The sequence below is a fragment of the Triticum aestivum genome, chromosome 6B (genome assembly GCF_018294505.1).
Source record: "Triticum aestivum cultivar Chinese Spring chromosome 6B, IWGSC CS RefSeq v2.1, whole genome shotgun sequence".
Lineage (NCBI taxonomy): Eukaryota > Viridiplantae > Streptophyta > Magnoliopsida > Poales > Poaceae > Triticum > Triticum aestivum.
In genome coordinates this window covers 302510656-302582744 of record NC_057810.1, presented here as the reverse complement: position 1 = coordinate 302582744, position 72089 = coordinate 302510656, and the positions used below count along the sequence as shown (strand labels likewise).

The window sequence follows — 72089 nt, the reverse complement described above, 5'->3', positions numbered from 1 at the left end:
CGAAGACTATGCAACCATGACGCCAAAATAAACACTTCAATAAAAATTTGGTGGTGGCGTTACCCACCATATAGGAAATATTAGACCCAGACACAACGCACAATTATTGTGGTGCTCCGAAGTCAAATTCCATGTTAATGTATTCACACTTAGAGTGTATGTCTTCACTGATTGAAGATATACGTTACTTCGTGTGTTGCACATCTAAGTCATCAACATGCATAAGCGTTAGGATGTGTGTCCAATTACATGACATTTGAGGAATCTAAGATATTTAGCTCACACCGCAACTTGCAAAACCTTTTCTCATCCAAGGGCTTTGTGAAGATATCTGCCAATTGCTCTTCAGTTAACGTGAATGATATCAATATCTTCCTTCATGACATGATCTCTGAGAAAGTGATGACGGATCTGAATGTGCTTTGTCTTTGAGTGCTGAACTGGGTAGTTGGCAATCTTGATGGCGCTTTCATTGTTGCAGTAGAGTGGCACATGCTTCAGATGGATACCAGAGTCCTTGAGAGTTTGCTTCATCCATAGAAGTTGAGCGCAGCAAGATCCAGCAGCAATGTATTCAGATTCAGCAGTGGAGAGAGATACACAGTTCTGCTTCTTTGAAGACCAACAGACAAGAGATCGTCCAAGAAAGTGATATGTGCCTGATGTGGACTTGCGATCAACCTTGTCACCAGCATAATCAGCATCTGAGAATCCAACTAGATCAAACTCTGAGCCCTTTGGATACCATAATCCTAGGATTGGGGTGTAAGCCAAGTATCGAAGAATTCACTTCACAGCTAAGTGATGTGATTCCTTTGGTGCCGCTTGGAATCGGGCACATATGCAAATGCTAAGCATTATATCTGGCCTAGATGCACATAGATATAGTAAAGAACCAATCATGGAGCGGTATACCTTTTGATCGAACTTTTTACCATTGTCATCGGGGCCTAGATGACTTTTGGTTGGCATTGGCGTCGTGTATCCTTTGCAGTCTTGCATTCCAAACTTCTTCAGGCAATCTTTGAGGTATTTTTCTTGTGATATGAAGATGACGTTGCTCTGCTCATGGATTTGAAGACCGAGGAAAAATTTCAGCTCACCCATCATGGACATCTGATATTGCTCTTGCATCATGTGCCCAAACTCATCACTGTATCTCTTGTCAGTGCAGCCGAAGATAATGTCATCCACATAGATTTGGCACACAAATAGTTCACCATCATATGTCTTTGTGAAGAGTGTAGGATCTAAAGAACCAGGTTTGAAGCCTTTGCTCTTCAGGAAGTCTTTGAGTGTGTCATACCAAGAGCGAGGAGATTGTTTGAGGCCATACAGTGCCTTGTTGAGCTTGTATACCATATCAGGATGTTTTGGATCTTCAAAGCCAGGTGGCTGTGCAACATACACTTCTTCTTCAATCTTGCCATTGAGAAAGGCACTCTTCACATCCATTTGGTACAGAAGAATGTTGTGATGGTTAGCATAGGCTAGCAGTATGCGAATGGCTTCAAGCCTAGCCACGAGAGCGAATGTTTCATCGAAGTCAATCCCTTCTACTTGAGTGTAACCTTGAGCAACTAGACGAGCCTTGTTTCTGACAACTTGACCATGCTCATCTTGTTTGTTGCAATAGATCCATTTGGTGCCTACGATATTGTGCTTGCGAGGATCAGGACGCTTGACCAATTCACATACATTGTTCAGCTCGAACTGTTGAAGCTCTTCTTGCATAGATTGAATCCATTCAGGTTCCATGAAGGCTTCAGAAACTTTCTTGGGTTCAGATATAGAGACAAATGCAAAGTGCCCACAAAAATTTGCTAGCTGCATTGCTCTAGAACGAGTGAGTGGACCAGGTGCATTGATGCTATCAATTATCTTCTCAATATGTACTTCATTTGCAACACGAGGGTGAATTGGACAAAGATTTTGCCCTTGCAAATCATTGTCTTCGGCTTCAGCATTGACTTCAGGCTGAGCATTGTCTTCGGGTTGATTTGTTGCAATGATGATTTCTTCTTCAGCGTGAGCTTCTGAAGGTATGATTTCTCCAGTACCCATCAGCTTGATAGATTCACTAGGTGGGACTTCATCTAGCACATTTGGCAGGTGCTCTCTTTGCGAGCCATTAGTCTCATCGAACCGCACATCCACAGTTTCAACCACTTTATAGTGAAAGAGGTTGAAGACTTTGTAGGAGTGCGAATCCTTTCCATATCCAAGCATAAAACCTTCATGTGCTTTCGATGCAAATTTTGAAGTGTGATGTGGATCCTTGATCCAACACCTAGCACCAAATACTCTGAAGTAACTGACGTTTGGCTTCTTGCCAGTTAGTAGCTCATATGATGTTTTCTTTAGAAGCTTGTGTAGATATACACGGTTAATGACATGGCATGCAGTATCAATGGCTTCAGGCCAGAACTTCCTTGGAGTCTTGTACTCATCAAGCATCGTCTGAGCCATCTCAATGAGGGTTCTGTTCTTGCGCTCCACGATGCCATTCTACCGAGGTGTGTATGGAGCTTAGAACTCATGAGTGATGCCCAATGTATCAAGATAAGTGTCGAGGCCGCTGTTCTTGAATTCTGTGCCATTGTCACTTCTGATGTGCTTGATCTTGATACCATAGTTCGTCATGGCACGATTGGCGAATCGTCTGAAGACATCCTGCACTTCATTCTTGTAGAGGATTATATGCACCCATGTATATCTTGAGTAATCATCAACAATGACAACGCCATAGAGACAGGCAGTGGTAGTAAGAGTAAAGTAGTGGGTAGGGCCGAATAAGTCCATATGAAGCAGCTCAAAGGGACGTGATGTCGTCATGATTGTCTTCGAGGGATGCTTGGCCCTGATACGTCTCCAACGTATCTATAATTTTTTATTGTTCCATGCTATTATATTACCTGTTTTGGATGTTTAATTGGCTTTACTATACACTTTTATATTGTTTTTGGGACTAACCTACTTCACTCGAGGCCCAGCCCAAATTGCTGTTTTTTTGCCTACTTCAGTGTTTCGCAGAAAAGGAATATCAAACGGAGTCCAAATGGAATGAAACCTTCGGGAGAGTTATTTTTGGAACAAACGCAATCCAGGAGACTTGGAGTAGACGTCAGGGAAGCAAAAAGGTGGCCACGAGGGTCCAGGGTGCGCCCTACCCCCTGGGCGCGCCCCCACCCTCGTGGGCCCCTCGTGGCTCCCCTGACCGACTTCTTTCGCCTATATATATCCATATACCCCAAAAACATCTGGGAGCACAATAGATCGGGAGTTCCGCCGCTGCAAGCCTCAGTAGCCACCAAAAACCAATCGGGACCCTATTCCGGCACCCTCCCGGAGGGGGGGATCCATCACTGGTGGCCATCTTCATCATCCCGGCGCTCTCCATGACGAGGAGGGAGTAGTTCACCCTCGGGGCTGAGGGTATGTACCAGTAGCTATGTGTTTGATCTATCTCTCTCTATCTCGTGTTCTTGATTCAGTACGATTTTGATGTATCGCGAGCTTTGCTATTATAGTTGGATCTTATGATGTTTCTCCCCCTCTACCCTCTTGTAATGGATTGAGTTTTCCCTTTGAAGTTATCTTATCGGGTTGAGTCTTTAAGGATTTGAGAACACTTGATGTATGTCTTGCATGTGCTTATCTGTGGTGACAATGGGATATTCACGTGATCTCCTTGATGTATGTTTTGGTGATCAACTTGCGGGTTCAGTGACCTTGTGAACTTGTGCATAGGGGTTCGCACATGCTTTCGTCTTGACTCTCCGGTAGAAACTTGGGGTCAGTCTTTGAAATTCTTTGTGTTGGTTGAATAAATGAATATGAGATTGTGTGATGCATATCGTATAATCATGCCAACAGATAGTTGAGGTGACATTGGAGTATCTAGGTGACATTAGGATTTTGGTTGATTTGTGTCTTAAGGTGTTATTCTAGTATGAACACTATGATAGATCGAACGAAAAGAATAGCTTCGTGTTATTTTACTACGGACTCTTGAATAGATCGATCAGAAAGGATAACTTTGAGGTGGTTTCGTACCCTACAATAATCTCTTCGTTTGTTCTCCGCCATTAGTGACTGTGGAGTGACTCTTTGTTGCATGTTGAGGGATAGTTATATGATCCAGTTATGTTATTATTGTTGAGAGAATTTGCACTAGTGAAAGTATGAACCTTAGGCCTTGTTTCCTAGCATTGCAATACAATTTACGCTCACTTTTACCACTTGTTACCTTGCTGTTTTTATATTTTTATATTACAAATACTCATATCTACCATCCATATTGCACATGTATCACCATCTCTTCGCCGAACTAGTGCACCTATACAATTTACCATTGTATTGGGTGTGTTGGGGACACAAGAGACTCTTTGTTATTTGGTTGCAGGGTTGCTTGAGAGAGACCATCTTCATCCTATGCCTCCCACGGATTGATAAACCTTAGGTCATCCACTTGAGGGAAATTTGCTACTGTCCTACAAACCTCTGCACTTGGAGGCCCAACAACGTCTACAAGAAGAAGGTTGCGTAATTGACATCAAGCTCTTTTCTGGCACCATTGCCGGGGAGGTGAGTGCTTGAAGGTATATCTTTAGATCTTGCAATCGAATGTTTTAGTTTCTTGTTTTATCACTAGTTTAGTCTATAAAAGAAAAACTACAAAAAATGGAATTAAGGTTGCCTCATATGCTTCATCTTTTTAATGTATTTTGTGAAAATGATGGGAAGGAAAATTGTGCTCAAGTACTAGAAGAAGAATTACATAGAATGCTTGGCATAAAATATGTGAATGATGAGCATGATTGCAATGTTGTTCGTATGAATTCTTTGAGTACCCCATGATGCTAATGATATGCAAAGCCACAAGCTTGGGGATGCTATGTTTGATGAAGATTATATGTTTAGTCCCCCAAGTTTTGATGAGAATATTTATTATGATGAAAGCACGCTTCCTATTTATGATGATTATATTGATGAAAGTGGATTTGGAGAGGTCATGACTTTATTTAGTGATGAATCCACTATTTCAGAAGAGGTTCCAATTGATTATGAGAACAAAGTTGCTATCTATGATGATTATTGTGATGACTTGTATGCTATTAAGAATAATGATAACCATGAAACTTTTCATCATGATTTTAGTTTTCAATTGGATTATGCCTCACATGATAGTTATTTTGTTGAGTTTGCTCCCACTACTATTCATGAGAAGAAGATTGCTTATGTGGAGAGTATTAAAATTTACATGCAAGTAGATCATGAAAAGAATGCTTTATGTGCTGGTTATATTGTTGAATTCATTCATGATGCTACTGAAAATTATTATGAGGGAGGAATATATGCTTGTAGGAGTTGCAATGATATCAAGGTTCCTCTCTATGTGCTTAAAGTTTTAAAGTTATGCTTGTTTTGCCTTCCTATGCTACTTGATTATTGTTCCCATAAGTTGTTTTCTCACAAAATCCCTATGCATAAGAAGTGGTTTAGACTTAAATGTGTTAGTAATATTCTTCATGATGCTCTCTTTATGTTTCAATTCTTATCTTTTATGCGAGCATCATTGAAATCATCATGCCTAGCTAAAAGGCATTAAAGAAAAGCGCTTGTTGGGAGACAACCCAATATTTATCTTTACTATTTTTGTGTGTTCACATGATTATGCTACTGTAGTAATCATGTTTTATAGCTTTTGTTTCAATAAGGTGCCAAGTAAGACCTTTGGGATAGCTTACGGTGATAGTTGTGTTGATCCTGCTGAAAATCAGAAACTTTTGCATCCAGTAAATTAGTTTTGATAATTCATAGAAATGTGTGTTTGATATGATTCTTTTTGCTATGGATTGGTACACAAATTTCTCAGGTTTTCCTAAGTTGGTAGAATTGTTTGAGTTACAGAAGTATTCGAGAGTTACAGATTACTACAGACTGTTCTGTTTTTTTTTGACAGATTCTGTTTTCTGTTTTCTATGTGTTGTTTGCTTATTTTGATGAATCTATGAGTAGTATCGGAGGGTATGAACCATAGAGAAGTTGGAATACAGTATATATTACACCAATATGAATTTAGAATGAGTTCACAACAGTACCTAAGTGGTGATTTATTTTCTTATACTAACGGAGCTTACGAGTTTTCTGTTAAGTTTTGTGTTGTGAAGTTTTCAAGTTTTGGGTAAAGATTCGATGGACTATGAAATAAGGAGTGGCAAGAGCCTAAGCTTGGGGATTCCCAAGGCACTCCAATGTAATATTCAAGGACAACCAAGAGCCTAAGCTTGGGGATGCCCCGGATGGCATCCCCTCTTTCGTCTTCATTCATCGGTACTTTACTTGGAGCTATATTTTTATTCACCACATGATATGTGTTTTGCTTGGAGCATCATTTTCTTTTGTTAGTATTTGCTTGCTGTTATTAAGAATAATGTTTTGCATCTATATTTTCAATAAAAATGTCAAGGATAGCCTTTACCATGCTTATTTTGCAACTATACTTGTTGCTGTTTGAAAACAGAAAGTTTGTCGATGTTGCAAAAATTCCCTAGAAAAGTCAGAATATGATAAATTGTTGAAACTTTTTGAAAAATAAGCTCTGATAAATTTTCTACAGTTTAGTATTTTTCTCATAATTGTTGGAGTTAGGTAAGTATGATGAATCTTGCATTCTTTAAGGCTATACTATTTTGGCAGATTGTTGTTATGTTTGCATTGTTTGCATATGTTTGCTTGTTTAATGATTCTATTTGAGGATAGGAGTATTAAATATGTAGATGCATTTAGTATGCAATGTTGAATAATAATTTTTGTGATTTGTTATAGTAGAGAATGATAAGGTTATTGCATTGATTTATACTAACTTATCTCACGAGTTCTTGTTGAGTTTTGTGTGGATGAAGTTTTTAAGATGTAGGGAAGTCGTGATATAAAAGGAATTAAGGAGACACAAAAGCTCAAGCTAGGAGATGCCCAAGGCATCCCTAATTAATATTTCAAGAGGTATCAAGCCTCTAAAGCTTGGGGATGCCCCGGTAGGCATCCCACCTTTCTTCTTCAACAATTATCGGTTAGTATCAGTTGAACCTAAGTTTTTGCTTCTTCACATGATGTGTGCTATCCTTGAAATGTCATTTTGTTTTATTTTGCTTGCTGTTTGAATAAAATACCAAGATCTGAAATTCTTAAATGTTAGAGGGTCTTCACATAGTTGCACAATTATTTGACTACTCATTGATCTTCACTTATATCTTTTGGAGTAGTTTGTCATTTGCTCTAGTGCTTCACTTATATCTTTTTAGAGCACGGCGGTGGTTTTATTTTGAAGAAATTAATGAACTCTCATGCTTCACTTATATTATTTCGAGAGTCTTTTAGAACAGCATGGTAATTTGCTTGGGTTATGAATTTAGTCCTAATATGATGTGCATCCAAGAGGGACATAATAAAAACTTTCATATAAAGTGCATTGAATACTATGAGAAGTTTGATTCTTTATGATTGTTTTGAGATATAAAGGTGGTAATGTTAGAGTCATGCTAGTTGGGTAATTATGAAATTGAGAAATACTTGTGTTAAAGTTGGCAAGTCCCATAGCATGCACGTATGGTGAACGTTGTGTGAAAATTTGAAGCATGGGGTGTTCTTTGATTGCTTTCCTTATGAGTGGAGGTCGGGATCGCGCGATGGTTAACTCCTACCAACCCTTCCCCTAGGAGCATGTGTAGTAGTACTTTGCTTCGAGGGCTAATAAACTTTTGCAATAAGTATATGAGTTCTTTATGACTAATGTGAGTCCATGGATTATACACACTCTTACCCTTCCATCATTGCTAGCCTCTACGGTACCGTGCATTGCCCTTTCTCACCTAGAGAGTTGGTGCAAACTTCACCGGTGCATCCAAACCCCGTGATACAATACGCTCTATCACACATAAACCTCTTTATATCTTCCTCAAAACAGCCACCATACCTACCTATTATGGCATTTCCATAGCCATTCCGAGATATATTGCCATGCAACTTTCCACCGTTCCGTTTATTATGACACGCTTCATCATTGTCATATTGCTTTTGCATGATCATGTAGTTGACATCGTATTTGTGGCAAAGCCACCTTTATAATTCTTTCATATATGTCGCTCTTGATTCATTGCATATCCCGGTACACCGCCGGAGGCATTCACATAGAGTCATATTTTGTCCTAAGTATTGAGTTGTAATTCTTGAGTTGTAAGTAAATAAAAGTGTGATGATCTGCATTATTAGAGCATTGTCCCAAGTGAGGAAAGGATGATGGAGACTATGATTCCCCAACAAGTCGGGATGAGACTCCAGACTTCTTGAAAAATAAAAGAGGCCAAGGAAGCCCAAATAAAAAAAAGGAGGCCAAATAAGCCCACCAAAATAAAAAAAGAAAGAAAAAAATGAGAGAAAAAGAGAGAAGGGACAATGCTACTATCCTTTTACCACACTTGTGCTTCAAAGCAGCGCCAAGATCTTCATGATAGAGAGTCTCCTATGTTGTCACTTTCATATACTAGTGGGAATTTTTCATTATAGAACTTGGCTTGTATATTCCAATGATGGGCTTCCTCAAAATGCCGTAGGTCTTCGTGAGCAAGCAAGTTGGATGCACACCCACTTAGTTTCTTTTGTTGAGCTTTCATACATTTATAGCTCTAGTGCATCTGTTGCATGGAAATCCCTACTCCTTGTATTGACATCAAAAGATGGGCATCTCCATAGCCCATTGATTAGCCGCGTCAATATGAGACTTTCTCCTTTTTTTGTCTTCTCCACACAACCTCCATAATCATATTCTATTCCACCCATAGTGCTATATCCATGGCTTACGCTCATGTATTGCATGAGAGTTGAAAAAGGTGACACGCGTTAAAAAGTATGAACCAATTGCTTGGCTGAAACCGGGGTTGTGCATGATGGGAGTATTTTGTGTGACGAAAATGAAGCATAGCCTAACTATATGATTTTGTAGGGATGAGCTTTCGTTGGCTATGTTATTTTGATAAGTCATGATTAATTTGTTAGTATGCTTGAAGTATTACTATTTTTATGTCAGTATGAACTTTTATCTTGAATCATTTTGATCTGAACATTCATGCCACAATAAAGAAAATTACATTGAGAAATATGCCAGGTAGCATTCCACATCAAAAATTCTGTTTTTATCATTTACCTACTCGAGGACGAGCAAGAATTAAGCTTGGGGATGCTTGATACGTCTCCAATGTATCTATAATTTTTTACTGTTCCATGCTATTATATTACCTGTTTTGGATGTTTAATGGGCTTTACTATACACTTTTATATTATTTTTGGGACTAATCTGTTAACCGGAGGCCCAACCCAAATTGCTATTTTTTGCCTACTTCAGTGTTTCGCAGAAAAGGAATATTAAACGGAGTCCAAACGGAATGAAACCTTCGGGAGAGTTATTTTTTGAACAAACGCAATCCAGGAGACTTGGAGTAGACGTCAGGGAAGCAACAATGTGGCCACGAGAGTCCAGGGTGCGACCTACCCCCTGGGCGCACCCCCACCCTCGTGGGCCCCTCATGGCTCCCCTGACCGACTTCTTTCGCCTATATATATATCCGTATACCCCGAAAACATCCAGGAGCACAATAGATCGGGAGTTCCGCCGCTGCAAGCCTCTATAGCCACCAAAAACAAATCGGGACCCTGTTCCGGAACCCTGCCGGAGGGAGGGTCCATTACCGGTGGCCATCTTCATCATCCTGACGCTCTCCATGACGAGGAGGGAGTAGTTCACCCTCGGGGTTGAGGGTATGTACCAGTAGCTATGTGTTTGATCTCTCTCTCTCTCTCTCTCGTGTTCTTGATTCGGCACGATCTTGATGTATCGCGAGCTTTGCTATTATAGTTGGATATTATGATGTTTCTCCCCCTCTAATCTCTTGTAATGGATGAGTTTTCCCTTTGAAGTTATCTTATCGGGTTGAGTCTTTAAGGATTTGAGAATACTTGATGTATGTCTTGCATGTGCTTATCTGTGGTGACAATGGGATATTCACGTGATCTACTTGATGTATGTTTTGGTGATCAACTTGCGGGTTCAGTGACCTTGTGAACTTATGCATAGGGGTTGGCACACGTTTTCGTCTTGACTCTTCGGTAGAAACTTTGGGGCACTCTTTGAAGTTCTTTGTGTTGGTTGAATAGATGAATCTGAGATTGTGTGATGCATATCGTATAATCATGCTCACGGATACTTGAGGTGACATTGGAGTATCTAGGTGACATTAGGGTTTTGGTTGATTTGTATCTTAAGGTGTTATTCTAGTACGAACTTGTCGGATATCGGGTTCCGGCAAAACCCTTGAGGTTCGAACACTGGGGTGCGCACGAAGATTTCTCCCTACCAAAACACGCCCTCAGCCTCGCCGCGATCTCTAAGCTAGCTCGATGAACTCACAACACAAGAGACACAAGATTTATATAGGTTCGGGCCACCGTTGTGGTGTAATACCCTACTCATGTGTGTGGTGTGGTGGATTGCCTCTTGGGCTAATGATGAACAGTACAAGGGAAGAACAACCTCCTGAGGAGAGATGTTCTTGTGCTTGGTGATCTTGTGTGGGTGAGGGTGATCTGAATCAGTTGCCCTTCTACTGTGGTGGCTAGCCCTATTTATAGATGCCCTGGTCCTCTGCCCAAATATTGAGCAGTAAGGGATCCAACAACGGCCATTTTGAAAGGGGGCAGCTAGTACAAGCTATCCTGACTAAAGGTGGTCTTCACCTGTCAAAGGCACTGGTGATGACGCCGTCTTGGGCTCCATGATGATCTTTGTCCTGCAGTCCTGCTGGTCTTAGTCTTGTTGCACCGATATGGAAACCTTTACCTGATGCCTCGGTACTCCGCGCATGCGCTTGCCCCCTTAGCACCAAATGGGAAACAAGTACACTGCGCGGGCTGGCGCCCGCCTGGACTTGGTCGTCATGGCTTGCGTCACGGGAACCTCGCAAGGTACCCCTTGCCTTGATCTCTCCGCCTTCTCGCGAGCCTACCTAGTGAGGCCACTCCTGAGGAGGTCTTGTGTCGTCTGCCCTGTGAGGCTTGACCCCTCGCGAGGGTCTTGAGCATTGGTTGATGAAGATGGGCCGTACTAGGCCACTGGTGGAGCCACGTCACGGGTCGCAGGCAGGCAAGTCTGGGGACCCCCATTCCCAGAACGTTGACAGTAGCACCCGGGCCCAAGGCGCGCTCGGATTTCGTTTAGCGGCAAAGCCAAAGGGCAAGTGCAGAGCGCCACGGGCCCCAACAGCATGCGGCCTTGGTTGACGCGTGGCGACTGATTGGACGTGGGCGTCTCCGCTTCCCCACGCTGCCTCGGCAACTGCCCTACTTGACGAGTCCTTGCTGCATGCAAAAAGGATCATCATTACCTGCGATCGTGCAGGTCGACGGTTGGCCTCCCTTGGGCTATAAATGAGGAGGGGTGGGAGCCCTCATCGCCCATCTCTTCTTGCTTCGCCTGCTTCTTCTCCCCTACTCCACCTCCAGTCTTGACGCCAATGGCACCGATCTGTAGATTCTCGGCCGAAGAGAAGGGGAAGGCTCCCCGGGATGGACCTGATCCGCTCCCGCCGAAGAAAAGGCCCGTCCACCATCATGGTGACATCACGAGGCCGGAGATGACAAGGCCCTGGTGCGAGCGGCCACCTCCTGGGTACCCGCTACCCCAGTACGCCCAAGCCGAGGGCTCTGAAGAAAGGGGCGGCGAGCGACGCCACCTGCGCCGCAGCCTAGGTCGGCGTGCCGTGGTGGCGCGCACTGTCGCCCCTGGAGTCCACGCCGCGGACTCCTCTCGCGAGCTCATGCTGCATGCGGCGATGCCTCCAAACACCTGGATCTGCTTCCCTTCGTTCTTCTCCACTGAGATGCCGCCGAGGGGCCGCCTCGAGCTTTGGCTGCCGCATGCCGACTGTGGCGCCCCGGCGACCGGATCGGAAGTTGAGGTCGTTTCCCCGGGCAAGATCTTCATGACCCGAGGCTGGGGCGAGGTCGCCCGGGTCTGCCGAACTGGAGGCGCCCTCATGATCCATTTTGAGTATGATGGCGCCTCCATGTTGTTCTTCAAGGTCTTTGATGCAGAAGGCTGTCGCCTGGAGTGTTGCCCTGGAGGGGGCAGTAAGGAGATCGACGCAACAGGGGCTAGGCCCGCCGTCCGCTCCCCCAACGGCTCATTCGGTAGCAGCAGCGACGCTTGGGAGTCCAGCGATTCTCCCGAACTCTTTGAGACTCCGGAGACGAGCGACGACATCTATGTGCCCCCGAGCTCGTGCCGCGCTCGGGGTAGGGCGGCAGCATCGGGCCGTCGCCATCGCTGATCTGGAAGGGGTTGGCGCCGACCTCCCGTGGCCCACTTTTGATGATGGCGTCAGCCGCGGAGGCGCGTGTAGTTAGGGCTCCTCGAAGTTCTTTCCTTTTGTTCCCTGCAAGGAATCAAGAAACACCCCGAGGGGGCGTGTAAAGGGTCTATGATGTCTTTTGTTGATGTTATCCTGATCATGAAACCGCGTGAGTGCTTGTCCTGTCCCGGCTTGGTTCCCCCTTTCTATCCTCGCAAAGACTTGGTGCTCTACGCTGATAGGTCCCGGTCCCTAGGCAGGCTGCAGCCGTCGCTGGTATGACAGGTCGTGATGTCGTGGTCAAGGCCAAGAGGTGAGCGGCCCATGGTCCAGTAAGAGCCCCTGAGGCGCGATGCTCAGGAGGTCCCCTTTAGCGCACAAGCAGCCGTCGAGAGGTGAGAAAGTAAGGCAATGTTGTCGTCCAGAGCCACAGCAAGTGAGAATTTTGCATTGCAATGATTGGTTATTCCAGGCGCAAGACTTATCTCGGTAATCTGGAGTCGTTCCCTTGCGTTGCGCCAGACTTGTGTGTCGGTAGCTGTGCTGTAGCTAGGTTAGGCCCTCGCGAGCTCCCCCCTTCTCCCCCGCACTCTCCTTAGTGCTCTACGTCCACAGGTCCCGGCCCTCGAGCGATCTCAGCCGCCGCTGGTATGCCAGGTCATGATGACGTGGTCAAGGCTAGGGGTGAGGGCTGGAGAGCCAGTAAGAGCTCCTGAGTCACGATGCTCAAGAGCCCCCCTTTTACGTGCAAGCGGATCGTATGGAGAAGAGAGGGAGCTCGTGGTGCCGCCCACCGAAATCCTCAGCAGGTCCCTGTAAATCAGCACGAGAAAAGCACGGGTTGCCATTACGATTGCCCGCCGGCCATTGGTTGCTCCGAGAGAGAGGTAAGGGCACTGAGGGCCTGGTGAGGTGACGCGCGCGGGGCTGCCACGGGCCAGAGCTCAACCGCTCAGATTTGTCAGCGTTGCAGGGACGGATCCATGCGCAAGCATCGTGCCAGTGCGAGCGGCTCCCGTGGTAGGCGTCAATCGAGCAGATTAGGTATGAAAGGCAAATCAGCTTAGGCAAATGCAGAATGGATGCATGCCACTTGGTTGGACCCAAGCGGCTTGGGGATGATGCAGCCCGAGGGGCGCCCCCAGCAAGGTAAGCTAAAGACATAAGAAAAAGATACATGCCGCAGGGACGGACCCACGCGACCTGGGAATGATGCAGCCCTGAGGGTGCTCCCAGCTGAAATGAACTTGGGAGAGGTCACCTGGTACCGTTGTAGATGGGGTGTGTTGGAGCAGCTTGGAGAGGCGCGGTGAAGAGGCCAACCCTCACGAGCCGCTGGGGCCCTGAGCCTTGGGAGGCTCTGGGGGTCCAGGTGGTTCCTTGAGGACCGTATCCATCTCCGCTAGTACCGCGTGATGCCTGGCCTCCTAAGCCGCCAGAAGGCTCCGCAGGTGACGCTGGTCGGTGGCAGCCGCGTTCGGCAGGCCGAAAGGCATGCGAACATAGCTGTGCGGCGGACCCTCGCAGCGTCCCACACGCGAAGGCCAGAAGCGCTCCTGAGACGCGGCTCGGTTGAGCCCTGGGACGTCGATGCAGACGAGCAGCCCACCATCCTCGCCTGGATGGGGAGCCACGCCAGGCAAGCGGCAGTCGCCGCACATGGCCCTCGCTTCCTGAAGCTCCTGGGTGGTCTTGGCGATGAACTCCTAAACGTTGGGCTTCCCACGCCCTGTGCCTTTCCGAGGGAAACGTGCCGTGAAGCATGCCTCCAAGTGGTGCTCGAGTGCCTCCCTCGTGATTTTGGCGAGGTTTGAGGCCCTCTAGAAGAGAGCCCTCGAGCCCTGCCCGAGGAGGGCGTTGGGTGCGCCTTCCTATGCGATGGAAGAAGGCGCCCCAGGCACGGGCGCTGATCCTGACACGGCACCACCCAAGATGCCAACCTCCTGAGGCCTTGTGTGGAACAGTTGCTTCTTCTTCTTCTTGGGGATGGCCTCGGGAGGGTTCTCGCCCTTGCTATCCGGGTCCTCGATTGCTGCAGCTTGGAAGGCACACTCGAGGGAGCACACCGCATCTCTCTCTTCGCAGGGGACCATGATGATTCCGCCGCTTCCTGGCATCTTGAGGACGTTGTAGTCGTGGTGGGTCATTGCCATGAACTTGGCTAGGGCCGGATACCGGAGGATTGCATTGTACGGCAGGTGGATGTGGGCGACGTCAAAGTCGATGAGCTCGGTGCGGTAGTTGTCGTGCTTTCCGAAGGTGACAGGGAGGTGGACCTGCCCTATCGGGTGGTGGAACCGTCAGTAACTCCTGAGAAAGGCTTGGTAGGCTGAAGTTGATCATATGGCACTTGAAGGTTGTCAAACATCTCTACAGACAGGACGTTCAGCCCTGCGCCGCCATCGATGAGGGTCCTGGTGACTTGCACGTTGCTAATGACTGGTGAGCAGAGCATCGGGAGAACGCCAACAGTAGCCGCACAATTGAGTTGATCTGCCGAGCTGAAGGTGATGGCGCACTTGGACCACCTGAGCGGGCGTGTGGCCTCGAGCTTGGGGAGGACTGCGATCACCTCGCGAGCGAACTGCTTGAAGATGCGCTAAGAGGCTGGGGCCTGAGCTCCACCCAAGATGCAAGCGATAGCACGTGGCACCTGGAAGCCCCCAGCCCCCTCGTCCTGGTGGTGGTCGTCATTCCTTCTTGGCGGTGGCGGTGGCGGAGGAAGACCTGCATTACCCTGCAGGCGGTCCTCGCGAGCCTGATCCCTCCAGGCGCCCTCGCGAGGCTGGTCTTGCCAGCGATCCTCACAAGGTCATTCTTGCCACTCTTGGCGAGGGCCACGGTCGTCCCATCGTCCTCTGCCACGCCCTCCTCCTCGATCGTATCCCCGGTCGTTGTGCTCGGGGCGTCGACCAAAGCGTCCCTCGCAAACGGCCCTGAGCTCCTGGCACTCGTTGGTGTTGTGGGTGTGGAGGTTGTGGTAGGCGCAGAATGGTCGGCTGCCCCTGGACGACTCCGGCTGGTCCCTGCTGCGCTTCGTGTCTTGTTCTGCCGCAAGCACGGCTACTCCCTTGCGCTTCACGTCCCTGACTTTGGCCTTCTTTTCTTCTGGGTCAGCAGTTGGAAGCTCGAGGAGGGAGAGGCGTCCTTCCTCAGCTCTTGCGCACTTGGTCGTCGGGTTGAACAGCTCCAGGGATGTGCACAACTCCTTGTGGATGGCGAGCTCCTCCTTCATCTTGACGTCGCAGACGCCATCAGAGAACACCGAGATGATGGTCTTGTTCGTCACCTTGGGGATCTTGAGGCGGACGCTGTTGAAGCGCTGGATGTACTTCTACAGGGTCTCCCCGGGCTGTTACTTGATGCGGCACAGGTCACCCGCAGCCGGGGGGCGGTCGCGAGTGCCCTAGAAGTTGGTGATGAAGCGACTACGCATCTCGTCCTAGGATGAGATCGAGCCGGGAGGTAGGTTCAGGAGCCACGAGCGGGCACCATCCTTGAGTGCCATGGGAAACCAATTCGCCATGACTTTCTCGTCACTATTGGTCGCCTTGATGCTCAGCTCGTAGAGCTGTAAGAACTCCGCAGGGTCAGGGGTGTCGTCGAAGCGAGGAGGCAGGTCCGGCTTGAACTTGCCCAACCAGGCGACGCTACGCAGCTCGGGAGTGAAGGTGCGGCAGCCTGCTATGGTCACCGGGGCCCTTTGTTGACGCGGAGCTTCCTCTTGATGGTGCCCGCGCGCCACCGCCAGGGGCAGTACACGGTCTTGTCGCGTCGGTGCAGGGAGCACGGGGGTGCCTTCTTAAGGCCGAGGGATTTCTTGGCAGCTTCTTTCTTGTCACGCGGGCGCTGGATGCGGTGGATCACATCTAGGGGCCGCGCGCCTTGGAGCCAGGGCATCGTCTTGGGGGAGAGACGGTGGAGGTGCTCCTTGAGCCACGTCGCCCATACCTGGCGGAGGGCGAGGCAGCGAGAGAGACGACGCAGGAGAGCCCCCTACGGCCCTGACGAGCTCGGTGATGCGAGCAAGCCATTCTTTGTAGAGGTCGTCGACGGGGCGGTAATGCAGGAGCTCACGTGCCAGAAGCAGCACGGCCTGCGTGTCCATGGGGGCGCGACGAGCATGGGGCGACGAATCGGCCGGGGTCAGCGATGGAGTGGCGGTGCAGCCTTCCCACTGCACCAAGGGGTGCAGTGAGCATGCTTGCTGCTCGTTCCTTGCCGGCCCGGTGGCGGCGTTGGCGGCAGGCGACGGATAATGACGGGGAGGCCCATCGACAGGAGTCGTCTGGGTGACGCGAGCGGCGAGAGCAGCCCGGCGCTCGGCGTAGGCTCGGCGGGCGTTAGACATGGACGCGACAAAGCGATGGGACGCGGATCAGCAGAAAGAAGACCCCGGCGCACCCCTACCTGGCGCGCCAAATGTCGGATATCGGGTTCCGGCAAAACCCTTAGGGTTCAAACTGAAGGAAATATGCCCTAGAGGCAATAATAAAGTTATTATTTATTTCCTTATATCATGATAAATGTTTATTATTCATGCTAGAATTGTATTAACCGGAAACATAATACATGTGTGAATACATAGACAAACATAGTGTCACTAGTATGCCTCTACTTGACTAGCTCGTTGAATCAAAGATGGTTAAGTTTCCTAGCCATAGACATGAGTTGTCATTTGATTAACGGGATCACATCATTAGGAGAATGATGTGATTGACTTGGCCCATTCCGTTAGCTTAGCACTTGACCGTTTAGTATGTTGCTATTGCTTTCTTCATGACTTATACATGTTCCTACAACTATGAGATTATGCAACTTCCATTTACCGGAGGAACACTTTGTGTGCTACCAAACGTCACAACATAACTGGGTGATTATAAAGGAGCTCTACAGGTGTCTCCGAAGGTACATGTTGAGTTGGCGTATTTCGAGATTAGGATTTGTCACTCCGATTGTCGAAGAGGTATCTCTGGGCCCTCTCGGTAATGCACATCACTATAAGCCTTGCAAGCAATGTGACTAATGAGTTAGTTGCAGAATGATGCATTACATAACGAGTAAAGAGACTTGCCGGTAACGAGATTGAACTAGGTATTGAGATACCGACAATCGAATCTCGGGCAAGTAACATACCGATGACAAAGGGAACAACATATGTTGTTATGCGGTTTGACCGATAAAGATCTTCGTAGAATATGTGGGAGCCAATATGAGCATCCAGGTTCCGCTATTGGTTATTGGCCGGAAACGTGTCTCGGTCATGTCTACATAGTTCTCAAACCCGTAGGGTCCGCACGCTTAAGGTTTCGATGACAGTTATATTATGAGTTTATGAGTTTTGATGTACCGAAGGAGTTCGAAGTCCTGGATGAGATCGGGGACATGATGAGGAGTCTCGAACTGGTCAAGAAGTAAAGATCGATATATTGGACGACTATATTCGGACTTCAGAAAGGTTCCGAGTGATTCGGGTATTTTCGGGGGTACCGGGGAGTTACGGGAATACGAGGAAGAAGCAATGGGCCTCATGGGCCAAGTGGTAGAAGAGAGGAGGCAGGGCGCGCGGCCCCCCTAGCCCAAACCGAATTGGACTAGGGGGTCGGCACCCCTTTCCTCTTTTTCCTTCCCCTCTTTCCTTCTCCTTCTCTCCCTTTCCTTCCCCCTTCTCCTAGTCCAACAGGGAAGGAGGGAGTCCTACTCCCGGTGGGAGTAGGACTCCCCATGGCGCGCCCCTCCTAGGGCCAGCCTCCTCCTCCCTTGCTCCTTTATATACGGGGGCAGGGGGCACCTCTAGACAAAACAATTGATCCCTTGGAACTCTTAGCCGTGTGCGGTGCTCCCCTCCACCATAGTCCTCCTCGATAATATTGTAGTGGTGCTTAGGCGAAGCCCTGCGATGGTAGAACATCAAGATCGTCACCACGCCGTAGTGCTGACGGAACTCTCCCTCGACACTCGGCTGGATCGGAGTTCGAGGGACGTCATCGAGCTGAACGTGTGCTAGAACTCGGAGGTGCCGTAGTTTCGGTGCTTGATCGGTCGGGCCGTGAAGACGTACGACTACATCAACCGCGTTGTTCTAACGCTTACGCTTTCGGTCTATGAGGGTACGTGGACAATACTCTCCCCTCTCGTTGCTATGCATCACCATGATCTTGTGTGTGCGTAGGAAATTTTTGAAATTACTACATTCCCCAACAGAGGTATCAGAGCCAGGTTTTATGCATAGATGTTATATGCACGAGTAGAACACAAGTGAGTTATGGGCGATACAAGTCATACTTTGGTTCGGCAGTACTGTTGGATGAAGCGGCCCGGACCGTCATTACGCGTACGCTTACGCGAGACTGGTTTTACCGTCGTGCTTTGCACACAAGTGACTAGCGGGTGTCAGTTTCTCCAACTTTAGTTGAACTGGGTGTGGCTACGCCCGGTCCTTGCGAAGGTTAAAACAGCACTAACTTGATGAAATATCGTTGTGGTTTTGATGCGTAGGTAAGAACGGTTCTTGCTCAGCCCGTAGCAGCCACATAAAACTTGCAACAACAAAGTAGAGGACGTCTAACTTGTTTTTGCAGGGCTTGTTGTGATGTGATATGGTCAAGACGTGATGAGATATAAATTGTTGTATGAGATGATCATGTTTTTGTTGAAGTTATCGGCAACTGATAGAAGCCTTGTGGTTGTCTTTTTATTGCATAAGATGCAAGCGCCAACTAATTGCTTTACTTTATTGCTATGCGATAGCAATAGTTGCAAGAGCAATAGTTGGCGAGACGACCATGTGACGACACATTGATATAGATCAAGATGATGAAGATCATGGTGTCGTGCCGGTGACGATAGAGATCATGACAGTACTTTGGAGATGGATATCAAAGGCGCAAGATGATCATGGCCATATCATGTCACATATTTTGAATACATATGATGTTTATCTTTTATACATCTTATTTTGCTTAGTTTGTCGATAGCATTTTAAGATGATCTCTCACTAATTATCAAGAAGTGTTCTCCCTGAGTATTCATCGTTGCGAAAGTTCTTCGTGCTGAGACACCACGTGATGATCGGGTGTGATAGGCTCTACGTTCAAATACAACGGGTGCAAAATAGTTGCACACGCGGAATACTCAGGTTAAACTTGACGAGCCTAGCATATACAGATATGGCCTCGGAACACGGAGACCGAAAGGTCGAGCGTGAATCATATAGTAGATATGATCAACATAGTGATGTTCACCATTGAAAACAATCCATCTCACATGATGATCGGACATGGTTTAGTTGATTTGGATCACGTGATCACTTAGATGACTAGAGAGATGTATGTCTAAGTGGGAGTTTTTAAGTAATATGATTAATTGAACTTACATTTATCATGAACTTAGTCCTGGTAGTTTTTTGCAAATTATGTTATAGATCAATAGCTCGTGTTGTTGCTTTCATATGTTTATTTTGATATGTTCCTAGAGAAAATTGTGTTGAAAGATGTTAGTAGCAATGATGTGGATTGGATCCGTGATCTGAGGTTTATCCTCATTGCTGCACAGAAGAATTATGTCCTTAATGCACCACTAGGTGACAGACCTATTGCAGGAGCAGATACAGACGTTATGAACGTTTGCCTAGCTCAATATGATGACTACTTGATAGTTTAGTGCACCATGCTTAACAACTTAGAATCGGGACTTCAAAGATGTTTTGAACGTCATGGACCATATGAGATGTTCCAGGAATTGAAGTTATTATTTCAAGCAAATACCCGAGTTGAGAGATATGAAGTCTCCAACAAGTTCTATAGCTAAAAGATGGAGGAGAATCGCTCAACTAGTGAGCATGTGCTCAGATTGTCTGGGTACTTCAATCGCTTGAATCAAGTGGGAGTTAATCTTCCAGATAAGATAGTGATTGATAGAATTCTCTAGTCATCATCACTAAGTTACTAGAACTTCGTGATGAACTATAGTATGCAAGGGATGACGAAAACGATTCCCGAGCTCTTCGTGATGTTGAAATCGATGAAGGTAGAAATCAAGAAAGAGCATCAAGTGTTGATGATTGACAAGACCACTAGTTTCAAGAAAAGGGCAAAGGGAAAGAAAGGGAAACTTCAAGTAGAATGGCAAACAAGTTGTCACTCCCGTGAAGAAGACCAAAGCTGGACCAAAGCCTGAAACTGAGTGCTTACACTGCAAAGGAAATGGTCACTGGAAGCGGAAATGCCCTGAATATTTGGTGGATAAGAAGGATGGAAAAGTGAACAAGGGTATATTTGATATACAGGTTATTGATGTGTGCTTTACTGGTGTTTATAGTAGCCCCTGAATATTTGATACTTGTTCGGTTGCTAAGATTAATAACTCGAAACAGGAATTACAGAATAAACAAAGACTAGTTGAAGGGGAAGTGACGATGAGTGTTGGAAGTAGTTCCAAGATTGATATGATCATCATCGCACACTCCCTATACTTTCGGGATTAGTGTTAAACCTAAATAAATGTTATTTGGCATTTGCGTTGAGCATGAATATGATTTGATCATGTTTATTGCAACACGATTATTCATCTAAAGTCAGAGAATAATTGTTGTTCTGTTTAAATGAATAAAACCTTCAAATGGTCATACACCCAATGAAAATAGTTTGTTGGATCTCGATCTTAGTGATACACATATTCATAATATTGATGCCAAAAGATGCAAAGTTAATAATGATAGTGCAACTTATTTGTGGCACTGCCATTTGGGTCATATTGGTGTAAAGCGCATGAAGAAACTCCATAAAGATGGATCTTCGGAATCACTTGGTTATGAATCATTTGATGCTTGCGAACCGTGCCTTTTGGGCAAGATGACTAAAACTCCGTTCCCCGGAACAATGGAACGAGCTACTGACTTATTGGAAATAATACATACTGATGTACGCGATCCGATGAGTGTTAAGGCTCGCGGCGTGTATCGTTATTTTCTGACCTTCACAGATGCTTTGAGCAAATATGGGTATATCTACTTGATGAAACATAAGTCTGAAACATTTGAGAAGTTCAAAGAATTTCAGAGTGAAGTGGAAAATCATCGTACCAAGAAAAATAAAGTTTCTACGATCTGATTGTGGAGATGAATATTTGAGTTACGAGTTTGGTCTTCATTTGAAACAATGTGAAATAGTTTCGCAACTCACGCCACAAGGAACACCACAATGTAATGGTGTGTCTGAACGTCGTAATCGTACTTTACTAGATATGGTGCGATCTATGATGTCTCTTATCGGTTTACCACTATCGTTTTGGGGTTATGCATTAGATACAGCTGCATTCATGTTTAATAGGGCACCATTAAAATCCATTGATACGACGCCTTATGAACTGTGGTTTGGCAAGAAACCAAAGTTGTCGTTTCTTAAAGTTTGGGGCTGCGATGCTCATGTGAAAATGTTTCACCTGATAAGCCCGAACCCAAATCGAAGAAGTGCGTCTTCATAGAATACCCAAAGGAAACTATTGGGTACACCTTCTATCACAGATCTGAAGGCAAGATATTCGTTGCTAAAATGGATCCTTTCTAGAGAAGGAGTTTCTCTCGAAAGAAGTGAGTGAGAGGAAAGTAGAGCTTGATAATGTAATTGTACCTTCTCCCAAATTGGAAAGTAGTTTATCACAGAAATCAGTTCTAGTGATTCCTACACCAATTAGTGAGGAAGCTAATGATAATGATCATGAAGCTTCAGATCAATTTACTACCGAACTTTGTAGATCTTCTAGATTAAGATCCGCACTAGAGTGGTACGGTATCCTATTCTGGAAGTCATGTTACTAGACCATGATGAACCTATGAACTATGAGGAAGCGATGATGAGCCCAGATTCCGCAAAATGGTTTGAGGCCATGAAATCAGAGATGGGATCCATGTATGAGAACAAAGTGTGAACTTTGGTGGACTTGCCCGATGATCGGCAAGCCATAGAAAATAAATGGATCTTCAAGAGGAAGACGGACGCTGATAGTAGTGTTACTATCTACAAACCTGACTTGTCGAAAAAGGTTTTTGACAAAGTTCAAGGTGTTGAATACAATGAGATTTTCTCACTCGTATTGATGCTTAAAAGTCTGTCCGAATCATGTTAGCAATTGCCACATTTTATGAAATTTGGCAAATGGATGTCAAAACTACATTCCTTAATGGATTTATTAAAGAAGAGTTGTATATGATACAACCAGAAGGTTTTGTCAATCCTAAAGGTGCTAACAAAATGTGCAAGCTCCAGCGATCCATCTATGGACTGGTGCAAGCATCTCAGAGTTGGAATATATGCTATGATAAGTTGATCAAAGCATATAGTTTTATACAGACTTGCGGTGAAGCCTGTATTTACAATAAAGTGAGTGAGAGCACTACCACCTTTCTGATAAATATATGTGAGTAACATATTGTTGATCAGAAATGATGTAGAATTTTTCTGGAAAGCATAAAGGAGTATTTGAAAGGAGTTCTTTAAAAGAAAGACCTCAGTAAAGCTACATACATATTGAGCATCAAAATCTATTGAGATAGATCAAGACGCTTGATTAGTTTTTCAATAAGTACATACCTTGTCAAGATTTTGAAGTAGTTCAAAATGGAACTGTCAAAGAAAGAGTTCTTGCCTGTGTTGCAAAGGTGTGAAATTGAGTAAGACTCAAATCCCGACCACGACAGAAAATAGAAAAGAGAATGAAAGTCATTCCCCATGCCTCAGTCATAGGTTCTATAAAGTATGCTATCCAATGTACCAGACCTATTGTATACCTTGCTCTGAATTTGGCAAGGGAGTACAATAGTGATCTAGGAGTAGATCACTGGACATTAATTGGTCAAGAATATCCTTAGTGAGGACTAAGGAAATATTTCTCGATTATGGAGGTGATAAAAGAGCCCGTCGTAAAGAGTTACATCGGTGCAAGCTTTTACACTGATCCAGATGACTCTAAGTCTCAATCTGGATACATATTGAAAGTGGGAGCAATTAGCTAGAGTAGCTCCATGCAGAACATTGTAGACATAGAATATTTGCAAAATACATACGGCTCTGAATATGACAGACCCGTTGACTAAGCTTCTCTCACGAGCAAAACATGATCACACCTTAGTACTCTTTGGGTGTTAATCACATAGCGATGTGAACTAGATTATTGACTCTAGTAAACCCTTTGGGTGTTGGTCACATGACGATGTGAACTATGGGTGTTAATCATATACAGATATGAATATTGGTGTTAAATCACATGGCGATGTGAACTAGATTATTGACTCTAGTGCAAGTGGGAGACTGAAGGAAATATGCCCTAGAGGCAATAATAAAGTTATTATTTATTTCTTATATCATGATAAATGTTTATTATTCATGCTAGAATTGTATTAACCGGAAACATAATACATGTGTGAATACATAGACAAACATAGTGTCACTAGTATGCCTCTACTTGACTAGCTTGTTGAATCAAAGATGGTTAAGTTTCCTAGCCATAGACATGAGTTGTCATTTGATTAACGGGATCACATCATTAGGAGAATGATGTGATTGACTTGACCCATTCCGTTAGCTTAGCACTTGATCGTTTAGTATGTTGCTATTGCTTTCTTCATGACTTATACATGTTCCAACAACTATGAGATTATGCAACTCCCGTTTACCGGAGGAACACTTTGTGTGCTACCAAATGTCACAACGTAACTGGGTGATTATAAAGGAGCTCTACAGGTGTCTCCAAAGGTACATGTTGAGTTTGCGTATTTCGAGATTAGGATTTGTCACTCCGATAGTCGGAGAGGTATCTCTGGGCCCTCTTGGTAATGCACATCACTATAAGCCTTGCAAGCAATGTGACTAATGAGTTAGTTGCAGAATGATGCATTACATAATGAGTAAAGAGACTTGCCGGTAACGAGATTGAACTAGGTATTGAGATACCGACGATCGAATCTCGGGCAAGTAACATACCGATGACAAAGGGAACAACGTATGTTGTTATGCGGTTTACCGATAAAGATCTTCGTAGAATATGTGGGAGCCAGTATGAGCATCCAGGTTCCGCTATTGGTTATTGACCGAAAACGTGTCTCGTCATGTCTACATAGTTCTCGAACCCGTAGGGTCCGCACGCTTAAGGTTTCGATGACAGTTATATTATGAGTTTATGAGTTTTGATGTACCGAAGGAATTCGGAGTCCCGGATGAGATCGGGGACATGATGAGGAGTCTTGAAATGGTCGAGACATAAAGATTGATATATTGGACGACTATATTCGGACTTCGGAAATGTTCCGAGTGATTCGGGTATTTTCGGGGGTACCGGGGAGTTACGGGAATACGAGGAAGAAGCAATGGGCCTCATGGGCCAAGTGGTGGAATAGTGGAGGCAGGGCGCACGCCCCCCCCCCCCTAGCCCAAACCGAATTGGACTAGGGGGCCGGCCCCCCTTTCCTCCTTTTCCTTCCCCTCTTTCCTTCTCCTTCTCTCCCTTTCCTTCCCCCTTCTCCTAGTCCAACAAGGAAGGAGGGAGTCCTACTCCCGGTGGGAGTAGGACTCCCCATGGCGCACCCCTCCTAGGGCCGGCCTCCTCCTCCCTTGCTCCATTATATACAGGGGCAGGGGGCACCTCTAGACACAACAATTGATCCCTTGGATCTCTTAGCCGTGTGCGGTGCCCCCCTCCACCATAGTCCTCCTCGATAATATTGTAGTGGTGCTTAGGAGAAGCCCTGCGACGGTAGAACATCAAGATCGTCACCACGCCGTCGTGCTGACGGAACTCTCCCTCGACACTTGGCTGGATCGGAGTTCAAGGGACGTCATCGAGCTGAACGTGTGCTAGAACTCGGAGGTGCCGTAGTTTCTGTGCTTAATCGGTCGGGCCGTGAAGACGTACGACTACATCAACCGCGTTGTTCTAACGCTTCCGCTTTCGGTCTATGAGGGTACGTGGACAACACTATCCCCTCTCGTTGCTATGCATCACCATGATCTTGCGTGTGCGTAGGAAATTTTTGAAATTACTACGTTCCCCAGCACGAACACTGGGGTGCGCACGAAGATTTCTCCCTACTGAAACACGCCCTCAGCCTCGCCGCGATCTCTAAGCTAGCTCGATGAACTCACAACACAAGAGACACAAGATTTATACAGGTTCGGGCCACCATTATGGTCTAATACCCTACTCTTGTGTGTTGTGTGGTGGATTGCCTCTTGGGCTGATGATGAACAGTACAAGAGAAGAACAGCCTCCTGAGGAGAGGTGTTCTTGTGCTTGGCAATCCTATGTGGATGAGGGTGATCTGAATCAGTCTCCCTTCTACTGTGGTGGCTAGCCCTATTTATAAAGGCCCTGATCCTCTCCCCAAATATTGAGCGGGAAGGGATCCAACAATGGCCATTTTGAAAGGGGACAACTAGTACAAGCTATCCTGACTAAAGGTGGTCTTCGCCTGTCAAAGGCGCTCGTGATGACACCGTCTTGGGCTCCACGATGACCTCCAACCTGTAGTCCTGCTGGTCTTGGTCTTGTTGCACCGATATGGAAACCTTTGCCTAATGCCTCGGTACTCTGCGCCTGCGCTTGCCCCCTTAGCACCAAAGGGGAAACGAGGACACTACGCGGGCTGGCATCCACCTGGCGCCCGCCTGGCCTTGGTCGTCATGGCTTGTGTCACGGGAACCTCACGAGGTACCCCTTGCCTTGATCTCTCCGCCTCCTCGCGAGCCTGCCTGGTGAGGTGATGTCTACTACACAACCTTATTCTTGTAGACGTTGTTGGGCCTCAAAGTGCAGAGGTTTGTAGGACAGTAGCAAATATCCCTCAAGTGGATGACCTAAGGTTTATCAATCTGTGGGAGGCGTAGGATGAAGATGGTCTCTCTCAAACAACCCTACAACCAAATAACAAAGGGTCTCTTCTGTCCCCAACAAACCCAATACAATGGTAAATTGTATAGGTGCACTAGTTCGGCGAAGAGATAGTGATACAAGTGCAATATGGATGGTAGATATAGGTTTTTTTAATCTGAAAATATAAAAACAGCAAGGTAACTAATGATAAAAGTGAGCGTAAACGGTACTGCAATGCCGGAAACAAGGCATAGGGTTCATACTTTCACTAGTGCAAGTTCTCTCAACAATAATAACATATATAGATCATATAACAATCCCTCAACATGCAACAAAGAGTCACTCCAAAGCCACTAATAGCAGAGAACAAACAAAGAGATTATGGTAGGGTACGAAACCAGCTCAAAGTTATCCTTTCTGTTCTATCTATTGAAGAGTCTGTAGTAAAATAATGTGAAGCTATTCTTTCCGTTCAATCTATCATAGAGTTCATACTAGAATAACACCTTAAGACACAAATCAACCAAAACCCTAATGTCACCTAGATACTCCATTGTCACCTCGAGTATCCGTGGGCATGATTATACGATATGCATCACACAATCTCAGATTCATCTATTCAACCAACACAAAGTACTTCAAAGAGTGCCCCAAAGTTTCTACCGGAGAGTCAAGGCGAAAACGTGTGCCAACCCCTATGCATAGGTTCATGGGCGGAACCCGCAAGTTGATCACCAAAACATACATCAAGTGGATCACGTGATATCCCATTGTCACCACAGATAAGCACGGCAAGACATACATCAAGTGTTCTCAAATCCTTAAAAACTCAATCCGATAAGAAAACTTCAAAGGGAGAACTCAATTCATCACAAGAGAGTAGAGGGGGGGAACATCATAAGATCCAACTATAATAGCAAAGCTCGCGATACATCAAGATCGTGCCATAAAGAGAACACGAGAGAGAGAGAGAGACCAAACACATAGCTACTGGTACATACCCTCAGCCCTGAGGGTGAACTACTCCCTCCTCATCATGGATAGCGCCGGGACGATGAAGATGGCCACCGGTGATGGATCCCCCCTCCAGCAGGGTGCCGGAACGGGCTCCCGAGAGGTTTTTGGTGGATACAGAGGCTTGCGGCGGTGGAACTCCCGATCTATCTTCATATTCGATGGTTTTAGGGTATAAGGGAATATATAGGCGAAAGAAGTCGGTCGGGGGAGCCTCGAGGGGCCCACAAGACAGGGGGGCACGCTCAGGGGGTGGGCGCGCCCTCCTATCTCCTGGCCTCCTTGAAGCTTCCCTGGCTTGTACTCCAAGTCTCCCGGACCATGTTCGCTCCAAAAATCACGCTCCCGAAGGTTTCATTTCGTTTGGACTCCGTTTGATATTCCTTTTCTTCGAAGGGACAATTGCATTTTTACCCCTAGTTGGTTTCTACCCACGGGTTTTGCCCTTACTTTTCGAGCTTGCTCAGCTTTGCCCTTACTTTTTCCATCGAGGTCCCTCGAATGCCCTTTGACCGTTTGACCAAAACTTTGAAAATTCATAACTAATTCATATGAACTCAGAAAAATGCAAATAAGATATCAAAATGTTCAGATAAACATTACCTTTATGAGCATATCATTTGCATTCAGGACAAAAGCATCATTTAAACTACCCGAGGTAATTAATGTTATTAACATTATTAAAAATAAATAGGTATAAACAATATTTTTTTCATGAACAAAAATTATATGCAAATGTAGGTGATGTTTTCTGAACATCCTGATACCATATTTGCATTTTACTGAGTTCGTAACAACTTGTTATGAAGTTTCCAAATAATGGTCAAAGTCGTTAGAACATTCATAACAAGTTGATACAAACTCAAAAAAATGCAAATAAGTTATCAGGATGTTCAGAAAACATCACCTACATTTGCATGTAATTTTTATTCATGAAAAAAATATTGTTTATACCTATTTATTTTTAATAATGTGAATAAGATTAATTACCTCGGGTAGTTTAAACGATGCTTTTGTCCTGAATGCAAATGATATGCCCATAAAGGTAATGTTTATCTGAACATTTTGATATCTTATTTACATTTTTCTGAGTTCTATGAATTAGTTATGAATTTTCAAAGTTTTGGTCGAACAGTCAAAGGGCATTCGAGGGACCTCGATGGAAAAAGTAAGGGCAAAACTGAGGAAGCTCAAAAAGTAAGGGCAAAACCCGTGGGTAGGAACCAACTAGGGGTAAAAATGCAATTGTCCCTTCTTCGAAACACTGAAATAGGCAATAAAACAGCAATATGGGCTGGGCCTCCGGTTAATAGGTTAGTCCCAAAAGTAATATAAAAGTGTATAATAAAGCCCGTAATCATTCAAAATAGATAGGATAATAGCATGAATGCTTCATAAATTATAGATATGTTGGAGACGTATCAGCATCCCCAAGCTTAATTCCTGCCCGTCCTCGAGTAGGTAAATGATAAAAGAAAGAATTTATGAAGTGTGAATGCTAGCAGGTGCACAAATTTGATCAATGATAATTTCAATCACCTTTTCTAGCATGATTATATGTCATAACAGAGTTCATCTCATAAAACTTCTCATGAACAAGTAACAAGCAATTCATATGTTAAAGCATAGACCATAAACTTTCTTGAAAACTAGCAAACTTCATTCTCAGTCATCAAACAATTACAATTCATCTTATTTTCAGGAAGGGTCTATGTCAGAGCTTTGATTTAGAAAACTCCACATACTCAACTATCATATAGTCTTCTACAATTGCTAACACTCACGCAATACTAATGGTTATGGAGTTTCAATCAGACACTGAGAAAGATAGGGGCTCATAGTGTTGCCTCCCAACGTATTCACCTTTGGGTGATGTCAACAATAATAGTTCATGCTAACTTACATCCAATTGGATATATATATCAGGATCTTTCCAACACGAGGTGCTTACCAAAGGATAAAATGAAAAAGGGAAAGGTGAAGATCACCTTGACTCTTGCATAAAGTAAAAGACATAAAGTAAAAGATAGGCCCTTCGCAGAGGGAAGCAGAGGTTGTCATGCGCTTTTATGGTTGGATGCACAAAATCTTAATGCAAAAGAACGTCACTTTATATTGCTACTTGTATATGGACCTTTATTATGCAGTCCGTCGCTTTTATTGCTTCCATAACAAGATCGTATAAAGCTTATTTTCTTTACACTAATAGATCATACATATTTAGAGAGCAATTTTTATTGCTTGCACCGATGACAACTTACTTGAAGGATCTTACTCAATCCATAGGTAGGTATGGTGGACACTCATGGCAAAAAATGGGTTTAAGGATATTTGGAAGCACAAGTAGTATATCTACTTGGTGCAAGGAATTTTGGCTAGCATGAGGGGGAAAGGCAAGCTCAACATGTTTAAATGATCCATGACAATATACTTTAACTGAGATGTGAGAAAACATAACCATTACGTTGTCTTCCTTGTCCAACATCAACTCTTTAGCATGTCATACTCAATGAGTGCTCACAATTATAAAAGATGTCTAAGATAGTATATTGATATGTGAAATCTCTCTTCCTTCAATATTCTTTCATGAATTGTTCAAATGACCAATACAATGCTTGCTAACCTTCAATAAATTTACAACCTCTACTTCTTAGATGTGAAGTCATTACTCCCCATGGGATAAGCAAATGAAACATATATAATTTTAGATTTATTACATTCAACTCATTCAACCATTTACTCATAGTATATAAGTGAAGCACACGAGTAAGTGACAAACTACTCCAAAAAGATATAAGTGAAGATCAATGAGTAGCTAAATAATTATGTAGCTATATGAAGACTCTCTCTCATTAAAGAATTTCAGATCTTGGTATTGTATTCAAACAGCAAGCAAAGCAAAATAAAATGACATTGCAAGGATAGCACAACTCATGTGAAGAAGCAAAAACTTAGGTTCAACCGATACTAACCGATAGTTGTTGAAGAAGAAAGGTGGGATGCCTACCGGGGCATCCCCAAGCTTGGATGCTTGAGACTTCTTGAAATATTATCTTGGGGTGCCTTGGGCATCCCCAAGCTTGAACTTTTGTGTCTCCTTAATTCCTCTCATATCATGGTTTCTCTTTTTATCAAAAGCTTCATCCACACCAAACTCAACAAGAACTCGTGAGATAGGTTAGTATAAACCAATGCAAAACCTTATCATTTTCTATTGTAAAAAATCACTAAAATTATTATTCAACATTGCATACTAAATGCCTCTGCATATTTAACACTCCTATCTTCAAATAAAATTATTAAACAAGCAAACATATGCAAACAATGCAAACATAACAGCAATCTGCCAAAACAGTACAGTCTGTAAAGAATGTAAGAGTATCAATACTTCCCTAACTCCAAAAATTATGAGAAAAATACTACGCTGTAGAAGATTTATCAGAGCTCAGTATGCAAAAAGTTTCAATATTATACCATTCTCTGACTTTTATAGGGAATTTTTGCAACAACGGTAAACTTTCTGTTTTCAAACAGCAACATGTATACTAGCAAAATAAGCATGGTAAAGGCTATCTTTGGCATTTTTATTGAAAATAAAGATGCAAAACATTATTCTAAATAACTGCAAGCAAATACTAACAAGAAAAAATGACGCTCCAAGCAAAACACGTATCATGTGGTGAATAAAAATATAGCTCCAAGTAAAGTTACCGATGGCCGAAGACGAAAGAGAGGATGCCATCCGGGGCATCCCCAAGCTTAGGCTCTTGGTTGTCCTTGAATATTACCTTGGGGTGCCTTGGGCATCCGCAAGCTTAGGCTCTTGCCACTCCTTATTCCATAGTCCATCGAATCTTTACCCAAAATTTGAAAACTTCACAACACAAAACTCAACAGAAAACTCGTAAGCTCCATTAGTATAAGAAAATAAAACCACCACTTAGGTACTGTAATGAACTCATTCTAAATTCATATTGGTGTAATATCTACTGTATTCCAACTTTTCTATGTTCATACCCTCCGATACTACTCATAGATTCATCAAAATAAGCAAACAACACATAGAAAACAGAATCTGTCAAAAATAGAACAGTATGTAGTAATCTGTATCAAACATATACTTCTGGAACTCCAAAAATCCTAACAAATTAGGAAGTTATAAGAACTTTATGTACCAATCTATAGCAAAAAGAATCAAATCAGAAACACGTTTCTGCTAATTATCAAAACTAATTTACTGTGTGCAAAAGTTTCTGATTCTCAATAGGATCAACACAACTATCACCGTAAGCTATCCTAAAGGTCTTACTTGGCACTTTATTGAAACAAAAGCTATAAAACATGATTACTATAGTAGCATAATCATGTGGGCACACAAAAACAATAAGGATAAATATTGGGTTGTCTCCCAACAAGCGCTTTTCTTTAATGCCTTTCTACCTAGGCATGATGATGACAATGATGCTCACATAAAAGATAAGAATTGAAACATAACGGGAGCATCATGAAGCATATGACTAGCACATTTAAGTCTAACCCTCTTCCTATGCATTGGGATTTTGTGAGCAAACAACTTATGGGAACAATAATCAACTAGCATAGGAAGGTAAAACAAGCATAGCTTCAAGATTTTCAACACATAGGGAGGAAACTTGACATTATTGCAATTCCTACAAGCATATGTTGCTCACTCATAATAATTTTCAGTAGCATCATGAATGAATTCAACAATATAACCAGCACATAAAGCATTCTTTTCATGATCTATAAGCATAGAAATTTTACTACACTCCACATAAGCAAAATTCTTCTTATTCGGAATGGTGGGAGTATCATAAGAGACTTGAATACTATAAATTGTTTCCACATTAAAAGAGTAATGTTCAGAAAAAGGGTAATCATAATCATGACAAGTTTTATAAATATAATCATCACTACTTTTTATAGCATAAGTTTCATCACAATAATCATCATAAGTAGCAACTTTATTCTCATCATAATCGATTGAAACCTCTTCCAAGTTAGTGGAATCATCACTAAATAAAGTTGACACTCTTCCAAATCCACTTTCATATTCATCACAATAAGATTCAACATCATACAAAATAGTGGGATAACTACTTCCTAAAGTTGACACTCTTCCAAACCCACTTTCATCAATATAATCATAATAGGTAAGAGGCATGTTATCATCATAACAACTTTGCATATCAAAACTTGGAAGGCTAAAAATATCATCTTCATTAAACATAGCATCCCCAAGCTTGGGACAAACATTAATTTTAGCAAATATATTATCAAATATTTCATCCTCATCAAACATAGCTTCCCCAAGCTTGGGCCTTTTCATATCATAAGCATAATCACTCTCATCATTAATAATATGGATAGCACCAATAGTATAGAAATTATCATCATCACAATGAGTAGTAGGAGCAACATCATTTGGGAGGGATACCTTTTTACCTTTGTCGCTCCTTCTTTTCTTTTTCTTCTTCACATTATGTGTGGGTTCAACCTTCTTCTTTGAGCTCCTTATAGATGAGATTGGTTGAATAGAAAGCTCCTCCTCATCACCCGATTCATCATAAGAAATAATAGGAGGATAATTGGAAGTATCTTCCCTTTCATTAGTATTATTTTCATCTTCTATTTGCTTTCTTTTCTTTAGGTAATTGGCAATATAAGGATTTTCAATGCAATTCACCGCACAATACAAATAAATCTTCTCTAGATCAAAATCAAGAAATCTATCAAGATTAAATTTTGGAATACCCTCAGTTATACGTTCCATTTCTTCATACCCTAAAAGAAGACTAAGCTCTTTATGATGCTCAAGGGTAATCAAGCTATCGCAATTTTTGGACACGATTCGATCATGAAACAGTTTGCGTTGGATATTTAAATGACCATGGTCATTGCAAAGTTCACAAGGAGCGCGAAAAATATTGAATTTTTCAGCACAAACATCAAGACTTTCTAGACATTTTAGACATGGTGGTTCAAATCCTTCCTGAGCGGAACTGATTTGTTGAGCGCGAAGTGACTCGTTCTCCTTTTGAAGATCTTCATGAGCCGGTCTCAAGTTCTGAAGCTCTTGCTTCCTTTGAAGATAATCATAGGAGAGCTTTTCATGAGTAGTTGAGAGCATTTCATGACGACTTTCAAGTTCCTCGTACTTAGCATGAAGATTTTTGATGTCTTTAATTAAGGACTGAGTTCGGGTCATTTCCGCGTCCAACAGGTCATCGCTTTTGTCTGGAAACTTTTGAATATGTTCCATAGCATTCTATTGTTCAATTGCAATTTTAGCAAGTGTTTTGTAGCTAGGTTTAGATTCACATTCAGAGTCATCTTCACTTGATGTTTGAAAGTAAGCATCACGTGAGTTTACCTTGGCACCACGTGCCATGAAGCAGTAGGTGGGAGCAGAGTCATCCTCATCCTTAGCATCAGTGTTGGTGACGAGGCCATTGTTTTCAGTGTTGAAGATGGACTTGGCGACATACGTTGAAGCTAGAGCCAGGCTCGCCACGCCGGAATCAGATTCCTCTTTAGACTCCACCTCTACCTTCTCAGATGCAGACTCCTCCTCTGAATCTATCTCCTTGCCAACAAATGCACGAGCCTTGCTAGATGAGCTCTTCTTATGTGATGAAGACTTCGATGAAGACTTGGAAGAAGACTTTGAGGATTTCTTCTTATTGTTGTCATCAGAATCATATTCATTTCTCTTCTTCTTCCTCTTGGTCTCATTGTCCCACTGTGGACACTCAGAGATGTAGTGACCAGGTTTCTTGCACTTGTGGTATGTTCTCTTCTTGTGATCACGAGAGGAAGCTTCATCGTTTCTAGAGCTGGATCTTGAAGACTTTCTGAAGTCTTTCTTCTTAGTGAACTTCTGGAACTTCTTCACGAGCATAGCAAGCTCCTTTCCAATGTCTTCAGGATCCCCAGAACTGCAGTCAGATTCTTCTTCAGATGCAGAAACAACCTTTGCCTTCAAAGCGCGAGTTCGGCCATAGTTAGGACCATAGATATCTCTTTTCTCAGATTGCTGGAACTCATGTGTGTTGAGCCTCTCAAGTATAATAGATGGATCGAGAGTCTTGAAGTCAGGGCATTCTTGAATCATCAGGGCCAGGGTGTCGAATGAGCTGTCAAGCGATCTCAGAAGCGTCTTGACGATTTCGTGCTTGGTGATCTCAGTGGCGCCGAGTGCATGAAGCTCATTTGTGATATCAGTGAGGCGATCAAATGTGAGCTGGACATTCTCATTGTCATTTCTCTTGAAGCGGTTGAAGAGATTGCGAAGAACACTAATCCTTGAATCTCTCTGGGTTGAGACACCTTCGTTGACCTTGGAGAGCCAGTCCCAGACTAGCTTCGTAGTTTCCAGAGCACTCACACGACCATACTGTCCTTTGGTCAGATGACCATAGATGATGTTCTTGGCAGTCGAGTCCAGTTGAATGAACCTCTTGACATCAGTAGCAGTGACACCTTCACCGACCTTGGGAACACCATTCTTGACGACATACCAGAGGTCGACGTCAATGGCTTCAAGATGCATATGCATCTTATTCTTCCAGTAGGGGTAATCAGTACCGTCGAAGACAGGGCATGCAGCGGAGACTTTGATTATCCCTGCAGTCGACATAGCTAAAACTCCAGGTGGTTAAATCGAATCACACGGAACAAGGGAGCACCTTGCTCTGATACCAATTGAAAGTGCTAGTTATCGACTAGAGGGGGTGAATAGACGATTTTTTATGAAAGTCTTCAAAACATGGGGGCTTTGAAGACAAATAGTAGCAATGAACCTATTGATATGTAGCGGAAGGTAGACTACACTAGGCAAGCCTTAGTCAAGTAAGCAATGAAGTGAAAGCACAAAGACTATTAGCAGCTAGGCAGTAAGGATCGGGATGGAAGATAGTATGAAGCCAAACAACAAAAATGTTCACACAGTGAAGACAATCAGATCATGCAGGGAGGCAATGACTTCACGAAGACAAACTATAAGTAAAGAGAGGTAAAGGATAGAACCAGTTGCTTGGAGAGGACAAGGATTTGTTGGACCAGTTCTAGTTGCTGTGACAACTGTGTGTCTAGTTAGGGAGGTTGAGATTCAACTCAGAAGACCGCATCTTCACCTTATTCCGCTTGAGCTAAGGACACTTAGTCCTCGCCCAATCACTCTGGTAAGTCTTCAAGGTAGACTTCCAAACCTTCACAGACTTCGTTCACCGGCAATCCACAATGACTCTTGGATGCTTGGAACATGACGCCTAACCGGCTGGAGGATTCACAGTCCTTAAGTGTAATAAGTCTTCAGATCACGCGGACAGAAAGACTTCAGTGATGCCTAACACTCTTTGACTCTGGGTGTTTTGGGCTTTGTCCTCGCAAGGATTTCTCTCTCAAATGCTTCGGAGGTGCGTTGCTCTCAAACGATAAAAGTCGTGCACTAACTCTGAGCAGCCACCAATTTATGGTGTAGGAGGTGGGCTATTTATAGCCAGGAGGCAACCCGACCTGATTTGTCCAAAATGACCCCGGGTCACTAAGGAACTGACACGTGTCCAACAGTCAGATTTCAAACACACGCAGCAACTTGACTTGGGCTACAAGTAAAGCTGACTCATCCAGCTCTGACTTTGTTCACTTGGACCACACTAAGGAACTGGCTCTCATTGTCTTCGCTTGAAGACATAGGATTTGGTTGAGCATCACATCAGTCACTCTGATTTTGTTCACTTGGACCCCACTTAACAGTACGGTGGTTCCTATGACTCAACAAAGAAGAAAAGGAAACTACGAAACAACTATGTCTTCGCACTCCATAGTCTTCATGCGATGTCTTGTCATGTCATAGTCTTCAATGTGAATATCTTCACAGACCACCATTGTCTTCAATGTCTTCACACATTTTATGGATCATTTCTGGCAGGTAAACCGAATCAATATGGGACTACTACCTATGTTAGCCTGCAATTCTCACAAACACGTTAGTCCCTCAACCAAGTTTGTCGTCAATACTCCAAAACCAACTAGGGGTGGCACTAGATGCACTTACAAGATCAGTGGTCTAGCCCTGCTTGATTGGACGTACGTATCTGAAAGAGTTATAAAGAAAGAGGAAGGAAGGAATGTATCCCCAGGAAATGACCGTCTTTTGGCTGTGGCATTTCGTCCAACAGCCTATGTGCGTATAGACACGGAAGGATGCAGGAGCCAAACAGATGTTCCCTTTAAGCATACATTTCCACAATTTGCTAGAATTTGTGTCGTGAGCAATATATACCAACCATGCACTGGCGGAGCTAGAATCGAAGTCCTGGGCGGGCCAAGCTAAAGGCTGCCAAAATTTTCTTCCAAACATTGCCTAGATTTACCCTTAGGCCTACTCTTTCTGTAGCAAAGCTAGGCGGGCCATGGCCTGGTTTGCTTGCACGTAGCTCCACCACTGCAACCATGCGGTTCATCTCTTATCTATACTTGCTGCTTTCCCGTGCATGAAGAAGAAATAAACTGAGATATGAACTTCATACTTGACACGACCTATTACTTATAAACTTCATACATGTAGGGCATTTTTGCTACATTTCTCTATTGCCAAGTGTCGTGGTATCATTAATAAACTTTTTTAACTGAAACAAGTTTCATCCACCTATTATTTGTGCCTTTGGTTTGAAATCAGAATTTGGGTGTCGTCACCCACTACACTACTAGCGTTAACAAGGTAGTCTGTACTCTGTATTAGGTTACCATAAAGAGTTTCCCCTCGCTTTATATTATAAAGCATCCAACCGATACATCCAACTCGCTGGGGCCGCAGCACAAACAAGTCCAAAAAGAAAAACAAGAGAAAGAAAAGAGAAACAATGCCGACACCGGCAGATCAACTAAGCGACAAAGACCGGCAACCGCTGCACCCTCCGGAGAAGTACCACTGTGTTCCTAGCATTCCGGAGCGTCGCGTACCAAGCAACACCTTCAAGAAGGAATGCGACGGCGCCGTCGTTGCTGCCTGAACGAGTCCTAGGGTTCCCCCGGTACGCGGAGGGCAGTGGGGAAGGGGTATACTCAACGCCCTTCAGAAAGATCCAGCGGCGCCCGCAGGCATTACCGCGTCGGAGCCGTACGAGCCGCCAGGGATTTCTCCCGACCCAGACAACCACCTCCACCCCGGACCCTCCGAAATGCACCACTCAATCTGCCGCCCACCAGCCTGTGCCACCATGGTCACCAAACCAACATCGCCGTCTCACTTGGGCCGCCAACACGAGACCTGGGGGAGGGAAAGGAGACAACGGCCACGAGGGCAACTGCAACTCGACCGGCGGGAGGGGACAACCTCCATCGCTCTCACAGAGCCGACCGGACACGGCAACAAGGACTTGATAGGCCCCAACGGCCCAGCCGGACCCACATGGGTCCGGACAGTCCCTATCCCCACGCTGCAGCACGCCGGCTAACGAAGCCAGCACCGCCCGTAGACCACCGACACCTCGCCACCACCAGGGAGCAACGCCGCCGGCCCGCACCAGCGCAGATCAGGCCCTAAAGGGCCCAGATCTAGGTCGAGCGGGCACCACCAGTCGCCCGCGCCACCGCGCCGCCGCGCCAAGGGCACCCGTGGCCCACGGGGTCGCCGTCGCCGAGCCACACCGCTGTCGGCCGAGCAGCACCGCCGCCGTCAGGGGGCCCGGCGCCCCCCAACGCGCGCACGGGAAAGGAACGGTCTGCCTCCGCCAGAGGAGGGAGAGGGTGGCGGGACCGCCTGAGGCACGCGCGTCGGCGGCCAGCGGCAGCAGGAGGAGGCTAGGGCGGAGGCGGCGGCGGGGGGAACCCTATGCAAGTGGAACAAGAAGCATGATGAAAAATAGTTGTCAGGAACTTGGCAAGCTTCTATTTTGTGTAAAATGGGAATGTTGGCATTGGATGTCATGATATGTGCTACTCTACAGCCCTCTTATTGCTATGTCTGGATAGCTAGAAAAAGGCACACCGGCACACAGTACAACAAACCGTTATATCCAAATTCTCTTTATCTGTTCCACATCCAAAAAGCTATGAACCGGGCATCTAGACTTGCTCAACACCCAAACAACTATTGTTGGGGATTAAGGAAAAGGGTCTGTCTATGCCCTAAGCATTGCATATCTAAATGACTCAATCAAACATGAAAAAGAACTTATTAAAAAAAACATGAAAAAGGAAAAGAAAAAAGAACAAAAAAAATACCCGCACGGATTTTCATGTAAAATAAATAACATAGGACTTAGAGAAAGGATTCTAAAAGAAAGTACACGAATACTCCAAAGTCAAAAAATATTTCAAAACCAAAAATATTAATTAAAAACAAGTCGCAACTCCTGCCCAAAATGCCGCCGGCACTGATAAAAATCAAAAGAAAAACAAACAAACAATGCGTTCATCGATGTTTGTCAAAGCTATATGCCGTCGGGCGCAGTGAAGTGTGCCTACCGTTCCAGTTCATTAAAAATCAAGTTGTTAGCAGATATGTAGAGAATACGTTTGGACGTGTCGACATATTTTTTTTATTTTATTAATTTTGTGCTTGAGGCACCACTGACTCTGTGTTTTTGAATGTCTTATTGGTTTCCATGTGTGTAGACCTTGTATTATTTAGTTTTATTGGTATATAAGGTTACCGCTAAAAATAAGATAATTTTTTCATTAGTGAAGAGGTTTGATTAAATTCTGGAAAATAGAGAAGTGTTTTTTTCCTGAGAAAAGGCCATCATGACTAGCTTTATTAAATTAAAAAACGCTTGCATCGTTTGCAAATACAAGTAAGCAACTAGGAGGTTTATCACCCCAAACACAAGAAAGATTATTATGAAAACTAAAGCTAGCTAGCTCATGGGCCACACGGTTGGCATCTCTAGGACAAGTGAAATCAACAGTTCTCATTTGAATTGACGTATCTACACAATCTGCATATATCGCTGCTGCCGAGTCCCACCATTGTATTTGACCTTTGCAAAAATTTATGACTTCAATCGAATCAGATTCCGCCTGCCTTATTAGTTCAAATAGAATTTGCAAAATGTAGTCCATCCCTCATCGCTAAACCATTGTTGCTACATTTGCTGCATATGGGTAGTAGACGCACTTGCACGCAATGAATAATTCAGAGAGAAAGAGTTTTGATAAGAGAGATGCCTAATTGTAGAATGCCCACTGATCAGACCGAACCGGCTGTGTACCTGAGCGCGAGGAACCGAATGCCCGGCCCAAGGCAAGCCCCGACCGAGCCGAACCCAACGGCCCTAGAAAGTCGGGCCGGTTAATAGGAAGGACAAGCGGGGAATGAACAAACTCAATCGAACCGAAGCTGAAACCTACGGGATCGCAATAAAGCGGAGCAGAGAGAGGGGAAGCAGGGAGCTGATACACCCGAAATCCTCTCAGCCGACCTCCCATGGGGAGCGACGCCGGAACCTAGTTTAGCTCAGCCGCCGACCCAACCTCACCGCAACCCGCTGCCGAGCTGAGGACCCCAGGCCGCCGATCTCATGGAGATCGTAGCCAAAGCTGCCGCGACCCAACCCTCTGCTCCTCACGGCTCTTCCGCCAGCATCGCGACAGGTCACTTTCGCTTTTCTCGTTCCTTCCATAATAATAAAGGTGTATTTGGCTTCTGTCATGGATTGGAATGTCACGGGTCGGACCTGTTCTGGACCTGATTCTCGTGTTTGGTATGCGCATGGGACGTGATCCGCTCGTTTCCCTGGACCGAATATTCGGCCCAGATCCGGAACGAGGTGAGACCTCGAATTCCAGCGGACGACGCGGAACCGTCTCCCCCTCGTCTCTCTCTCGCAACCCCATCCCCTCTCGCCCTCTCCTCTCTGGTGCGCCGCCTCCCCTCGTCCCTCTCCTCCCTCGATTCGCGCCACCGGCAGTTCCTCTCCCCCATCTGCACCGGTGAGTGTCCTTCCCCCACCCCACCCTCTTCCTCGTCTTCTCCTCAATCAGCTGCAGGGCGGGGGACGAGCGGCTGCGAGGCGACGGTCTTGAAGCTGGGCGGCGAGCCAGCGCTACTTCGGCGCGAGGATTGGAAGCCAGCCAACGGCAGCCACACCTGAGCGGCGGCAGCATCAGCTTGCCTGGGCAGCGGCAGCGGCCAGAGAGGAAAGGAGCAGATGGCGTTCAGTATTGATGGATGCGTTCAGTATCTTTGCTTGAACTGAACGCAAAATTAACTAAGATGCGTTCATGCCAAACTCAACATGTTCCTGATGCTTGCAGTGAGATTTTTTTTTGTTCATGCCTGTAGATTTTTGCCGGATGCGTTCATGCTAAACTCAAGATGGCAAACTCTTCATGTGAATAGAAAACAGTGAGAATTTTTTTTCCTGTATGAACCGTAGATCCTTTTGAGATTATATCAATTGATGATGCTGCAAAAGTGCAAATACAAATGAAATGGCCGCTGAAAATTTGAATAATTTGATGCTAAAAATGTGTGCATGTTTGTCAATGCTTTTCCTCCTTGATTGAGTCAATTTTGTCTTTTGACCAATTTTTTACATGTACTTGACAGAAATTGATAAAATGTAAAGAGATATAATTGTGACCATGTATATACGTATGTGAAACTCCCACCATTTCTATGCAAAGATTTGAGATAAACCAAATGCATTATGTGGAAAAACTCATTTCGTGCTATCCCAACCAAACGCTGAGATGGAACCATTCCATTCCTCCTAATTCCCTTAATCAAACACCGGAACGGAACCAACCCGTTTCGGTGGAATGGAACCATGACATTACATTCTACTTCGTTCCCGAACCAAACACACCCTAAGGGTATATGGATTGGGATGTGGGGATTTGTTCTGTGCTGGAAGATCATTTACTTTCCCTTCCTTGTTTAGATTCAAATAAAAGTCCTTGTATTGCTATCCCAATCGTTGTATTCGTTTCATAAATATTTCTTGTCCCAGCGATTTGTTCTTGGTCATCATTGTTTGTGCTTGTTGCGGCGCGCTCTCGCTTCGTGGCATCTCGTGTAGCACGTTTAGACGTGTGTGTGCACACGTGTTTGTAAGTGTTACTTGTGTGTTGCCTTCTCTTTATGTCTGCCATGTAATGTTCCGGGATGTAATTTCTGGGTTAGCTCTGTTGAGCCAACCATGCTTGTAATATAATCAGGGACGCAAGTTTGCCAAAAAAAAGTTAGCTTGGTGACTGACCTTTTTTTTTTGGAGAAAAGGTTGTTTGCTACTAGTTTCCTGCTAGTTTCTTAGCCTGGGAAACAAAGTGTTTGGTTTGGGTTCCTGGACGTTGGTTACTGCTCTTGTGTACGCTGCCTTTGTTGTGGGCTTTATTAATTTAAAGCCGGACGCCCCTGGCGTCTCTGTTCAAAGAAAAAACAAAGTGTCTCCATTACATCAGCGAGAGGGGAAAATCTTCTCCCTTTGTCATGCATCTGTCTTATTTCCTTTGAACATAGGCATGTTTTTTATCCTCTGGTATCATGTAAACTTGGAAGATGACAAGATAACCAACTTGTGTTGACCTCTTTCTCTGCCTTTTATGTATGACTTTGTGTGTTGTAACTTATCGTACAGAAGAAAATATACGACTTTTCAATTGTGCTAGTTAATAAATTAAGACGGTGTTTTAGAAGCTTCACATTTGCTAACTAATGCTTACACGATTCCCGTGATATCTGCCGGACAACAACGAAGCCAGAAAACCAAACCAAGATCTTCATGCAAGTTCAAGCCTCTTTGTTGGATGCAAAAATTTATTTGTAACGGCGAGTCGGTAATTTTTTAATTTCCATATCGTGCTTAATAAGCTATGAACCTTCGAAGATCTTTGTTTTTGATGAGCACAAGTTTCAGCCTTTAATAGCCATTCAAAGATCTTATCACTATTATTATCCGCATTTTAGATTATTATATTTGACCTATTTGAATGTGTGAATATGAAGATGATGCTGTCTAGATCTTTTTTATCTTGATCATTGAAAAAATGCACTGTTGTTTGGGGGCTGATTTTATTTTTAGATTGTAAATGTGTTGATTGTACATGTTGAGATATGCAGATAGCAGCCAAACAGTATATGGCATCCATTTCACAAATCTCCTCTGGTAACCAAACAAGAAAATTGAACTTGGAATCCAAATCCCACAAAATGAAATCCTCCTAAGAATGAGATTTCATTTTATTTCTACCAAATGAAATGAAAGCTTGGGTGCCAAACGAGCTGTAAAGGAAATTGCCATTCTCGCGACAACATAATTTGGAAAAAAAACGTTTAAAAATTATGACGTCAGATTTTTAGCATTTCCGTTAAAATTTTGCTAGTTATATGTATATATGTCTTTTTTTTCTGTGGGTATATGCATGTATGTATGTTATTCTAGTATGCAACACATGACATAACATGATTGTTGTTTTCATATTTTCAATGTGTGGCAGGTATCCATCAATGGCGACCTCCTCTCTTGCTCCGCCTGAGGTGCCCATGGAGCTGCATGCAGGCAACCGTGACCGCCTCTTAACCGCACTGCACGCCCACCTCTCCGCCGCCGCTAGCCCTCCCCGCGGCCTTGCCCTCCTCCAGGTCCCACTTGCCGTCTTTATAGTGAATCAGTCTCTACTTTGTTTGGGCCTTTGGGGCTTCCTCTATCAACATTTTGGCTTCTCTTTCTGAAGGGCGGTGAGGAGCAGACACGACACTGCACTGATCATCTCGAGCTGTTTAGGTATATGTTTTTTTTCTAATATTTGCCAGCGCCCCTCCTTTCTCTTTCTTTGGGATGACATATTGAGGTGGTAATGGGCAATGTCTCAGGCAGGAGAGCTACTTTGCTTATCTCTTCGGAGTGCGTGAGCCAGGGTTCTACGGCGCTATAGTACGTTCTTCTCTCGTGTGGCCCACTTTTGCAGGGAAAATAAAATCCTTGCATAGTTCCTGTTGAGCTCCTTGATACCTAGTTCGATGCTTATTGTGGATATTCACTACGCCTCATCTTTATCCAGTTATTAAACTTATAACACAGTTTATGTCACAATTTCTTGAATTTGTACAACTTATTTGTCTGTGAGAATAAACCACTGCAAGTCATTCGATGCATGGTTATGATAATGAATTTATGCTCATTAGATGCTTCTACCTAACTTGGCCTTTATTTGTTCACCAAGGACATTGCCTCTGGACAATCGATTTTGTTTGCTCCAAGGTTGCCACCTGACTATGCTGTCTGGATGGGTGAAATAAAACCACTCCCTTATTTTAAGGTATTTGATGTTCTAAATGCTATATTCGCAGATACTGCAACACTCTGAATTCACATAATATTTTTCATCAATACCTCTACAGGATAGGTACAAGGTCGATTTGGTCTTCTATGTCGATGAGATTGTGCAGGTTCTGCAAGATCGATTCAGTCAGCATGGGAAGCCTGTGTTGTTTCTCTTGTATGGAAAGAGTACTGACAGCGGAAATTACTCAAAGCCTGCTAGTTTTGAAGTACGTGATATACAACTAGCCATAAAACAAGTTAGGATGCTTAGTTAGTTAGTTTTATGGTTTTGAAGGGTTAAAGTGGAAAGCATAATCTGGCATGTTAATCATGCAGTACTATTCTTTCTCCTTTAGACCTCAACTACATGTCTTTGTTGTATATGCATTGAATTTACCAACTTACCATGCTGTTTTCCCCTGTGTTAGGGGATAGAGAAGTTTGACACCGATTTGAGTACACTCCACCCTATCTTAACTGAATGCCGTGTTATCAAATCTGGAATGGAGCTTGCCCTCATTCAATATGCCAATGATGTTAGCTCAGAAGCACACATTGAGGTACAAAAGTTACCCTATTAAAGTCTTGTACCATGCCAATAATTTGTTTACACCTTCATTGCTATTTTTTGGAGTACATTAGACTCTTGTCCAGTTTAAATAAGGGTTCCTCAGGTTTTGGCTCTTTTGCATTTGACGAAATGTGATCTATATCTCCCCCCCCCCCCCCCCCCCCCCCCCCCCCTGCTAAGTTGTATAGAGAGCCAAATGAATGTATTCATCAATCATCCATGATAATCCTTCAAGATACTAGATGCTCAGACATGTACTTAATGGGTTTCGGCTTTTTGAGTACTACTACTGGGATTAATTGTTCTTACCACCACATAATCCTGCAGGGATGAGTTTATGTTCAACCAGGGATGGGTTTAATTGTTGCCATGGGCTAAGCTTTAGGAATTTTTGTTTGGGGATGAAGTAAAGGTCCCAAATTACTAAAGAAGCAAACACACTGTAATATTATATTATGATTTACGAGGTTCCAAACAAATCACTGAAGTTAAGCATTGAGTCGTCTTGTCACAATAGGTTCTGGCACCTCATAAGCAAAGAATGGGACCCACGATGCAGGAATCACTTTAGAAATCTACTCCTCTGTCCCATAATATAAGAGCGTTTTTGACACTACACTAGTGTCAAAAACGGTCTTATATTATGGGATAGAGGGAGTAATTTGTAAAAATATTCCTTTAGGTGTTAACAACTACTGACTCCTTTGTTATTTTTCGAGAGGCGAATTAAATGTGTATCTGATTCTTGACTTGGACTTTGCAAGGTTATGAGACAGGCAAAACCAGGCATGAAGGAATATCAGTTAGAAAGCATATTTCTTCATCATTCTTATAGGTATGGAGCCTGTCGACATTGCTCCTACACATGCATATGCGCTACCGGAGAGAACAGGTGAGTTCATGTATCATGTCTGATCGGAAGCAAATAATAAGTCAGTACACAAACACTTTAATGTCTCTGAATTGTTTTGCTAATGCTTTAGTGGAATCCTGTATGTAGGAATTGTGATACAAGTATCAACATCATAACAACAAATCACCATCTAGTGCCTGTTGTAGTGTTATCCACTGTTTCCATTTGGTAATGTTTCTTCAAATAGTCAAATACCATGAGCTTTTGATATTACCAGATTGCATTTTAGTATATAGTTTTCTTAACGCCAGAATAAGATTACTAACAAAATTTCTGTAGGTCTCTCTTTTCGTGTCCAATTACTGACTATGGTGTACAATTTGTTGTGTTACATGAATAAGTGAATAACTGTGTAACCAGGGGGGGGGGGGCGCTCTTTTAGTTAAAAATAATTAGGTTAGATGACATTACTAGATATTTTATTGGTGTACAAAGTCTCAGTCATCTTGAAGGCCGGTTAGCATTTGCTATCAAGATTGAAGACTCAGAAATTCTGAGTTTGTTAGACTATATATTGTATGCTATAATAACTCTTTCTGTTGATTTTGCAGTTCTATTCTTCATTATGGACATACGGCTGCTCCAAATGACCGGGTACTCTTTTTTTATGATGCTTTGTCGCATTTGATTGACTTCTCTCTATTAGTATTTTACCTGATCAAGCTTTTAAATGTTAGAATTCACTAAATTGAGATTAAGTTGTCCACAGAGCTCAGGTCTCTTTTAAATGAATTTCATACTCCTGATGACTTGAAAATGGTCATGCTTTATAACAAAAATCCTCGAGAAAACGCAAAGCCTTGTATTTTGATGCTAGATAGATAAAGTTATTTACAAGCCTACGGATAGGCCAAGTACAACAACAACACACGCCACACCCCTAAGTGCTCAGCCTGGGGTGGACCCACCGATAAAATGATCCTATGTCTTGTAGCAGTTCTACTCCCTCCGTCCCAAAATTCTTGTCTTAGATTTGTCTAAATATGGATGTATCAAGTCACTTTTTTGTATTAGATACATCCGTATCAAGACAAATCTAAGGCCCTGTTTGGTTCGGCTGTGGATTTCTAAAAGCAGCTGTGGAAAATCTGCTGTGAAAAAAACAGTTGTGGAAAATCTGCTGTGAAAAAAACAGTTGTGGAAAATCTGCTATGAAAAAGCTATAGGTCATTTGGCAAACCAGCTGTATGAGTTGTGACTGTAGGTCAGCAGCAGTGGTGGCACCAGCAGCAGAGAAGACCGGCGGCGCGTGGATGGGGCGGAGGCGTCCGGCGGCGCGGGGACAGGGCGGGAGGGGTTCGGCGGCGTGGGGGCGGGGCCGGAGGGGACCGGCGGCGCGGGGACGGGGGCAGAGGGGTCCGCGGCGGCGTGGGGGCGTCCGCAGAGGAATCAGATTTTGGAAAGCACGTCCCGGGCTGCTTCTGCTCGTGCATGTATTTCGGCTGCGGATTTCTGAAATCGGATTCTGCTCCCTTCGCCCTTTGGTTTAGATTCTGCTGTGCGGCAGCGGAATCCGTCGATAAAAGCTGAACCAAACAGGGCCTAAGACAAGAATTTTGGGACGGAGGGAGTATTTCTCACCTGAAAATGGGGTGTCACACAGACACAGTATACTATACATTTCATGTAGCAAGGAAAATATCTTGGACCCGGTGTCCTTTGACCGCTATGGTTGAACCTGGCCCCCAGCTCAGCTCCGCTGGGAGTAACACTTGAAGGCTGGTTGCTATTGCCATAGCCCACAACCACGTCTCTGCTTGGATGGTGTCCAGCAGCGTGGTGATGCTAGGCCTCTGCCCGTTGAATACGGCAGCATTTGATGCTTCCCAAGCCACTGCTCTGTGAGCATTATCAAAGTGGAAAGCCTTCTTCAGCGACGACTATATGGAGTTCAGGCTGTAGAGTTCATCTACCTTGTTATTTGTCAACTACATTTATCAGTACCACGAGGTCTTGAAATCTACCTATGATAATTTGTAAACTGAATGGTGTCTGTTGTGTGCTACCTTTCATTTATGATATAGACGAATATAAGTTCTCGTCATCAGATACATGTGAACATTGGGTGGTAATGACCCTGGTGACGAGTTATACAATTTTGAATGAAAATTGTCTAGTTGAATAGGCCCAGCATCATAATGTATCCAGCTTACACGTTGCGAGTGATGGCACCAACACAGATATTTATATACAGTGGTAGAAATCCAACAAAGTAATCATAGCTACAACGGTCTTTGATGTAATATTGAGCGTTCTTATTTTATGGGAATTTTTGTATTTTGACTCCTCTTGTAGTTTTTCTTTTCCTCATTGGTAGATGATCATCTCATATATTTTCAGACGCTGAATGATGGAGACATGGCTCTAATGGACATGGGAGCTGAATATAATTTCTATGGCTCTGACATCACATGTTCATACCCCGTAAGTCCTTCGTAACATTCATCTATCTAATTTGGTACACTATTTTTATTTTCCAGTGTCTTTACTAAATGGACCTGCTTTTGTTATCTACTGTTAAAAGTGTCAAGGGCTATGCTTATTGTGTGCAATGAACTGCTTATGAACATTGCTACCAGCGGTCATTATTTATTCAATGTTCATATCTTAATCTGAGCACCCTCAGATATCCTTTCATTTTCACTTCAGCCCGATTCTCTGTTACGATTAGTCATGATTTAGTAAGTATTTAGCTGATTTTGGGCCATAGCTGATAATTCTAGAAGTTTTCTTCCCAACAAACCTCGATGCAAGCTGGAACATTTTTCTGTTCATCACATCTTAATATACTGTTTGTCTAGTGACATCACCTGAATGAGTTTTTGTCTTTTCAGATAAATGGGAAGTTCAACAGCAACCAGGCAATAGTATACAATGTAAGTACTTGTGAGAAAGTGCTTTTCTTCCTGTATGTGAATTAGAGCCTGGACAGGCTGTTTGAATCTTTATTGATGCAACACTGACTATTTTACAGGCTGTCCTTAAGGCTCATAATGCTGTCATATCACACATGCAGCCTGGATTAAAATGGGTTGATATGCACAAGTAAGAACGATTGTTACTTACAGAACCACGCAATTTCTGAACATCCTTGATGGGGTTATCCAAGAATGTTTACTGTTGGCCTCTGTGTTAGATTTTGCAGCATCTTTTGCTTTGTATAATGCTGATACACCCTTTTTTCTTCTGTTTGTCCATCCTTGTCTATTGTAATGGCTTACACGCCATTTGATCTTTTTTGCAGGCTGGCCGAGCAGACAATACTTGAATCTCTCAAGAATGAAAAGATTATCCATGGGTGCGTGTGTGAGAGCTGCTCATAGAACTTAAATATGATAATATGTAAAGCTACAATGCTGACTTCTCTATTCCCCGGAATACAATTATTTCAGTGATATTGCTGATATGATGGCTCGAAGGTTGGGTGCTGTTTTCATGCCTCATGGTCTTGGGCACTTGCTTGGAATTGACACCCATGATCCCGGAGGCTACCCTGAGGTTGAGATATGGATTTTACCGATGTTTATGCAAGTTTAATCTTTATACCTACCTCCCTGCAACCGAGTTTAATGCTTGTTTTTTGACTTTAGGGCTTAGAGAGACCAAAGGAGCCAGGACTGAGCTCCTTGCGGACCATAAGAGAACTTAAAGAAGGCATGGTAAGTAATTACCTTTCTCATTAATTTATGAAGATTTAGTAGCACAAAATACTCTGGCAATTTCAGGCGCACTTTTCTGAGAAGTGGCTAGGTTGTCGTGTTAGCCAGTAAAATTTATGAGCTGTTTGGGACTCTCTTAATGTGTATTCTTTCGGACAGACTATTGACCATTTGGGTATTCAAACAAGATGACACTAAGATTTATGAGCTGTTTGGGGCTCTGTTCATGCGTATTCTTTCGGACAGACTATTGACCATTTAGTAGCACACATAACCACAATATGCACACATAACCACAATATGTCATATTTGCCTGGTATTGTGGTTATGCTTTAACTGTACAACATCATGCATAAGGTCCCCACAACTTCTGAAAGTTAATACCTTTTCTGTTATCAACTCTTCATACCCAAGCTGCTTTGTGTAGGCAGTTAGACATCAAGGCCTCGAGACTTGTTGTGATATAGTAATCACAATGGATATTTTGAAGATGACAAACTTAAATATATATCATGCAGAAGAGCATGGAAACATCTAAAGTTCTCCGACATATATATCGATGTATATCTTCTCCTATTTTAGCATATGCTATCCGAGAGTGAGGATAAGAAATGAAGTACAACATAGATAATTTGAACAATAAATGGTCGTGGATCCTCCTTTGAATAGTACTGTATTTTCTGCATCCATGTTGAGAAGGGTGTGTGTGGGCATCTTACATATAGTTATAACAAGCATCTGAGCTCACATGGTTTTTGAACTGCAGGTTATTACGGTTGAGCCAGGCTGTTATTTCATCGATGCTTTGCTGAGGCCTGCCAGGGATGATCCAATTTCCTCAAAATTCTTCAACTGGGAAGAGATTGAGAAGTACAAAAGTTTTGGTGGTGTTCGTATTGAAAGTGATCTGGTATGTCTTGCTTGGTTGCTCTCCTCCGTTACATAGTAAAACAACTTCACTCTCTTAATTGCTGGTGCACCGCTAGTCCGCTACTTGTAGTAGGTATGAAGTAATGCCAACACATTTGCTCTATTATTGATCTCTCTTGGAAAAGTTATACTTCCTCCGTCCCAAAATATAGCGCTTATTAGACTTTTCCATAGTCAAACCTTGTAAACTTTGACCAAGTTTGTAGAAAACATTGTCAACATCTGGAATACCAAATAGGTACAATTGATTCATGATGGAATATATTTTCGTATGGTATATATTTGGTATTGTAGACATACATAATTTTCTAAATAAAGTTGGTCAAAGTTTGTGAAGGTTGACTTTCACGAAAACTAAATGTGCACTATATTATCCGCATCTACAAGAAAACAGAAATTGGTTGGCATATGTTGATAGACCTCGATGTTGCAAGTGATCTTGCATAGATTTTAATGTGTGTGCTACAATGGAGATGATAAAAATGTCTTGTCCCCATAAGAGTCAAACTTCAGTTAGGGCACACTTCCGAGTTCGGTTACTGAAGTACAGAGATTGGAACAACTTAGCTCTGAATCTTGAATAATTTTTTGAAGTGCTAAATTTTGTTTGGCTAAAATGTGGACTACTGTTCCATGTTCAGCATTCACACTTCACCATGCTGGCATGCTCCAAGAACCAAGCATTACCACGGTAGTGAGGTTTTATACTTTGGTCATGGTTACGTGCTTTTGCTGGTAACAAGGTCCAGAAATTTTAGCATGTACATGCGGATGGCAGTATAAAAGGAAAAAAAGATACTGCCAGATTGCTGATTGCAGAGTAAAGAGACATTTAGTTATCACCAGTGCACAGAGTTTCTCTTGACGTCTCAAGAACTCAACAGTAATTTCTGTAGCATCCACATTGATTGCCTTTACAAAGTGCTAGCCTTGTCATTTACTCTCTCCGTCCGGAAATACTTGTCGAAGAAATGCATAAAAGTGGATGTATCTTGAACTAAAATACGTCTAGATACATCCATTCTTTCGACAAGTATTTCCGAACGGAGGGAGTACATGCTAACAAGATATTCCATTGCTGCAGTATGTGACGGCACAAGGATGCAAGAACCTGACAAACTGCCCCCGGGAGACCTGGGAAATCGAAGCGGTAATGGCTGGCGCGCCATGGCCTCCACGTGCTTCCGTGACAAAAGCAGAGAACGGACTACCCAAAGCCTGAGCATTCGCTTGTTGATGCTCCCTGGGCGAAACATAACCGTAAAAATTGAATGAACGAAGTACTCCATATAGGATACTTTAATAAGTGGGTGATGGTTTCATATGCTGTGCTGTTGGTTTGGTTTGAGTGAGGATAAATTAGCATGTTAAGTTCTATTCCCTCCGTCCCAAAATTCTTGTCTTAGATTTGCCTAGATACGGATGTATCTAATACTAAAACGTGACTTGATACATCCGTATTTAGACAAATCTAAGACAAGAATTTTGGGACGGAGGGAGTAAATCTGGTGAAGTCAGTTACTTGTAGCTGTCCTATGTGGACTCGAAAGGTTGAAGGCTCTTCAATTAGTTCGACCATCTCTGTTGAGAACCTGCAACGCTATTTATCATGAGAAATCAAGCGAATGAGCATGCAACGGCCCTGTTTGGATACTCTAACTTAGTTAGAGGTTAGAGTTAGATTATAACTATAAACTAACCCTAAATTAACTCTAACAAAAAGCTGTTTGGATGGTAGGGTTAGATTGACAATAAATATTCTTTCTCAATTATTTGACTACTTTGGACCCTGTTTGAATGAGAGGGATAACTTTTTTTACTAATTTTTCTAGTGGGCCTAGAAGAACTAACCCAAATAAGCTCCTCTATTGTGGGCTAGTTTTTTGGGATGGGTTAGATCTAACTAACCCAAACTAACCCATCATGTTTGGATACTTTTGTGTTATTTGAGTCCCAACTAACTAAAACTAACTCTAACATAGGGATCCAAACAGGGCCAACATTTGTTTGTTTCATGTTATCACAAAAATAATATGGTTTGGTATACTCCCTCCGTCCCGGAATTCATGTTGCAGGTGTAGTACATTTTTTTTTTTTTGCATTTTTGTCCTTCTACTTACAAGCTCTGGAAATAAGGCCCCCGTCTCCTTCCTTCCTTCCTCCTCCCGTTGCTTGCGTTGCCGCGGCCAGCTGCCGCAGCCAGACGTATCCAAGAGAAGGTCATGAGCCGCTGACGATCCTGCCCACGAGTAGGACCTCCGCCGCCAGCCGACGAGCAGGTCCTCCGCCACCCACCGTCGCCGCACGAGTCCGCTTCGCCCGCTGCTGCTGGTGGTCGTGGCCGACGCCCTCCGATCCCTACCCCCGACCCCGGAGGTCTCTGCCTTTGCCCTCTGCCTCCTGGTACTGCGCTCTGATCAGCAGCAACAAAAGTAGAGTAAAATTGATCCGCATGCTGTGATCGTGTTGATCAGCAGCAGCAGAGCTCCAGTAGCAGCTCCCATGTGCTCCCCTGCCTTGCTCCTTGTGCTGCCGCCAGAGCTCGTGTTCCACAGGAAGGAAGAAGAACGTAAAATTCAGTTAAAATGTCAGGTTTCAGGTTTCAGTTGATCTGTACTCCCAACCTTTTTGACAGTACAAGCAATGCCGTTTTGACAGTAAAAATGGGGTATGATACAACATGACTGAACTTAAGGACATCTTTTAACTGAAATTCTTTGGTGTAATTTCAGTTATCTGAAAACAACAACTTTGCAAGTTGAGATTTAATTTACAAGAGTATCTTGAACTTTAAAAGTGTAGTCCTAACTTGAATATTTACTGTAAGATCAAGAGCTTCATCTTGTGAAAAGTGTTCAAAACTGTAAGTGTTTGTGCAGTCCTAATTTGCTGTAAAAGAGTTAGTGTTCGGTTCACAGTATAAATTATAATGTCAAATTCAGTTGACAGTAACTGAATTTTTAGTAGTCCTTAATTATCTTGTAATCCGAGACAGTACTAATTTCAGAGTTCATAGTCCAATGATGCAGCAATTTGTTCTACAGTGAATCACAGTGATGCATCAATGATGGCGGGATAATTTGCCAACACAATTTCTTCAGTCTAGTGAACAATTTTTTTCTACTGGATCTGCAGTGGACAAATTTGCCAACCCAATTTGTTCTACTAGTACTAGATCTACAGTGAAGAATTTGACGACACATTTTCTTCAGGCCCTAACTGACAACACAATTTCTGGACTTGTTGTGATGTTATGGAAGAGTTTCCAGGACTTGTTGTTCTGTTATGGATGGATGAAGTGTTTGGAACCCTAGAGATGGGCAGAAAATGTAGGGCACTTCTATTTGAAACAGAATCAAGTCAATAACAAGTTGGGGATTCTTCAAAAGATAAAAGAAAAAAAGGTACAAGCTGGCGATGGAGGGAGGTTCAAGAGTCAAGAAGACAATGAACCTAGCCTAACATGCGACTGAAACCAATAAAGCTGAAATGGAGCAGAATTAATTGGCTACAAAACCATTTAGGGGGTGCAGCTTCATGTAGTTTTCATCTCCTAATAAAATGTACTCCATCAGCTACAAAACCCTTGCAGGGAAAACTTAATCCATCTGCTCAAGCAGGGAGTATGCAGCCTTATTGTTTATGTTCGAAATACGTCCGTGTAGTTAGATATAAGGAGAGATAAAGATAGAACAGCTTAAACCTATTATGACTTGTCTTGTACTCCAAGTCTCTCCCTCACATGTATTCTATATATACCCCTACGAGGGTCAGATCAATACAACACAGAAACATTAGTCATCCAATATTTTCTGCATGGTACTAGAGCGGTTAGTCTCACGACGTCGATCCTAGGTTCCTTCCACCACTTCCGCAGCGCGCCGCCCTCGGGGAGATTGATCTTTTCTCCCCGGGGACGCGGCACTAGATCAGTTACATAGACTAGATCGGTTCTATACATTAGTTTAGATCAATTTCGAAATTTTCAGCTTCATAGATTAGATCCAATTTAGCCACAAATAAATCCCACGATCAGATCAAATTCCGGTGAATCAAGTTAATGTACACGATTGTGCGTGCCTCGGCAACGCATGGGGCACGAGGTGGACATCCGCGTCGCAAAGGCCAGTTCGTCTGCACTGACCAGGGACGACGACGCGCTTCGGCTCGCAACGACGACCAGCGCCAAGTGCGCATGGGCTCTACATCGACAATCCGCCCAGCCATGCCCCGCACGGCCGCAGTCCATCGGCAAGAGCCTGCAGCCTCATCGACTCCATGGCCCATGCACGCATCAAGCAGCAAGAACACGGCCATGTGCACATGCATACGTGCGTGGCAACACTGGCCACAGGCCTGACTCGCCATGATGAACATGCGTATGGCATGAGCCATGGACTCCAACCACGGCCCTTCTGCAGGGTCGACCGGCAACGCGGGCGCCTCGCTGCTGTGCGGACACGCGCGTCCAATCACGAGAGGGCGTCCCTCTCACGCAGAGATTTTGATCCGATCTACTCCGCTCCACAAGATCTGCAGCTACTTCGGTACGTACATGGCGGCTACACGTCCGGCTACACCGAGCCGACCATCGCAGGACTGAGGCCAACAACAATTCTTCACCGAACCCCGACCGACTACACCGACCGATCTGCACTGCATCAAGCCGATCTACACTGACCCCGTGCCGCATCATCAAGCTGTAAGACTACGCCAGGCTAGAAGCCAATATACTTTGTCGAGTACATCTACAAGAAACGACCATGACATGCACCGTTCACACAACAGGCTGGTGTGGAAAGAGTGCAATTCTTCATCGACTTCTTCAGCACGACACGATATCGACACCCGTCGCCACGAGGGACACCTCCAAGTGACGCATCATCGTCGACACGCCGCTGCATCACCGACACTTCATCGCCAAGGTCTTCATCAACGTGGTCATCATCATCATCATCGTCAACACACCACCGCCACCTCGTCCACAAGATGGACACCTAGTGTCCTTTGACAAACTTTTCTACAAGACACGACCTCGACGACGGCAATGACCGCGTCACGACAACGACATCGACCGCGTCATCCACGACGGCACGACTGCATCGACACGGTGTCACTTCAGTGTCGACCCTACACGGCCACACGATTCTGGCAAAACCGATGTGTGCTCGATGGGCTTCCTCCGGTCTTGGCAAAACCGGTGGACTCATCGCCGACATCACCCTCTGACATCCGCAAGGTGCATCGTCCACGTCTACAGCTCCGTCGTAGCACATTTTATCTGCGCCTTCAGGCTTTGTGCGGCTTCATCATCCACGACGACCACACCATCGACCACGACTACCTCGACCACGGCTACATCATTATGATCGGCTACCTCGACATTGACATTAATGGCTATGTCTACATCAACATATCGGCAACAACTCCAGTCAACAGCATCCGTGTCGTCACCAGCGTTCACGCCACTCCCGCTGTGACTGCGGGAGGGAAGAGAGAGGAGAGACAAGGAAGGCACCAGAAGGGGACGCAGTCACCGTCCTAGGTGCCGACCCATCAGAGATGCAGGTCATGATGGTGAAGCGGAGAAGATGACGCGAGCATGATACTTCAAATCCAGTCGCAATCGTCCGTTTCACTACCGCTATGACCGAGGGGGACTGTTTGAAATACGTCCGTGTAGTTAGATATAAGGAGAGATAAAGATAGAACAACTTAAATCTATTATGACTTGTCTTGTACTCCAAGTCTTTCCCTCACATGTATTCTATATATACCCCTACGAGGGTCAGATTAATACAACACAGAAACATTAGTCGTCCAATATTTTCTACAGTTTACACTTTTGTTGCTTCATCCATGAGGTATGATGGAGGAGTATAGTTTTTTTAAGCAAAACAAAGTATAGCTAGGAGTACAATTCAGTAAAAGGAACAAGATAATTCAAGCATACTGTTGAGGATATAACTACTGAGTGTAAACCGCCCAGGAGGGGCCGGTTCACGCTCAACTATATTGAAGCCTATGAAGACAAGAAGATGACGCTTTACTGATAAAGCTTAGAGGCCCAGAGCCCAAAGGCGGGTGCCCATAGTGGTAAACCGCCACAATTGTATAACTTGTATTGTAAGTTAGGGAAAGAGAGAGACCGAGCCAAACACTTGTATGAGTCGGCCTCGGGACTCTGTAAACCGGCCGGGCGTCAACCTGCGTATATAAAGGGACGACCCGGCGGCGGTTCAAGGACAACACACAATAATTCGAGACTCAGGCAAAGCGTATTTGCTCCCTGGTCATCGAAATCCCAATAATTCCATCACAACTAGACGTAGGCTTTTACCTTCATCGAAGGGGCTGAACTAGTATAAACTCTCGTGTCCCTTGTCCGGTTTAACCCCTTCAAGCTAATCTTGTTGGATGCTCTCGTGTCCCTTGTCCGGTTTAACCCCTTCAAGCTAAACTAGTATAAACTCTCGTGTCCCTTGTCCGGTTTAACCCCTTCAAGCTAATCTCGTTGCGATGGCTCCACGACTAAGTCCTTCCGCTAGGACATCTGACGTGATATTTCCACGACAGTTGACGCCCACCGTGGGGCTATCGCACGATGGTTTGGAGTTCTTGAAGGGAAACTTTGAAGGAATCAAGGGGTACGTGGTTGGCCGGATGACCAAGAGTCGTCGCGGCAAGCTCTACATCGACGACGCAGGATGGGGCCCCGAGGCCGGCTTAGTTGAGTATGGGTACCGGGTCCCCATTGGCGGAATTCACGTTTTCATTGGCAAGATCGGTGAACCGGGCCCTGAGCCGGACATCTCCACCGACCTCGTCGAGACGGCTCAGCGTGCAAGTCCTGCCCGGGTTCAGCCTGCCGTGAAGCGTGCGTTCGTAGGATTCATCCATCGAGCGGAATCTGAACCGGTGTCAGATGGTGAGACAGCCGTCTACTCAGATGGTGAATCGTCCACTGGTGAAACCGAGTCGCTATACCAACTGCACGATGGCCGGTTTAAGGGATATTTCGATGGCGACAGTATTCCGGGTCCCCTTGAACCGCCAAACCGGTTTGCGATCTTCATGGTCGGTACACAGCCCACCGTGCAATCTTCATCTACAACAGCAATGGTCTCCGGATCAGTAGCCGCGGAAGGAGGCCCGGCGCGCCGGCCGGCTCAAGTTCTTGCTGGTTTACTGGACGATTCGACGGCACTGTTGACCACAACGGTGACTCCAGAGACTCAAGTTCAGCACAATGCAGATGTCATGAAGCTAAGGGACTAGATAACTCAGGCCAAAGTAGACTTGGCAGCTGAGGAGGCCAGGATGGATGAAGAGCGGGCCGCTTTGGATGCCCAATCACAACTGATCCAGGCGCAAAACTACCGGCTTATGTTGGATCAGAACGCATCAAACGACGTTATGAGAAGGAAGTACCGGTCTTGATTGCCAATTTATGAGGGTCTGAATCTCTTCAGTACGCCAGGAGCTGGGCCTAGCAATTCGACAGGAGTAAACCGGACCGAGACACCTAGGGCGGCGCCCGATCAGCCACACACGATGGACCCACCTCAATGGACGGACAACCCGCCGCAGTATGTCGCAACACCGCTGGGTCACTTTTCCAGTCCTTTGGATAACATGATTGCAGCAGCATCATGTTTGGCGGCTATTCCGATGGAGGGTGATTCCTTAGTAGCGATTGAGACTCGACGAGCCAGGGATCTTCTGCAAACCGCCGTGGTACAACAGCAAGCTTATTCTTACAGCCGAGACATCATACATTCAACCCCTCGTCCGAGCAAGAGTTATAGCAGGCACATACACGAACCGGCCGTATCAAGCAGTGCGCGGCGTCGTGATGCCCCTCGAGGGCCTAATCCGGCGAACGGCGGTTTGAATGCTCAGGATGTGGTGGATAATGACAGAGCGCGAAGGAGGCCGCATTAGCGGCACAACATGCGGGTCATCATCAACCCGCCCCGGTTCAGCCAGCGGCGTCAGTAGAGCGAGGGACAGGGCTTGCCTTCAGCTCTTGGGGAGTGCCGTGTCTCATCCCGGCTCTCCGTAATGTGCGGTTGCCCAAGGATTTCAAAGGGCCACACAAGGTGCCTAATTATACCGCCGATCAGCCCCCCGAGGCGTGGGTTGAGAGTTATGAGATGGCAATGGAGATGCTAGATGTGGATGAAGCGGCATGTGCAAAGTACTTCACCATGATGTTAGAAGGAACGGCTCGCACCTGGTTAAAGAGCATGCCTGCTAACTCGATAAGTTCATGGGATGAGTTGAAGGCCAAGTTCATAGCAAACTTCAAAGATACATACAAGCAGCCTATGTCCATTGTAAATCTGGCGGCTTGTGTTCAAGGAGAGAATGAATCAACAACTCATTGGGTGCACCGGGTTTCAGAAATTTTGCACTCGTCAGGCCGCATCAATCCGGATTCATCAATTGTGACATTGGAGGGCAATTGCCGGTTTAAGTCACTTAAAATGAAGTTGGGACGGCTCAAGCGTCACTGCAATGATATGGGAACACTCATGGCGGCTCTAGTTAAATATGCTGATTCTGATAATACCAAGGACCCTGATTCTGATGAAGAGAAACAAGAGAAGGGAAAGAAGAATACCGGTTCAAAGGGACAACACAACCAGACGGGCCACGAAATAATGGTAAGCGTAAAGCGGACAATTCCGATTTTGTGGCTAACACCAGTATGCAGGGTAATATGCAGCGCCGTAAGGGTAAACCGCCCCAGCGCGGTGGAGGAATGAATCTGGAACACCTGTTAAACTAGCCTTGCCCAAAGCATGGGACAAAGGAGGCTCCTGCCATACATCTTTGGAAGGATTGCCACATCATGAGGGAATTCAAAAATTCTGATCTTTTCCAGTATGATCAGGGTCGATCTGGTGGTTCCGGTCCAGGATTTCATGGGCCGGGTTACGGTGGTGGCGGTTCAAACTTAGGGTTTTAGAATAATCAGGGCAATCAGAATAACCAAGGTGGTAACCATCAACAGGGTAATCAGGGGAATCAGCAGCAATCGGGTTACCAGAGCAACCCAAAGCAGTTAAACGGTGGACAGTATCATGTCTTCACTACTAGCTTGTGCAAGCGCAATCAGAAACTCCATTAAAGGGCAGTGAACTCTATTAAACCGGCGGTGCCCCGTTATCTATGCTGGTCTGAACAGCCTATTGTCTGGAGCAGGGAGGATCATCCACCCCGGGTTGACAATCCGGGTCACCTAGCTTTGGTGGTTGCACCATAGGTGGGAGGTTATAAGTTCACCAAGGTACTCATGGACGGATGGAGCAGTATCAATATTTTGTACTATGAAACCTTCCGGCGTATGGGGTTGACAGATAAGAATCTTAGACCGTCGAACACCGTTTTTCACGGAGTGGTGCCTGATAAATCAGCTTACCCAGTTGGTAAGATAGCTCTGGAGGTGGTTTTTGGAGATGATCATGATTCAAGGTCTGAGACACTGACCTTTGAAGTAGTTAAGATCAGAAGTCCGTACCACGCCTTATTTGGACGACCGGTTTACGCTAAATTCATGGCAAGGCCGTGTTATGTTTATCTGCAGCTCAAGATGCCGGGTCACAAAGGGACCATTACGGTTCATGGTAGCCGTAAGATTGCTCTGGAGTGTGAAGAAGGTGATGCGGCATATGCTGAGTCGATTTGTGCAACGGAGGAGTTGAAATTTTATAAGGACAATGTTGATCCGACAGACATGACTTCTCTGAAGAAGCCCACTACAGAGCATGATCCGGCTTTGAAATTAAAATCGACTGATGAGACTAAATTGGTTGACTTTGTTCCGGGCGATTCATCCAAGCAGTTCAGCATCAGTGCCAACTTGGATCCCAAATAGGAAAGCGCGCTCATCGAGTTCATCCATGAGAACCGGGACATCTTTGCATGGAAACCTTCTGACATGCCAGGTGTACCGAGGGAACTCGCTGAGCACACTCTTAATGTTGATCCGAAGTTCAAACCGGTCAAATAGTTTCTTCGCCGCTTTAATGAGGAGCGGCGCAAGGCCATTGGAGAAGAGGTAGCCCGGCTCCTGGCAGCAGGGTTTATCGTGGAAGTGTTTCACCCAGAGTGGTTGGCTAATCCGATGCTGGTACTTAAGAAAAATGGCACTTGGCGTATGTGTGTGGATTAACGGATTTGAACAAAGCTTGCCCGGCTGATCCCTTTGCCCTCCCTTGTATTGATCAAATCATTGATGCTACGGCGGGTTGTGAGCGTTTGAGTTTTTGGATGCTTATTCTTGTTATCATCAGATCAAGATGGCAGTTCAGGACCAGGAGAAGACAACTTTCATTACTCCCTTTGGAGCCTTCTGTTATGTATCTATGCCCTTTGGGCTCAAGAGTGCCCAGGCAACTTATCAACGTTGTGTGCAGAATTGTCTTCATACTCAGATTGGTTGCAACGTTCATGCCTATGTGGACGATATTGTGGTCAAGTCCAGGAAAGCAGAGATGCTCATCTCTGATTTGCAAGAAACCTTTGATAATCTAAGAGTTTACAAGATGATGCTCAATCCGGCTAAGTGTGTTTTCGGTGTACCGGCTGGCAAGCTCTTGGGTTTTCTGGTGTCCAACCGGGGCATTGAGGCTAATCCGGAAAAGATCAAGGCTATCACATCTCTGGCTAAACCAACATGTATTAATGACGTTCAATGTCTGGCGGGTCGTATTGCGGCTTTGAGCCGGTTTATCAGCAGGTTGGGAGAGAAGGCGATTCCTCTGTACCAGATGTTGAAGAAGACAGACAATTTTGTCTGGAGCGAGGCTGCTGATGCGGCGTTTGAAGACTTGAAGAAGCAGTTGGCTGAACCGCCGGTTCTTGCCGCTCCAGTTGATAAGGAGCCACTGTTGTTATATGTGGCTGCTAATGCCCGAGCTGTCAGTGTCGCCATTATGGTGGAGCGCAAGGAGGTTGGGAAGGAATACCCGGTTCAAAGGCCGGTTTACTATATCAGCGAAGTGCTCATTGAGTCAAAGCAAAGATATCCGCATTGGCAGAAGCTGGTGTATGGGGTTTTTCATGGCAAGTCGGAAGCTTAAACAGTACTTTCAAGGTCATCCCATCACAGTGGTCAGTTTTGCTCCTTTGGGGGATATAATCCAAAACAGGGAAGCAACCGGCCGGGTTGCTAAGTGGGCTATTGAGCTTGGGCCGCACGGTTTGAAGTATATGCCTCGAACAGCAATCAAATCCCAAGCCCTTGTAAATTTCATCAATGATTGGACAGAGTTGCAGATACCGGAGGACAAACCGGACAATACTTACTAGACTATTTGTTGGAAATATGCCCTAGAGGCAATAATAAAAGTATTATTATTATATTTCCTTGTTCATGATAATTGTCTTTTATTCATGCTATAACTGTATTATCCGGAAATCGTAATACACGTGTGAATACATAGACCACAATATGTCCCTAGTGAGCCTCTAGTTGACTAGCTCGTTGTGATCAACAGATAGTCATGGTTTCCTGGCTATGGACATTGGATGTCGTTGATAACGGGATCACATCATTAGGAGAATGATGTGATGGACAAGACCCAATCTTAAGCATAGCACAAAGATCGTGTAGTTCGTTTGCTAGAGCTTTGCCAATGTCAAGTATCTCTTCCTTTGACCATGAGATCGTGTAACTCCTGGATACCGTAGGAGTGCTTTGGGTGTATCAAACGTCACAACGTAACTGGGTGACTATAAAGGTGCACTACAGGTATCTCCGAAAGTATCTATTGTTTTATGCGGATCGAGACTGGGATTTGTCACTCCGTGTAAACGGAGAGGTATCTCTGGGCCCACTCGGTAGGACATCATCATATGCGCAATGTGACCAAGGAGTTGATCACGGGATGATGTGTTACGGAACGAGTAAAGTGACTTGCCGGTAACGAGATTGAACAAGGTATTGGATACCGACGATCGAATCTCGGGCAAGTAACATACCGATAGACAAAGGGAATTGAATACGGGATTAATTAAGTCCTTGACATCGTGGTTCATCCGATGAGATCATCGTGGAACATGTGGGAGCCAACATGGGTATCCAGATCCCGCTGTTGGTTATTGACCGGAGAACGTCTCGGTCATGTCTGCATGTCTCCCGAACCCATAGGGTCTACACACTTAAGGTTCGATGATGCTAGGGTTATAAAGGAAGCTTGTATGTGGTTACCGAATGTTGTTCGGAGTCCCGGATGAGATCCCGGACGTCACGAGGAGTTCCGGAATGGTCCGGAGGTAAAGATTTATATATAGGAAGTCCTGTTTCGGCCATCGGGACAAGTTTCGGGGTCATCGGTATTGTACCGGGACCACCGGAAGGGTCCCGGGGGCCCACCGGGTGGGGCCACCTGCCCCGGGGGGCCACATGGGCTGTAGGGGGTGCGCCTTGGCCTACATGGGCCAAGGGCACCAGCCCCAAGAGGCCCATGCGCCTAGGGAACCCTAGAGGGAAGAGTCCTCAAGGGGGAAGGCACCTCCGAGGTGCCTTGGGGAGGATGGACTCCTCCCCCCCCTCTTGGCCGCACCCTTTTCTTGGAGTAAGGGGCAAGGCTGCGCCTCCCCCTTCTCCCTTGCCCCTATATATAGTGGAGGGGTGGGAGGGCATCCATACCTGAGCCTTTGGCGCCTCCCTCCCTCCCGTGACACCTCCTCCTCTCCCGTAGGTGCTTGGCGAAGCCCTGCAGGATTGCCACGCTCCTCCATCACCACCACGCCGTTGTGCTGCTGCTGGATGGAGTCTTCCTCAACCTCTCCCTCTCCCCTTGCTGGATCAAGGCGTGGGAGATGTCACCGAGCTGTACGTGTGTTGAACGCAGAGGTGCCGTCCGTTCGGCACTTGATCATCGGTGATCTGAATCACGACGAGTACGACTCCATCAACCCCATTCACTTGAACGCTTCCGCTTAGCGATCTACAAGGGTATGTAGATGCACTCCCCTTTCTACTCGTTGCTGGTCTCTCCATAGATAAATCTTGGTGTTACGTAGGAAATTTTTTGAATTTCTGCTACGTTCCCCAACAGTGGTATCAGAGCTAGGTCTATTGCGTAGATTCTTTGCACGAGTAGAACACAAAGTAGTTGTGGGCGTTGATGTTGTTCAATATGCTTACCGTTACTAGTCCAATCTTGTTTCGGCGGTATTGTGGGATGAAGCGGCCCGGACCGACCTTACACGTACTCTTACGTGAGACAGGTTCCACCGATTGACATGCACTTGGTGCATAAGGTGGCTAGCGGGTGCCAGTCTCTCCCACTTTAGTTGGAACGGATTCGATGAAAAGGGTCCTTATGAAGGGTAAATAGCAATTGGCATATCACGTTGTGGTCTTGCGTAGGTAAGAAACGTTCTTGCTAGAAACCCATAGCAGCCACGTAAAACATGCAACAACAATTAGAGGACGTCTAACTTGTTTTTGCAGGGTATGCTATGTGATGTGATATGGCCAAGAAGAATGTGATGAATGATATGTGATGTATGAGATTGATCATGTTCTTGTAATAGGATTCACGACTTGCATGTCGATGAGTATGACAACCGGCAGGAGCCATAGGAGTTGTCTTTATTTTTTGTATGACCTGCGTGTCATTGAAGAACGCCATGTAAACTACTTTACTTTATTGCTAAACGCGTTAGTCATAGAAGTAGAAGTAGTCGTTGGCGTGACAACTTCATGAAGACACGATGATGGAGATCATGGTGTCATGCCGGTGACGATGATGATCATGGAGCCCCGAAGATGAAGATCAAAAGGAGCAAAATGATATTGGCCATATCATGTCACTATTTGATTGCATGTGATGTTTATCATGTTTATGCATCTTGTTTACTTAGGACGACGGTAGTAAATAAGATGATCCCTTACAAAATTTCAAGAAGTGTTCTCCCCTAACTGTGCACCGTTGCTACAGTTTGTCGCTTCTAAGCACCACGTGATGATCGGGTGTGATGGATTCTTACGTTCACATACAACGGGTGTAAGACAGTTTTACACAGCGAAAACACTTAGGGTTAACTTGACGAGCCTAGCATGTGCAGACATGGCCTCGGAACACGGAGACCGAAAGGTCGAGCATGAGTCGTATAGTAGATACGATCAACATGAAGATGTTCACCGACATTGGCTAGTCCGTCTCACGTGATGATCGGACACGGCCTAGTTGACTCAGATCATGTGATCACTTAGATGACCAGAGGGATGTCTATCTGAGTGGGAGTTCATAAGATGAACTTAATTATCTTGAACATAGTCAAAAGACCTTTTGCAAATTATGTCGTAGCTCACGCTATAGTTCTACTGTTTTAGATATGTTCCTAGAGAAAATATAGTTGAAAGTTGACAGTAGCAATTATGCGGACAGTAGAACGCTTATGTCCTTAATGCACTGCTCAGTGTGCTGAACCCCAAACGTCGTTTGTGGATGTTTCGAACATCGAACATACACGTTTTGATAACTACGTGATAGTTCAGTTAAATGGTTTAAGTAGAGGCACCAAAGACATTTTCAAAACGTCGCGGAACATATGAGATGTTTCGAGGGCTGAAATTGGGATTTCAGGCTCGTGCCCACGTCAAGAGGTATGAGACCTCCGACGATTTTCTTAGCCTGCAAACTAAGGGAGAAAAGCTCAATCGTTGAGCTTGTGCTCAGATTGTCTGAGTACAACAATCACTTGAATCGAGTGGGAGTTGATCTTCCAGATGAGATAGTGATGTTTCCCCAAAGTCATTACCACCAAGCTGCTAGAGCTTCATGATGAACTATAACATATCAAGGATAGAGATGATGGTTGATGAAACCACTAGTTTCAAGAAGGGCAAGGGAAAGAAGGGATACTTCATGAAATGGCAAATCAGCTGCTGCACCAATGAAGAAACCCGAGGTTGAACCCAAACCCGAGACTAAGTGCTTCTGTAATAAGGGGAACAACCACTGGAGCAAGATTACCCTAGATACTTGGTAGATGAGAAGGCTGGCAAGGTCGATAGAAGTATATTGGATATACATTATGTTAATGTGTACTTTACTAGTACTACTAGTAGCACCAGGGTACAGGATACCGGTTCGGTTGCTAAGTGTTAGTAACTCGAAATAAAAGCTACGAAATAAAAGGAAACTAGCTAAAGGTGAGCTGACGATATGTGTTGGAAGTGTTTCCAAGTTTGATGTGATCAAACATCGCACGCTCCCTCTACCATCAAGATTAGTATTAAACCTAAAGGAATGGTTTATTGAATCTCGGTCGTAGTGATACACATTTTCATGCCAAAAGATATAAGATAGTAATGATAGTACCACTTACTTGTGGCACTGCCATGTAAGTCATAATGGTATAAAACGCATGAAGAAGCTCCATGTTGATGGATCTTTGGACTCACTCGTTTTTGAAAAGTTTGAGACATGCGAACCATGTCTATTGGTGTATATGCATGAAGAAACTCCATGCAAATGGATCGTTCGGACTCACTTGATTTTGAATCACTTGAGATATGCAAATCATACCACATGGGCAAGATGACTGAAAAGCCTCATTTTCAGTAAGATGGAACAAGATAGCAACTTGTTGGAAGTAACACATTTTGATGTGTGCAGTCGAATGAGTGCTGAGGCATGCAGTGAATATCGTTATGTTCTTACTTCACAGATGATTCGAGTAAATGTTGAGTATATTTACTTGATGAAACACAAGTCTGAATTATTGAATGGTTCAAGTAATTTCAGAGTGAAGTAGCAGATCATTGTGACAAGAGGATAAAATGTCTATGATATGATCATAGAGATGAATATCTGAGTTACGAGTTTTGGCACACAATTAAGACATTGTGGAAATTGTTTCGCAATTAATACCGCCTGGAACACCATAATGTGATGGTGTGTCCGAACATCATAGTTGCACCCTATTGGATATGGTGCGTACCATGATGTCTCTTATCGAATTACCACTATCGTTCATGGGTTAGGCATTAGAGACAACCACATTCACTTTAAATAGGGCACCACGTAATTCCGATGAGATGACACCGTATGAATTATGGTTTAGAGAAACCTAAGTTGTCGTTTCTTAAAAGTTTGGGGCTGCGACGCTTATATGAAAAAGTTTCAGGTTGATAAGCTCGAACCCAAAGCGGATAAAATGCATCTTCATAGGAAACCCAAATCAGTTGGGTATACCTCCTAATTCAGATCCGAAAGCAATATGGATTGTTTCTAGAATCGGGTCCTTTCTCGAGGAAAAGTTTCTCTCGAAAGAATTGAGTGGGAGGATGGTGGAGACTTGATGAGGTTATTGAACCATCACTTCAACCAGTGTGTAGCAGGGCACAGGAAGTTGTTCCTGTGGCACCTACACCAATTGAAGTGGAAGCTTATGATATTGATCATGAAACTTCGGATCAAGTCACTACCAAACCTCGTAGGACGACAAGGACACGTACTACTTCGGAGTGGTAAGGTGATCCTGTCTTGAAGGTCATGTTGCTAGACAACAATGAACCTACGAGCTATGGAGAAGCGATGGTGGGCCCGAATTCCGACAAATGGTTAGAAGCCATGAAATCCGAGATAGTATCCATATATCAGAACAAAGCATGGACTTTGATGGACTTGCCCGATGATCGGCAATCCATTGAGATAAATGGATCTTTTAAGAAGAAGACGGACGTGGATGGTAATGTCACCATCTATGAAGCTCGACTTGTGGCGAAGTGTTTTCCGACAAGTTCAAGGAGTTGACTACGATGAGATTTTCTCACTCGTAGCGATGCTTAAAGTCCGTCGGAATCATGTTAGCATTAGCTGCATTTATGAAATCTGGCAGATGGATGTCAAGACAAGTTTCCTTACTAGTTTTCGTAAGGAAAGGTTGTATGCAATACAATCAGAAAAGTTTTGTCGATCCTAAGGATGCTAAAAGGTATGCTAGCTCCAGCGATCCTTCTAAGGACTGGAGTAAGCATCTCGGAGTTGGAATGGATGCTTTGATGATGATCAAAGATTTTGGGTTTGTACAAAGTTTATGAGAAACTTGTATTTCCAAAGAAGTGAGTGGGAGCACTATAGAATTTCTGATGAGTATATGTTGTTGACATATTGTTGATCAGAAATGACGTAGAATTTCTGGAAAGCATATAGGGTTATTTTGAAAGTGTTTTTCAATGGAAAGCCTGGATTAAGCTGCTTGAGCATTGAGCATCAAGATCTATAAGGATAGATCAAAACGCTTAATGGTACTTTCAAATGAGCACATACCTTGACATGATCTTGAAGGTGTTCAAGATGGACCAGTCAAAGAAGGAGTTCTTGCCTGAGTTGTAAGGTACGAAGTTAAGACTTAAAGCTCGACCACGGCAGAATAGAGAGAAAGGACGAAGGTCGTCCCCTATGCTTAAGACGTAGGCTCTTCAGTATGCTATGCTGTGTACCGCACCTGAAGTGTGCCTTGCCATGAGTCAGTCAAGGGGTACAAGAGTGATCCAAGAATGGCTCACAGGACAGCGGTCAAAGTTATCCTTAGTAATTAGTGGACTAAGGAATTTTTCTCGATTATGGAGGTGGTAAAAGAGTTCGTCGTAAAGGGTTACGTCGATGCAAGCTTGACACCTATCCGGATAGCTCTAAGTAGAGATACCAGATACATATATTGGAGCAACAATTTAGAATAGCTCCAAGTAGAACAGTTATTTGAATAGCTCCAAATAGAGCGTGGTAGCTGCATCTAGGAGATGACATAGAGATTTGTAAAGCACACACGGATCTGAAAGGTTCAGACCCGTTGACTAAAACCTCTCTCACAAGCAACATGATCAAACATAAAACTCATTGAGTGTTAATCACATAGTGATGTGAACTAGACTACTGATTCTAGTAAACTCTTGGGTATTAGTCACATGGCGATGTGACCTGTGAGTGTTAATCACATGGCGATGTGAACTAGATTATTGACTCTAGTGCAAGTGGGAGACTGTTGGAAATATGCCCTAGAGGCAATAATAAAAGTATTATTATTATATTTCCTTGTTCATGATAATTGTCTTTTATTCATGCTATAACTGTATTATCCGGAAATCGTAATACACGTGTGAATACATAGACCACAATATGTCCCTAGTGAGCCTCTAGTTGACTAGCTCGTTGTGATCAACAGATAGTCATGGTTTCCTGGCTATGGACATTGGATGTCGTTGATAACGGGATCACATCATTAGGAGAATGATGTGATGGACAAGACCCAATCCTAAGCATAGCACAAAGATCGTGTAGTTCGTTTGCTAGAGCTTTGCCAATGTCAAGTATCTCTTCCTTTGACCATGAGATCGTGTAACTCCTGGATACCGTAGGAGTGCTTTGGGTGTATCAAACGTCACAACGTAACTGGGTGACTATAAAGGTGCACTACAGGTATCTCCGAAAGTATCTATTGTTTTATGCGGATCGAGACTGGGATTTGTCACTCCGTGTAAACGGAGAGGTATCTCTGGGCCCACTCGGTAGGACATCATCATATGCGCAATGTGACCAAGGAGTTGATCACGGGATGATGTGTTACGGAACGAGTAAAGTGACTTGCCGGTAACGAGATTGAACAAGGTATTGGATACCGACGATCGAATCTCGGGCAAGTAACATACCGATAGACAAAGGGAATTGAATACGGGATTGATTAAGTCCTTGACATCGTGGTTCATCCGATGAGATCATCGTGGAACATGTGGGAGCCAACATGGGTATCCAGATCCCGCTGTTGGTTATTGACCGGAGAACGTCTCGGTCATGTCTGCATGTCTCCCGAACCCGTAGGGTCTACACACTTAAGGTTCGATGATGCTAGGGTTATAAAGGAAGCTTGTATGTGGTTACCGAATGTTGTTCGGAGTCCCGGATGAGATCCCGGACGTCACGAGGAGTTCCGGAATGGTCCGGAGGTAAAGATTTATATATAGGAAGTCCTGTTTCGGCCATCGGGACAAGTTTCGGGGTCATCGGTATTGTACCGGGACCACCGGAAGGGTCCCGGGGGCCCACCGGGTGGGGCCACCTGCCCCGGGGGGCCACATGGGCTGTAGGGGGTGCGCCTTGGCCTACATGGGCCAAGGGCACCAGCCCCAAGAGGCCCATGCGCCTAGGGAACCCTAGAGGGAAGAGTCCTCAAGGGGGAAGGCACCTCCGAGGTGCCTTGGGGAGGATGGACTCCTCCCCCCCCCTCTTGGCCGCACCCTTTTCTTGGAGTAAGGGGCAAGGCTGCGCCTCCCCCTTCTCCCTTGCCCCTATATATAGTGGAGGGGTGGGAGGGCATCCATACCTGAGCCTTTGGCGCCTCCCTCCCTCCCGTGACACCTCCTCCTCTCCCGTAGGTGCTTGGCGAAGCCCTGCAGGATTGCCACGCTCCTCCATCACCACCACGCCGTTGTGCTGCTGCTGGATGGAGTCTTCCTCAACCTCTCCCTCTCCCCTTGCTGGATCAAGGCGTGGGAGACGTCACCGAGCTGTACGTGTGTTGAACGCGGAGGTGCCGTCCGTTCGGCACTTGATCATCGGTGATCTGAATCACGACGAGTACGACTCCATTAACCCCGTTCACTTGAACGCTTCCGCTTAGCGATCTACAAGGGTATGTAGATGCACTCCCCTTTCTACTCGTTGCTGGTCTCTCCATAGATAAATCTTGGTGTTACGTAGGAAATTTTTTGAATTTCTGCTACGTTCCCCAACACTATTCACTTTGATGGATCTAGGCAATTGGAGGGCTCGGGGGCTGGAGTTGTCCTTACTTCCCCTCGAGGTGATAAAATTCATTATGTTCTTCGCTTAATGTTCCCTTGTACTAACAAAGCAGCTGAGTATGAGGCCTTACTCCACGGTCTTCGAGTGGCCAAGGAGATGAACTTAAGCCGAGTACGATGCCTTGGAGATTCTGATCTGGTGGCTCAACAAGTTTCTGGCACTTGGGACTCTAAAGATCCCCTCATGGCGGCTTACAGGCGAGAAGTGGATATTGTGGCTGGTCACTTCAAAGGTTATCAGGTTGAGCACATAGATCAACGTAAAAACGAAGCAGCTAATGCTTTAAGCCGGCTGGGATCTCAGCGTAAACCGGTGCCACCCAATACCTTTCTGGATGTCTTGCATAATCCGTCGGTTCAACTGCCCACAGAGGAGGACCTCGCTATTCCTGATCCGGAGGCGCAGTTGGTGGCCGCTTTACATGTCATTCCGGATTGGACGGTTCCATACTTGGTGTATATGAAACGGGGCGAGTTACCAGAAGATGAAGTTCTGGCCAAACAGATAGTCTGGCGATCCAAGTCCATGACAATCGTCAATGGCGAGTTGCATCATTGCAGTGTTTAAGGGGCGTTTCAGCGTTGCATCTCTCCTAAAGAAGGCCGTGAGATTTTATGTGAGATCCACGAAGGAGACTGTGGTCATCATGCCGGTTCAAAATCCTTGATGGCTAAAGCTTTTCGTCATGGTTTTTACTGGTTGATGGCTCATGCCGATGCTGAGGACCTGGTAAAGCTGTGTGATGCTTGTCAGAAGTTTGCACGCCGAGCTCATGTTCCGGCTCAGGAGCTACGGATGATTCCTATCACCTGACCATTTACCACTTGGGGGCTTGACATGGTAGGGCCTTTTAAGCAATCTAAAGATAAGAAGACCCACCTGTTGGTGGCGGTTGAGAAGTTCACTAAATGGGTTGAAGCGGAGCCAGTAAGCAAGTGTGACGCAGCCACGGCGGTTCAGTTCATCAAAAAGGTGATCTTCCGTTTTGGTTTTCCACATAGCATTATCACAGATAATGGCACGAACCTTTCTAAAGGCGAGATGGAGGACTTCTGTCAACGAGAGCACATCCGGCTTGATGTAGCCTCTGTGGCTCACCCCCAATCTAATGGTCAAGCTGAGCGAGCTAATCAGGAAATTTTAAAGGGTATAAAGCCCCGACTTATGGTTCCTTTGAAGCGGACGCCGGGTTGTTGGGTCGAGGAATTACCATCTGTTTTATGGAGCATAAATACCACCCCAAACCGGTCTACAGGTTATACGCCGTTCTTCATGGTTTACCGAGCAGAGGCGGTACTCCCCAGTGATATTCGTCATGACTCGCCTCAGGTTGCCAATTATGTTGAAGCGGGCAACGAGCAAGCACGTCAGGAAGCACTAGACCTGTTAGATGAGAAGCGGGACATGGCCTTGGCTCGTTCGGCGGTTTACCAGCAAGACCTGCGGCGTTATCACAGCCACCGGGTTAAAACAAGAACCTTTCAAGAAGGCGATTTAGTGCTCCGGCTCATCCAGGATCAGACCGATATGCACAAGTTATCCCCACCTTGGGAAGGACCCTTTGTGGTCAGCAAGAATATGCACAACGGATCATACTACCTCATTGACATTCAAGAAGACTCACGCAGTTCTGAGGAGAAGACCCGGCGGCCGTGGAACATACCTCTCCTTCGGCCTTACTACACCTGAGCTATAGGCTCTTCTTATGTACATATTATGACAATGTATATATTATGCTCAATATAATAAACCGGCATCCTTGCTACAAGCAGGGCCTCTGCCGTTCTTCCAATATTTCTTGGTTACAAGGGGGCTTCTGCTTCCAAAGCGATGACCCGTTTTGTCCATTAAACCGGCTATCATGCCATCATACAGCTTGGGAGCTTCACACCCAAGGGGCCAAAGAGAGATCTGTTGCTACAAGCACGACTCAAACATAGACACCCATTGAGCACAGCTCACAAAGTTACTTGGGGGCTCTTTGTGTAAAGTAACAAAGAGTTTGCAAGGACCCTTGTAACCGGGTATTGACCCATGGCTTGGAAGCCTTGTGTATTCACCTAAAACCCCGGGTTAACCTGCCTTCATCAAGTAAGCCACTCCTATCCAAGTAATCCTGGCACGACCCGCCGAACGTTTGACAAGTTACTCTCATTGAGACCCTGAACTTGTCAAAGTTAAAACGACGATTGGTTAGTTGGAGGCCCATCTTAAAGGGCTTTGTCAAATGGTTTAACTCAGCGGCCTGGCAGCCCACGAAAAGCCTCGAATTTGGGCCTGGCAGCCCTTGAAAAGCCTAGACTACAAGTTTTATTTGCTTTCGCTCTTTACAAGTTTTATCTTTATTGGTCAACTTTTCAAGTAAACCGGCTTCTTTCGACCCGGCCAGACTATATGTCTTCATCTCAACCCGGCGTTTTTTAACCCGATGTGGCTTACAGATCAGCTGTTAAAGCATATAATCAAGGGTGAACCGGCATCTTTTAATCCGGTCTGGTATTGACTATAAGTCGCTAGAATGATCATCCGGTGTTTATCAATACCCGGTATGGCTTATTACGCACCAGCATAATATGGTGGGTACCTTCCAACACCCAAAGTTCGGGTT

The 72089-nt window shown here is 44.8% G+C and overlaps 1 protein-coding gene across 9 annotated transcripts; it reads left to right on the top strand.

Annotated features, from left to right (window-relative positions):
- The first annotated feature begins 39982 nt into the window (after positions 1-39982).
- LOC123137010 (xaa-Pro dipeptidase) lies at positions 39983-50973 on the top strand. Of its 9 annotated transcripts, none has more exons than XM_044556550.1 (20): positions 39983-40241; positions 40594-40656; positions 42011-42089; positions 42750-42894; positions 42987-43036; positions 43126-43186; positions 43476-43571; positions 43654-43803; positions 44005-44136; positions 44912-45039; positions 45148-45228; positions 45612-45654; positions 47401-47484; positions 47895-47936; positions 48035-48105; positions 48305-48358; positions 48453-48558; positions 48651-48719; positions 49486-49629; positions 50734-50973. In XM_044556550.1, the coding sequence occupies exons 4-20, from the start codon at positions 42760-42762 to the stop codon at positions 50869-50871; spliced, it is 1584 nt and encodes a 527-aa protein (XP_044412485.1). In that variant the 5' UTR covers positions 39983-40241; positions 40594-40656; positions 42011-42089; positions 42750-42759; the 3' UTR covers positions 50872-50973. The 9 variants fall into 9 exon arrangements, with proteins under 9 accessions (XP_044412485.1, XP_044412486.1, XP_044412478.1 ...); XM_044556543.1 differs by having other exon boundaries at positions 39989-40241; positions 42015-42089; XM_044556551.1 differs by lacking the exon at positions 42011-42089 and having other exon boundaries at positions 40594-40674.
- Positions 50974-72089: the final 21116 nt, after the last annotated feature.

Excerpts from the sequence above, each read along its gene's own strand:
- LOC123137010 (XM_044556543.1), top strand. The coding sequence starts at position 40,015 with ATGCGCATGGGACGTGATCCGCTCGTTTCCCTGGACCGAATATTCGGC. Across the intron at positions 40,242-40,593 it reads CCTCTCCCCCATCTGCACCG|ATTTTTGCCGGATGCGTTCA; the intron begins GTGAGTGTCCTT and ends TCATGCCTGTAG. Across the intron at positions 45,040-45,147 it reads TGCGCTACCGGAGAGAACAG|GAATTGTGATACAAGTATCA; the intron begins GTGAGTTCATGT and ends TCCTGTATGTAG.